We start from the raw sequence: 63,464 nt of genomic DNA on the forward strand, positions 1-63,464 counted from the left end.
CATTATAGAAACAGTTTTTTGGCATGGCTATTAGTTGAGTGAGTACTAAGATAGGCCCCCAAGTAGTTTCAGCCCAGGACCCCACAAATTCACGATCCAGCCCTGAAAAAGTAGTTTAATTGGTTGAAAAAATAGTGACGTCACTTGCTTGTATTGCTATACAAAATCTATGGTATTTTAAGTGATCAAATTGCAAAACAGAGAACGGGCAGCAGCGCTCTCTGAAAAACATCAATCTTTTAAACTGCGATCTCCAACCCGCCTGCCAAGGGTGGGGATTATGGCAAAACCCTCCACCATTATGGAAGAGGCTCATAATCATAGTCCAGCAGTGGACTGTAAAGGGCTGTTGATGATGATGATGATGAAATTGCATTTAAACACATGTGGCAAGTTAAAATTTAGTTGTTAACTTGCTACTAAATTCTAGTTTACATGCAATAATCACATAAAATTTAGTTAAAATTTATAGACCTACTTAACAACTTAATACGTGTAAATCAGCCTTAATGGATGAGCATCTAGACAAAAAAAATGCAAGAGTTAATTAATGTTTACATGAACATTTTAACCTTTCTTTATCGGGTGATTGACTCTACCTTGTTTCCTAAATAACCTACCTACTGGAAAGTTTTAAAAAACTGCTATTACTAAGGCAATTTTCTTATCAAGTTTGCATATCTGTCACTATGCCAACATGATAAAAATATTCTTATAAAAGTACGCGAGCTACTTACAACAATATCTTATAACAATAAGTAATTTTGTTGTTATTTTTTTATCTTTTGCCAAAACATAGCGTCATGGTAAAACCACGAGACAAACAGTTACGTGGGGTAGGTTAAAGTTAACTATAATTCACAATTATCTTTTCAATTCGAGGAAAAAATCATGGACTTTTTAAACGATAAAAATGTTATTGTTTAAAATGGTAGGTTTTTTCAGAATCCTGAAAATACGGTGTCATGACCTATCTTAAATCTATAAAAGCGAAAGGTTACCAACTGATTGACTGACTGACTCACTCACTCATCACGAAATCTCAGAAACTACAAGTGCTAGGACTCTCAAATTTTGCATGGGGGTTCCTTTTAGAACGTAGGTGCTCACTAAGAACGGATTTTACGAAACTCCACCCCTAAGGGGTTAAAACGGGATCCGCGCGAACGAAGTCGCGGATTTTTAGTCGTTTCAATTTTTGATGTCACATTTTAGTTTTTGGTTTACACTTCACGTTCCTTCACCTTGTATATTAATTCTTAGAAAAAACTGATTGTGAAGTCTTTAAAACAATAATTCCCCATAAGATATTAGTAGTGTATTATTGGGCATTCTGTCCCCCAGTCGTCCGCTTCGCTTCCGACCGTTCGCTGCGCTCACTCTGGTTTGACAGAATGCCCAATAATACACTACGAACGGAGTGTTGAATACATTTAAATAAGTATCTTGATCAAAACATTCGGTTGAAGCCCCGTGGTAAGTAACTTCAGAGAGACCCGTGGTAAGATTCTCTCACCGAACGTTCTGCCTAATATGATACAGACAACTCAGGACCCATGGTAAGATTCCTTTGCTGAATGTATCGCCTAACACATTCAGCTTAATACCCATGGTAAGATTATCTTACTGAATGTCCTTCCTAACACAAACGGCTGAAGACCCGAGGTAAGTATCTTCAGAGAGACCCGTGGTAAGATTCTCTCACCGAACGTTCTGCCTAATATGACACAGACAACTCAGGACCCATGGTAAGATTCCTTTGTTGAATGTATCGCCTAACACATTCAGCTTAATACCCATGGTAAGATTATCTTACTGAATGTCCTTCCTAACACAAACGGCTGAAGACCCGAGGTAAGTATCTTCAGAGAGACCCGTGGTAAGATTCTCTCACCGAACGTTCTGCCTAATATGACACAGACAACTCAGGACCCATGGTAAGATTCCTTTGTTGAATGTATCGCCTAACACATTCAGCTTAATACCCATGGTAAGATTATCTTACTGAATGTCCTTCCTAACACAAACGGCTGAAGACCCGAGGTAAGTATCTTCAGAGAGACCCGTGGTAAGATTCTCTCACCGAACGTTCTGCCTAATATGACACAGACAACTCAGGACCCATGGTAAGATTCCTTTGTTGAATGTATCGCCTAACACATTCAGCTTAATACCCATGGTAAGATTATCTTACTGAATGTCCTTCCTAACACAAACGGCTGAAGACCCGAGGTAAGTATCTTCAGAGAGACCCGTGGTAAGATTCTCTCACCGAACGTTCTGCCTAATATGACACAGACAACTCAGGACCCATGGTAAGATTCCTTTGTTGAATGTATCGCCTAACACATTCAGCTTAATACCCATGGTAAGATTATCTTACTGAATGTCCTTCCTAACACAAACGGCTGAAGACCCGAGGTAAGTATCTTCAGAGAGACCCGTGGTAAGATTCTCTCACCGAACGTCCTGCCTAATATGACACAGACAACTCAGGACCCATGGTAAGATTCCTTTGTTGAATGTATCGCCTAACACATTCAGCTTAATACCCATGGTAAGATTATCTTACTGAATGTCCTTCCTAACACAAACGGTTGAAGACCCGAGGTAAGTATCTTCAGAGACCCATGGTAAGATTCTCTTACCGTTTGTTCTGCCTAACACATTCAGCTCAAGACCCATGGTAAGATTCTCTCACTGAATGTCCTCCTACCTAACATACACAGCTGAAGAGCTATGTCAAGATTCTATCTCTGAATGTTCTTTCTTAGGTACCTGATTACTATTACCTTTTATTACCGTTTACCATTACTTACCCTTTTACCTTTACCGTTTTTAGCACAACCATACCATCACCTTTATGTAACACCATACCTTGAGATTTTTTATTCAAATAAAACAACCACAACCATAATTTATTATAAATTGAAATAAATTAAGACCTTTTTTACTACGATTATTGATGATATAAATCAATTCTTCTTCTCGTCGAAGTTTCTTAACCACGATTTAATTAGTTTATTAATTAAATCATGTCACTGGGGATCTGAAAAAATAAATAATGCTTTAAATAAATTGTGAACAGTTTAAATACAGAACCGAAACTTCTAACAATATTGCAACGTTATTAATAAATAAAAAGGTTACCTGTTTTAACCAAGATCTATAACGATGTTTTCTGCTTATTATTGTAGATATTTAATTGTCTTGCTGAGCAGTAGGTACTCCTGAAATAAAGAGAACTTTTTTTAATCGTCAATAAAATCTGTAATAAATATTAGCAAACAATTATCTATTGATTTTAGTATTTAAAGATTTTTATTTGTGATATATATTAAATATTTTGAGTAACACTATAATCAAAGCGAAGAAAGTTTTCTTTATAAATCAATGAAAAAATGGTTTATTTATTCATAATTTAACCACGTATAGAAAAGAAAAAATACTGCACTGACCCCAGATAGCTTGGGAACAGCAAGCGAGTGATGATCTTAAAGAGGTATCAAAAAAATGGTAATCTCTCTCGCAAGTTAAACGAAAATCATGATCCGAAAGTTATCCTATAAACTTAAAAGTATATGAAATATATAATTACACTTACATTTTAGGAAATACTGCACTGGTTTCACAGAGTTTTTAAAATGTGCACTTATACTTTTTAATTATTACGTACATGACGAACTTGCACTCGATGAAATCTAATGTCACACTGTACGTTGCATCGCGTGGATCGTGGGAATGTACGAGCTGCAATTTATAGTCCAAGAGTAAGAGTTTTATATATTTATCTGTAAACCTGTTCATTTTAAAATGGTTTTAAAGTTTTGTTTCGATTTTTTGACATTTTGCATTATTGTACATTTATGACTATTAGACATTTATTTATTGTACATTTACTACTATACTACTATAAGTACTTACTCTTTCTAATATTGCAAAAATAAAATAATCTTTTAAATCATTTATTTCATATTTAATGAAAATGTATATCAATATTTAACCAATCTGAAAATAAAATACATTTTATTCAAATGTTCAATAAAACATCGATTTAAACATCTCAGCTCCTGGTCTCACACAGCTTACTTGCAGATTCAGCATTAAATGCTTTGAATGTGTGTGCACGACATGTAACTTTAGATTTTTATTGTTTACTTCGTGTTGCATTGCAAGTTGAAACTAATAATTCTTTTTATCTTTCTATGTGACTCAATGGTGACTGATACATAATGCTTCTACCGTTAAATCTACCTTTATAAAGTAAGTCAATTTTTTTCTAAATGACAATGCATTGTAAAAAAGATGTAAACATTGTGAGGAAAAATAAAATCGAATAAAATCGTGAGTAAAATTAGTTGGTTTATTAGTTTTCTGTTGGAAGCAGACTCAAATCAATGTAGCTTATTACAATTTAACTCTTTACAAATAGAATGATGGAAATTCGGTACTTGGAATACTACATAATTAGTATTTGACTAGCCATTTAAGAAATTAACCTACATACTTTAGATTCTGATTTCACTTTTACTGCAACATAGTGTAACACAATCATATTTCCTTTAAACGTAACATCAAAGTATGGGTAATATTTTAATTCAAAAGGTAATACCTACTTGCTAGTGATTTTTTTTTCTGTGCTTATCGAACATAAAAATACGGTCCAAATTTGTATATCATTTTATTGTTACTTTAGTTTTAACTAATTAGCTTAATTTTTGCTGACAATTTATTATTGATCACATAAATACAGAATTTCACCGCAAAAAATTAATTACTTTGTGAGATTCTTTGTGAATAGCAAGAAACAAGCTCCCGATTGTGCAAAATGTGAGTAAGTACTGTTATACATTTATTTTATACTTAGTTTGTTCTGACAAATAATTTTCAAGTAATGTTTTCTTTACTGAGTATTTCTTTACATGTTTTCTTTACTTTAGTATTTGTGTAGAGAACCGCGATGTGTTTTGTTAAGCTAATTGGTCGCGGGTTCGAATCCCGCAACCATCAATATATCTAGCTAGCATAGTATGTATCTTTGTATTTGGTAGTGTACTTAAATGTGTCATTACCGTAATTAGACAGTGGTCATGATTATTAGGAAGATAGACTAATGATGATTAATATTTTATAGGTCGGATTCTGAGTACGCATCCAGCATTGAAGACGTGGCCCCATTAGAGGTGGTGCCACCACCGCGCTCGAGCAAGAGCAAGTCCAAAACCAGCGCGTCGACCTCAACCGCTTCTACGCCTGCGCCTAAGCCGAGGAAGCGAAAGCCTGCCGCCCATTCCGTTGCGAACGTTGAAGCCCTAACTAGGTAAATTTCCACCTTTATAATCTAACTAGCTTTTGGCTGCGGCTTCACCCACGTAAAATTTAGTATATCACAGATCGCCATAAATTATAGCCTATATGTTATTCTGGGTTATAAACAATAATACTGTAAAGTTTCATCAAAATCTGTTCAGTGGTTTTGCATGAAAGAGTAACAAACATCCTCACAGCCAGACATCCACACAAACTTTGCATTAATAATATTAGTAATAGTAAGATTTTAGTAATAATATTACCAAACTCCCTCATAATTATTCTACAAGCACTTAATTTTAATATTCCCTAAAAGGTAAATTTTTAATTTACAATGAGTTTTTACGAGTACTTACATAAAAATCTAAGCGAATTAAAGTAAAATAGTACCTAATTGTTTAAAGTACAACAGCTGATCTTTTGACAACTTTTTTGTACAGAGCATTCTTATGTGTTTGTGTGTGTGCAATAAAACCTTTAAATAAATAAAACTAACAAAAAATATATTCTATTGAATAAAATAATCATTACTTAAATAAATGTCTATTGTTCACAGACCAAAGAAAACGAAGAGTTTGTTTTCAATCATTAATAAGGACGAGCGGGCAAGTGCGAAGGAGACAACTCGTAGCATCGCATCGAGCTTTACATCGCGGGTGTCTTCGGGCCAGTGTCGTCGGACTGCAGTCACCAGCGGCGAGTTCTACATAGATTTGAAAGTCTACAACACCGACGATGTTAAGAACGTTCCACCCGAGGAGCGTTACAAGAAAGCGCTTGCAGCGGTAAAACTCCAATGCGGTGAACAATCCCAGGAGTGGGAGGCTCTACAAAGGTTTATAAGTAGCGCTTACGTAATTTTTGAAGAGTGCGAACCGACTTATTACAGTAATAAAATAAACATTAAATAATTTTTACTTGTAAATAAACATACTTATTACACAGTTTTAATATTATTTTTTACATTCGAATTATTCAACATTATTTCTAGTAGGTAGGTATAGAGACTTTATTGTTTATTAACTAATTCTTGGTTCTAAAATGCCTTTCTGTACTATTTGTAACGTGTCCATAGGTTCAACCTCTTGGGTAGGACACTTGCGGAGTCGCTTGCACAAACAAAAGAACTCCACCCAACCACACAGTGATGGTGTGGAAATCGTAGGTTCTGCATTTCGCTCTCGAATCATTTCTTACCGATTAGTTGCAAGTGAACTTGACCAAACTTCTATAGATATTTTCTTTAATTCTATTCATAACAAAATAAAATCACTTTTAGATGATGCTTTAAGAGTACATACTTGCATCAAAGTGAATTTTGAATTATTTAGCATTTTCCTGTTATTCAAAAATAATATGCAGGAAATGAAATCTTTTGTTACAAAGAATTTTATACTTTACCACAACTATGATTTTGATAGTTTATTTTCTAAACTAGTGAGTATATTGAAAAAGAAAATGGAAGAGTTTGAGGAAAGCGATAGTGGTTGGGCTTTTTTAAGTAATTCACATTTAGAAATAAATGTCAATAAGTACCAACCATTAGGTGGGTCATCTTATTTAAAATTACCTAAATTTATTCAAAATAAGAAAGCATGTATAAATATTCAAAATAAAGACCAGTGTTGCTTTTTATGGAGCGTAACAGCAGCTCTTTACCCTGCTCGAAATCATCCTGAACGAGTCTCGTCTTATCCCAATTTTAAAGATGTTCTAAATATCAATGGGATATCTTATCCCGTCACATTCTCAGATATTAGGATTTTTGAGAAAAACAATCCTAAGTTAAGTTTTATCATTTATGGTCTAAAAAATTCTAAAACCATTATTGGCCCCGTATATAAATCTGAAAATACCAAAAACAAAAAAACTATTCATTTGCTAATGTTAGAAAATGACGCGACGTCACATTATTGTCTTATCAAGGACTTGTCGCGGCTTGTCAGAAATCAAATAACAGCTCATCATGGTAAAATTTATTTCTGTGATACATGCTTAGTGTTTTTTACTACTTTTGATGAACTAGAAAATCATTTATGTAGCGGGATCGTCACTGTATTACCTGAAAAGGGGACCGTCATAAAATTTAATAATTATGACCGTAAACAAAATGTTCCATTCGTCATTTATGCAGATTTTGAGACAATTTTAGAAGTGCACAAAGACAAATCTGATACGCAAAATACAAAAACGCTGCAGCACCATATACCCTCAGCGTTTGCGTACAATATAGTCTGTACTGTAAACACTAGCTATAATCGGTATGTATCATATCTCGGTTCTGACTGTGTTTCAAAATTTATAGAATCTCTTTACCGTGATGTTCGTGAAATTCATGCAATCTTATCTAAAAATTTGCCTATGATTTTTACCGAAAAAGATGCATCCGAATTTTTGCAAGCCACTCGCTGTCATATATGTGATAACTTTTTATTTTCAGACAAAGTGCGCGATCACTGCCACATAACAGGATTATATCGTGGTGCAGCCCACAGATATTGTAATTTACAATACAAAATACCTAAGTTTATTCCTGTATTTTTCCACAACTTGGCAGGTTATGACTGTCATTTGTTCATAAAACAATTAGGTGAAATGCCTGGAAATATTAAGATTATACCTAAAACTAAAGAAAATTATGTGTCATTTACGAAATTTGTTCCGATTTCTGATCAAGAATTTATGCAATTGCGCTTCGTAGATTCATTTAAATTTCTTGGCACTAGCTTAGATAAATTAGCAAAAACTATTAAAAAAGAAGAGTTTGATCATTTACACACGCATTTTCCAATACCTACCCAATTTAATTTACTTACTCGCAAAGGTATATATCCCTACGAATACATGGATAACTGGGATCGGTTTAAAGAGCGATGTTTACCAGAAAAAAAAGTGTTTTACAGCTCCCTTACAAATGAGCATATTACTGATGAAGATTATGAACATGCTCAATCAGTTTGGTCACAATTTAACATCAAAAATCTGGGTCAATACACTAAATTGTATTTGAAAACAGACGTTCTCTTGTTAACTGATATTTTTGAAAAGTTTAGAAAAACTTGCAAATTTCATTATCAATTAGATCCTGCTTTCTATGTAACCGCTCCTAGTTTATCATTCGATGCAATGCTTTACAAAACTGGAGTCGAGTTGGAGCTCATAGATGACCTTGCCATAGTGCGTATGATTCAATCAGGCATCAGAGGAGGAGTATGCATGTGTTCGCACAGGCATGCCAACGCCAATAACAAATACATGAACGAATACGATCCCTTAAAACCAGATACCTTTGTAGTTTACATAGATTGCAATAACTTATACGGATTCAGTATGTGTCAATCTCTACCGCTGTCGAATTTTAGATTTTTAAACCAGACAGAAATTGAATGTCTCGATATTGTTAATGTTCCTGCTGATGCAGAGTATGGTTTCATTCTTGAGGTTGACTTAAGCTATCCGAAAGAGTTACATGACAGGCACAATGATTTACCATTTTGTCCTGAGAAATGCATTCCACCGGGGGGTAAGACTTTTAAGCTCGTGCCTAATCTTTACGACAAGTACTTCTACGTCATCCACTATGTTCACTTGAAAACATGTTTGAAACATGGGCTGATATTAAAAAAAATACATCGAGTCATAACGTTTCAACAAAGTCCTTACTTAAAACAATATATCGATCTAAATACGAGTTTAAGACAACAGGCTCAATCTACATTTGAACAAGACTTTTTTAAGTTGCTCAATAACAGCATTTTTGGTAAAACCTTAGAAAACAGCGAAAAAAGAGTTAATGTACATTTAGTTAACGAATGGAGTGACCACAATAATGTAACAAAAAAGAAAATAACTGCCAATAAATTAATTGCAAGCTCTAGTTTTCACAGTGTTTCAATTTTCACTGAAAATTTAGTCGCAATACAAACAAAACCTGAACGGGTGATTTTGGATAAGCCAATATACATAGGGTTTACGGTGTTAGAGTTATCTAAAAGCCACATGTATGACTTTCATTATTCAGTTTTTGAACCATCGTATAAAAACAAATTACAAATGTGTTACACGGATACGGATAGTTTCGTTTACCAAATTGAAACCGAAAACTTTTACAAAGATTTAAAAGAAACCTTCTTACATTATTTCGACACAAGCAATTTTTTCAAAGAAAATGTATATGGCTTACCGCTTCTAAATAAAAAGATTCCTGGACTTTTCAAAGACGAAATGGGAGGAAACATTATAACAGAGTTTGTTGGATTACGTTCAAAGTTGTATTGTGTAAAGACCATTAATACTACAATTAAAAAAGCAAAGGGAGTAAAGAAGAGTGTTGTTCGCGATATACAAATATCAGACTATAAAAAAACTTTGTATCACGGCAATATAGTGCGGAAAACAAATATTTTATTTAAGTCAATCAAACACAACATTTTTACTCGCAGTCTCAACAAAGTAGCGCTATCCAGTAATGATGATAAACGTTTTGTTTCGGCTGACAAGGTGTCAACAAGAGCTTGGGGGCATACATCCATTCTAAACATTTAACTAAGCATAACATTGAACCAAGAATTAGGTAATTAAAATTAAATTATAATACTTTCCTTAGTTGTACGATTTTCTTTATTATAATAGATAACCTAAGCTAATTAAGATAATATTAAGTTTCAAATAAATGTAATTAATTAATAAGGTACCTACCTATAAATAAATGATGACAAATTATTTACTTGGGTTTTATTTCTTATACGTAAAGACATTGGTTCACATTAACTCAATAAGATCATGTTTAGACATGTTTTAAAGTGTGATATTAATCATCGCATAGAAACGGTGAGATCGTAATATGACATCGATCACACGTTAGGAATCAATTTACTACATTTATTTTGCAACGCTGAGGAAACTTTTACAGGTTTGGACATGAAGTTAATTAATAGCACGTGGCATAGCCGGTGCGTCTCATGTTACCTATTTGATATAAGCAACCAATAGATTTTATTTAGTTATCAATTCGACTTTGTTGCGTTCAAACTTGTTTGGGTTAAAAGTTAAAATGGCTCAACGTAGTCACAGTCATCTTACCTCACCACAAGCCAGCTACGTTCTTTCAATCGATAGTAGAGTCCCCAAGCACGTAATTAAAATTGAAATTATGGAAGCAGTGGAAGTGTCAAACGATGAAGTGGACATTCAAAGTCGTGCAAAAACTCAATACATTGTGTACGAAAATTGTGATGATGTATATTTTAGCGCGCTGCAACTGATGTCACACATCAGTTCCAAACTGCGAGACCGCAACGAAAGACCTACCTTGTGAGTGGGAAATAATTAATTATCAATCAGGTATGTAGTATTTTAGTATTTTTAAGTGTTTTATTGTGTGGTTAACTATTTACCTAATTATTAGTTAAAGCAACTTTATTACAATTTATTCTCTTTATTCTTTACAGAAAATGACTGACGTATATGATGATTTTCCTCAATACGCTCAAGACCCGTTACAACAGTTCACTCAGCAATACAAAGATTTATTTGGGGTGGAATCGACGCAAATTGATCAAAAACGTAAAAAACGAGTTTCTCCAAAAAATAATAAGCGGATAACTCCAAAATCTTTTGTGGTGTGTAACGAACAGAAAGGCTTCAAAATGATCCAGATAAAGGTGGTGGACCTGGTCTGCGAGCGTGACCGAGCAAATTCGAACTCATCATCATCTACGTCAGATGCTGACAGCGAGTGCGTGTTACTTAGTGCCCAATACGTAGTCCATGACGCAGTGGACGAAATAATGGATATGACAGAATGTGTAATTAAGAAGATATCAAAAAAGTTAACTGGTTCTAACTTTTAATTGATTATGTTTTTTAATATAGTTGTAAATGTAATGAAATAAATTATTATGCAAAAACGATGTTTTTACTCAGTTCCCTAGGAATACATATTTAGGTATAAAAATAAACACAAAGTTTAATTCCATATTTCAATTATTTATTACAGTAAAGTGAATATTTATTAATTAAACACATTGTTATCTACACACCATTTCTTTAAACTTAAAACATTTCGTAACGCACAATACTTGTCATGATAAAAACAATTAAATAAAATTTTATCTTTACAATATAGTTCATTAAGACTATTCAAATTAGGAGTACCCTTACGAGTTATATCAATAACACTATTATTATTATTACACAACTCTTGCATCCATTTTACTTTTTCTTCCCCTTTGACTATAATTTTTTTATTTTTCAAAAAACCAGTCATCATTCTATGAAATTCTCTGTAGTCTATGTAGCCCTCACTCCATAAATAGCCTCTATTTCTTTCGATCCAACGAACACATTTCTTTTCTTCATCACTCAGTGCAGAAAACGGATACGGGGGCTTTATTAAAAACACATAGGTATACTCTACATTAGCTACTGCCATTTCTTTAACCAAGAATTTATTATTGCTGTCCTTAAACCCTTGCAAATCAACGATTACTGTATTATAATTATTCATGATAGTTTCTTTACAATGTTACTCAAAGGCTTATATTCGTATAAACAATCGTTTAAAATCAGGCAGTATGCAGCTGTCTTATCTGGAATTTCTTGGTCTGTCTCAATTTCGACTCTCACATCAATAGATCCTTTCAGTGTTTCGTGTTGTCGTGAACAGTCAATAACGAATAAAGGGGCAACGTCTCTAAATTCTTTTAAACTCAGCAACGGCTCTGAACGACGTCCGTGATACGACTGCTGAAATCTTGTATATTGTTCGTATAATAAAGTGAACTTGTCATCTGAGAAACTGATGTTCAACCCTTCATAGGGATAATACGACGAATTTAAAAAGACTCTTACATCACGTACATGACAATGATCAAACTCTGCCATTGACAATTGACTGTTGTGTTTGCGGTTGGTTTGTAAGGCTATTACAACAAATCGCGGTTTTTCTGTTTGGGATGCAGTTTTGATAGACCAAGTATGCTTACGTGTTTGAGGAAGTAATGGGTATTCATACAGATCCCAATTACGAAATGCTAGAGGAATAGCACGATCTTTCTCTAAATGCTTTAATAAATTTATTCTTTCTCGATCTGACACTTTGATATGTGGCACTCTCCAAATAATTTTACTAATTATAATGTCATCTACAACTTCTCCTGTATTTAATTTGATAGAATTAAGATTCGTATTGCTTCTAAGTAACACTAACTCGTGTTTACAGTTCATGATTATTTTTTCATAGTCTTCTGCGAATCCTAATATCTTGTTTAGCGGAATGGATAAGGAAAACGCCCCACCTCCAGTATTATTGGTTCCCATAGTTGACCAACCCCAAACTCGTGCATATTTTGATTCATTTTCATTTAGCGATAGATAAGATTTTATTGTTGTAGTTATACCTGCATTTTTTATTTTATCTATTTCTACTCCATTCAATTCATACCGAATATCTTGAAATAGGAACAATGCCGGATTATTAATGAAATGTACCTCAGATATTTTTGCTTTAGTTGTGGTGTTATAAACATTCACTTTCCCCTCGATATACAAACTACTAAGTGAAGGCAATACGTATAGATCTTGTTGATTAATAGGAATTCTTATTTCATCATTCTTGTTGAAACTTGTCACGTACGGTTTGTATGAATGATATTCGAAACTTTCAATGCTGTTGTCGTATGATGTTTGTTGAGATATATTTAGAATATTCATTTTATCAACCCGATTAGCCTTAGAAATTCTTTATTGGTCTTGGTAAGCTTCTTTTTTAGTTGAAACGGTGTGCTTTTGCGAGATGATCTTCGAGGAATGGCTTGGGTATACGACTGAGGGGGGTTTTTATTGAAATTTATCATTTTTTTCTGAAATGTAAATACAGCTGGACTTCTTCACCTCGTAAATTTATCTCTTTATTGTCAGCGTCCAACAACCGTATATTGATAGCACTTATAGAATTTTGATTAACAGGAAAATAAATTAAGTTTTTAGGTATCTCAATTATTCGATAACCAGGTGGAACATTAGGCACAAATTCATAAATAATGTGACTGGCTTTCCCGTTTACAAAGGAACCACTAACTACGTCGCATTCGATTCTCACAATGGTTGTTGATAGAATGCTAACAGGGTACTGTGAATCAGTACTTATATTAGCTTGTATTGTCTCCATTCCAAAACCTAGTATTTTACCAATTGATTCACTTTTATTAAAATGAACATCTTTGGAGCAAAAAAGGTTTGTCTTCAATGTATTGTTATTGCAAGTTAGTTTTAATACAGTGTTCTTCATATTGTCTTTTAAATAATCACAAATATCCTGAAGCTCATAAGATCCTTCAGGAATTTCGATGATTTCATTTTCACCATAATGAAACTTATTGTTTCGTTTATCGATATTAGGAATAGAGTTAAAAGTTGAGAAATACAAAAGACCGCATTCATATTCTCCTCGAAGTTCCAAACTTGGTGAATAATTTGTTGTTAAAGAGGCTCCACTTCCAGTTAAAGATACAGTGAAAGACATTTTTATACTAACACATTTATTTATTTCGTTTGCTATTTAAATGCTTTTTCCAATAATTTCTTAAAAATTTTAGACACAAATGACCACAATTAGTAGTGCCGTAAGCTTGATGTCTTACATAATTGTAGTTTATAGGCAAGGCATACATATATTTCATTAATTCTAACGGTGGTTTTAAATTACCAAAACTATCATAATATTCTACGTAATTGTTTTGCTTTACAAAGGCTACCCAATGCGTACCTGAATTTATGTTGCTATCCAAATTTAATATTCCACATTCTATTTTTCTAGGTTTCAAAGGTAACGTATCTCTCATGTAAACACCGCGAAAGTAAGGAATGTCATTAGCATGTTCCAAAATATCGAGGTTAGTGAGCGCACGTCTAGGTAGCCGCTTAATCAGTTTTTTGATGGGTTAAGATATAACCCTGCTCCTTTTTTATGAGGTTTAATATATAATCCTTTTCCAAGAGCCACCGCTTCCATCATTCTGTTATGTCTTTCAGATTCCTGAAGACTCTTCTGTGCAGCTTTAGAATCATTCACAGCTTTTGCTATACCTGCTGCTCCTCCAGCTAGTGAACCTAAAGCTGACAATCCCGCAAATATGGGAATAAGTGGTAAAAGTCCTCCACACTTTGGAAGAGGAATGATACGTGGCAAACGTATTCCTTTCTTTTTACTAAACAGTTTCTTTGCAACTGCATAAGCATATTTTATAACAGAGTTTTGATCCTTGGATTTCATTTTTTTCAATAGGGACTGTATTTTTTTCACACCTTTCTTAAATGATTTCATGCCACTGCCTGTTCTGATTTTTGCCTTCATAGCATTTTTTACTATCCATGATGCAATTTTTTCTCCTTTTCCAGCATCTTTCGATTTCAATCTCCTTTGAGCCATATTCAAAAGTTCCAAGTCGGCTTTGCGTCGAGCTCCAGGATCTTTATTATTGTAAGAAATATCGTGGTGCATGCAAGCGTTATCTAATTTGTTAACCCCTCGATCGCCTTTTAGAATCCGTTTTTGAAGTTTCGTACCGGGACCACAAAATTGATACCCAGGTATATGTAACTCGAACGGCAAATGATCTACCAAGCTATTGATTACACCACTGCCTTCCTTCATCGATAATCATCTAGTGTCCCAAAGAGAGATCCTGTGTTATTTATATACTTATCTAAATCACTAATTCACGTTTGTCTACCCAACTGTTCTCTTTATCACTTAGTCCTAACCATTTTACAAAAAGTTTGTTTTCTTTTTTCTTTATAACTTTTTCAATAAGGTAGATGTCTGGAAATTTAGTTTTTTGTAACTCGTATCCATAAAAAGAGCCTAGAATATTTTGGTTGTATTTGTCTTTTATTTGATACGTTTGAGGATAGGTATCATTAATTTTTACGATTTGAAATATTTCCGTAGACCAATTAGGGGTATAACCTTTATAGAAATCTCCTTTGTATTTACTTATACGAACAAAATCGTTAACTTTAAAAGTGGATCCTTGACGTACTGTCTTTGGCTTTCGGGTTTTAATGATATTAGATTTAACTAAAGCCTGATTCGCATGATTAACATCAATCGGTTTGAACTTTGTAATGCGGTGCAAAGTGTTGTTATAGCGATGCACCACGGAATCTAAATTACATTGAAACCATTGATATCGTCCGCACAGACTGAATGTTTTGTAAAGATGTGATTTTATAGTTCTTATAACTCGTTCTACTATAGAGGCTTTTTTAACAGAATATGTGGAATAATGGTTTATGTTGTAATTTTTCATTAACTTTTCAAAAGAATTATTATAAAACTCTGTACCCAGATCTGTTTGTAAATTGTTTGGCTTCCGTGTTGATTCAGATAATATACTTTGCATTGCATTTGTAACATATTGTTTAGATTTTGCTTTCAACGGTCTTACCCATACAAATTTTGATAAAGTATCAATTACTACTAGTACATATTTATATCCTTTATTATACGATGAATATTTTTGAAAATCCATAAGATCCGCTTGCCATAAATCATCTATTCCTTTAATGTTAGTATGACGGCGACAGAAATTTCTTCTTGCTGGCTTGTGGAGCTCGTTAACTATGTCTTGTTTACTCATTCTTATCAAGTTTTGAAGGTAACATAAGATCGATTTCTTTTTTTGTGTAATACAATTTACTGAAATTGACACTAGTTAATTTTTCTAAATTATTTAAATATTTTTTAATGTTGGTTTGAATTGATTTCATTTCATTTTTTAGATCTTGAACATATTTATCGACATACTCTTTATTTACAGCCTCGTCATCCTTTTCAGGAGTTGGTAGTCCTTTTAATCTCGATGATTTTAAATCAAAGTCGCCTGCATCTGACTTTACTAATGTGTTGGTAGGAATGTTATTAGAAAATTCAGATAGTCGTAAACGCTTATGAACGTGATGACCAAATTTATCTATATTCATTGCCGTCTGCTCGGCTTCTGTAGTTTAATGGTACTGTTGAATCCTCCAGATGGTAGCTTTATATATTTTATGTCTTTTATAATACCAGCTTCATGCAGTTCTTCTATTATTGCATAAATTTCATTATTAACTCCAGTGTTACCAGCTGCCCATGACCCGAGTAGTAATTTTAGCCTTTCTACTAATTCATTCGGATCACCCCAATAAACTAAATCAGTATCCTTCTTAACTTCTTTCAATATATCGATGCCTTCACCTCGCGGGAGACTTTCTACACTACTTGCGTGACTTCTAGAGAACTTAAATAAAGGTTTAATCACGTTCATATATTTAAATCCTTTATTACTGTTTATTGGTTTAAATGGATCGAAGTTACGTTTGTGTGCATTGGTATCTATAAGTACTAATTTATAATTTTGTAAATCCTCGTTTGTAATTATTTTTAAATTTGGTGCCTTTTGGTATAATAATTCTTTCAAGCCTGGAGTTTTTTTTAGGCTACGGCTTCCAATTTTCAAAATGCGTCCATCGTCATAAACACGTGTATTACCGAGCATCAATTTTCCATTAACATTTCTAACACCAAAAGGAATATTTTGCATTACTTCAGATGACACAGACCATGATAAAGAATCATTAGCAATACTTGGTGATGACTGAATAGATTTAAATGAGTTGTCATGAACATCGTGTTCATGAGTGGGTGATGTGGTGAGGGTTTTGTTAGGTGTTTTACAATCATCATTTTCTAAAATATCTTCATAATCATTTAAATTTTCCTCGTTGTCAACATCCGTTTTGTAGTAATCAAAGTCTTCATCTGAATTATTGGATGACTGGCTTTCGATATGTTTAGTTCTTTTAACTGACTGGATTGGTTCTGTTTCTTCTTCGTTGTAGCGTTTGCCATCAGGTCTACTACTTAATAGTTTAAGAGGGTTCACAATAGGTTTAAATATTGTTTCCAGTGTCATATCATTTTTCATTTTTGAATCTTTTAACATTTCTACTTTTCTTTTCACAGCTGACGCTGACTTTAAAATTTGTTCCTTAAGGTTCCGCTCCATTGTTACGAGTTCCACTCTGTTTGACTTCTCAATTCAAACTAGTTTGTTGGAACGTAAGTAACAGTTACTTATATAAGAAATAAATAGTTTAATCTACTTTAATGAATGTATCAAACTTCATTCTATAACAACCTTTGTTTCGTTCACAATCCTTATTTATGACCACATAACTGTATGGCTTACCCCACACAGTTGAACACATTTCACGGAACTGAGTCCAGGTCATGTCAGACCCTACATGCTCATCGTAAATATGCCTTAGATTAATGTTGTCTTGTTTAAATAATATGATAAGGTTAGCATTATCTCTTACTAATTGCTTAGGTATTCTTGAGTAGGTTTGATTAATATAAAAACAGTCAATGTTTTTATGTCGTCCCATAGCAAAATAATCACGTATATTGTTTTGATTTTCACATGCAACATCATCAAATACGAAAATGGATTCAGACAAAGCATCATGTGGACTTAAAATGTCTTTATTATCACTATATTTGAAGTAAGATATGTCTGCAACTTTTTCCAATACTTTTTCCAAAAACTGGTACTTAGGTTGATACAAGGACTTTGAATAAACATATAAGTTGCGAAAACGTGGTCCATCACGGTGTAGCAACAGACTAATTACAAAATTGGTCTTTCCACAATTTGATGGGCCACAAACAATGCTGCGAATAGTATTTGGTAATAAATTACCATGACGTTTAAACTCTTTCGAGGATACTGGACAAATACATTGTAATTTAAGAGATTCTTTTTGTTTCAGAAATCTCATTACAGTTTTTGGTTTAAACTCAACCGTTCTGATTGATAGGTTTTAATGGAATGATAAAAACTTTGTTGAGTTTATAATTTTTATAGGAATTTTAGAAGATAAAACTACTTTCAACACTCCGTTCGTAGTGTATTATTGGGCATTCTGTCAAACCAGAGTGAGCGCAGCGAACGGTCGGAAGCGAAGCGGACGACTGGGGGACAGAATGCCCAATAATACACTACTGATATTGTCTAAATAAAAAACCCTTCGTAATAAATTGTAGGTACCTATTTCCTATGACAACATTTATTAATCATTTAATTAACTAGTGGATCCCATTCCGCACATACAAGTCGCATGCGTATAATGTGCGTGTCTATATTTTCCTTGATATTTATCTAGGAATTGCCTAGATATAAATTCCCATACAAACGCTAGACTTCATGAATCATCATCATCATCATCATCGTTAACATCAGCAGCTGTATTTTTTACTAGTGTCCGACCGAATTTTCGGTTTCGGTTTCGTTTTCGGTTGAGTTTCGGTAAAAACACGAGTTTCGGTTTAGTTTCGTTTTCGGCGGAAAACTTGCCGAAACTGCGACCGAAACCGAATGTGCATTCGGGAGTTTCCGCGCTGTTATCGGTCATGTTCGTCGCGTTGAATGAGTGAATGAATCCGATCAGATCCAATGTCGTGATTCGCTCGCTTGTTTGTTGCTGTATGCTGCTTTTACACTATGCGGAAATTAGCCGAGTTAAGTAAAAAAAACAGAGGAGTGGGGATGAAATTTATTCATAATTCATCTCCACTCCACTGTTTTTTTTACTTGACTCGGCTTATTTCCGCGCAGTGTAAACGCAGCATTACTTTTTTTTGTTTTGTTGTGGTGGCGAGTTTTCGAGTGATTTATTTTGAATTTGGTAAGTTTTATCTCGCTTTATGTCGTTATAACATAAGAGCGGATAGTAAACATCAAAAAAAATATTCAATATGACTGATAAAAGTATAATCAAGTTTAATCTAACCTATTAATTTCTTTTTTGGTTCGCAAAAGCTATACGTAAACAAATATTAGTTAGGTAGTTAGTAATGACTATAGTGCATTTCATGGTGATAATATTATGGATTCAGAGTTTCGAAGTTCATTTTAGTATTTATCACCAAGGTATCCAAGTGGCAAGTACAGTAGATACTAACTTACGTAGGTACTACCAATTTTGTTTTGAGAAATTATTAAGGTAAAAGACCCGACCATGGGACGGGTTATGTAGATGTCCTGAATATTGCGAGTAATTTAAAAAAAATCTAGACTATAAAACCTTCTTTTTCTTTTTTAATACATAATTTGATACCTTTTAGAGTGAAAAGGCGCTTTATAAGTTCAATTTTAATGCAATTTAAAGAGAAAGCAATAAAGACCGACTGATTATAATAACGTTTTCTTTATTTTTCCCTCAAAATATGAGCTTTGTAAGGAAGTTTCGGTTTCGGTTTCGGTTTCGGCCGAAATAGACACCGTTGCCGAAATTCGTTTTCGGTTTCGGTTTCGGTCATAAAACTAGTTTCGGTCGGACACTATTTTTTACCCGTAACGAGGAAGCTCTTGGCCTGCATCTTACTTGATGGAAATTCGATCTGGCCGAAGGTGGAAGCGAGCTTCACCCGGAATCCTCAACCACAGAGGAACTGGCTATCTTACCTCTAACTGCCGGAACACAACAATGCTGTTACCATTGTTGTTATGGCGACAGACTTAGGTAAGACGGTGGTAGCTAGCCAGGCGGACTTAGAACAAGCCCTACCACCAACCAAACCAATCAGAAAATATTGCCTCCACTAGGAATCGAACTCGGAACCTTTGGATAAGAACAACTGCTGGATGTAAGCCCCCAAAGAACGCCACAAAGCACGATTACGTCTGGCCTCTTCCAACTATCTTAAAGGCCGTCAGTCCATCGAGCTTGTGGGCGTCATACAACTTTTCCCATGAACACTGTTTTGGTAATTATGGCATAATAATCTAAATTATATAACTCAAAGGTGACTGACTGACTGACATAGTGATCTATCAACGCACAGCCTAAACCACTGGACGGATCGGGCTGAAATTTGGCATGCAGGTAGATGTTATGACGTAGGTCGTCTGCTCGTTTGCCTCCTGTCACATAAAAAATAAATAAAAAAAGGTATCTGCTAAGAAACGATTTTACAAAACTCCACCCCTAAGGGGGTAAAACGGGATCCACGCGTATGAAGTTTTAAATATTTTACACCGCCATCTTACCCCAATAGGTGATTGGTAAAGCTTGCACTATGTCAACTCTTATAATATACAAAACACCCTTACTGATACAAACCTCTGTTATTTTGTGTGTGCCTAGGAATCGAACCCGCGACCTTTGTAGTGCTCTAGTATCCAAACCGACTAGCCAAGCGATCGACAAGATGGAAACGCTTTTAAAAAACCTAAGCATCCGTAATTCTTTGCAACTTCCTCTAGTTTCCAAGAATGTACTTACTAATTAGTATATGTTTACATTTCCTTATGAAGTAGGTACACCTGATAATTAATCACTTAAGAACATTTTATTTAATTGATAAGGAAAAACAGTCATTTATTTTCTGCTAATAGGCTTTTAAAAAGCGCTTTTACACGTCCCAGTGTTACTTTAAAAGCCCTAGGGACATAGGAGGGACTCACCATCAGGTCATTTAATTTCCTCTGCAGTAGCACGACCCTCTCTAATTTACCAGAGGCAAGAGGATTTGGTCTACACTCCCCACGCTGGCCAGACGGGTTGTGACATCTATTTCTAGTTCAATAGAGTCCCAGTATCAGCGACCGGTTTTGATCAATAGTCAGTAGGTGACTAGGTAGGTACTACATAAGTCTTGCATGCAAGTAGCTAGTAGAGGTACCTACTTATTTCTTACCTCTTTTAAGAGGTAGTTACAAGATAAACAAATTTTCGACACTTAGCTCGCATTATCGTACGATACACTTGAGTACAAAGGGAGGTGTGTCGTAGTTGTTTGTTCAAGATCTAGATTATCTACGCATCATGTGGGGTTATCATAATATTGATCATAAAAACATGTTGTTTTTGTAGATCATCTGTCATTTTGATAAAAACGTTACGCAGTTTTGAGCCTTGTAAATACTTACACTCAAAAGTTGAGTATACACTCAAAGGCTCAAAGTATATTACAGTAGGTAAGTACTTAGTAAGTGTATGATGGACCTACGTCAAGCTACTCTAAGGTATTCAAATGACGTCTACTGCCAGACAAAGGGATTCCCAAGATTTTCCACAAATACCAATCCTGCGCTGCCCGCATTCAGACTAATGCATCTTGAGACTTTCAACAGATCTATGGTATCTTATAGAGGTAACAAAATTATAATTAAAATTATGTAACTAAATGTTTTCACTCTACATAAGTATGGTCATAGGTATGGTCTTCCGAGATCTGGATGCCTGAGGTGCCTAAGGAAAAATATGCGAACATCAGGCCTCCTCAACCCGTCTGGCCAGCGTGGGGAGTGTAGGACAAATCCTCTTGCCTCTGGTCAATTAGAGGGTCGTGCTCCTGCAGTGGAGACTCAATGACTTGATGATGATGAACAATCCTCTAATTAGATCTCATCAATAATTAAACACTGACTCTGCTAGCCTAGCCCCAGACAGACTTTTTTCAGCCGATAGCTAATCGGGCAGTATGGACATGTATGGAAGTGCGCACATTACACCAATTTGGTATCGGCCGATTCTTCACAAAAATTAGAATCGGGCCCAACTATTGGCCGAATAAAAGTCTTAGGTACTCTACATCCATCACCTAACTTACCATCAAATTAGAGAAAAACGTCGTAAGTTTTTCACCTGGTTTCCACAAGGAGCAATAATTTCGCCATCCCACTTCTAGAAGCCATAGTTGTTATGACCATCTCGTACTCGAAAGTAATGCTTTCAAAACCCAACATTCCATTGAAATCGAGAACGAAACGCCATCAGAAGAAACACATCAGTTTTGCACAAAATTCACATGGAGTTACGACGTTTTACTTCTGATGTAACGGAGCGTAAAAGTGGTATACCATTTTCAAACGAGAGCAAATATCCTGGACGCCTTGGAACGACGTATCCTTACGGCTAAATCGTATGAACTTACGCCCTTTTGAAGTAATGGACTTCTTTAGCAAAAGTAGTATACTATTTTCTGAGTTCAATAGCTAAAACGTCGTAAGTGCATGGATTTAAGTGGTAGATACGACTTTTTATTGCTATTTCTTAGTGATCCAGTTAAATAAGGTATTCAACGGGTGTATTACGTGGACGCGCATAGCGTGTTAGTATTTTTTAATTCGCGCGGAGTGTGGCTTGCGTAGTAATTTTGTTTACAATTCTGTGCAAAATAATTTGTATTTTTTATCGTAACCTCTTCTTTTAATCATAATCTTTCTCGATCACACAGATGTTATCTATTGATGGTTTTTGATCAAAAATCTTGATTTTTATCTTCTGTTGGTACAATTTGGATGAAGTAGGTTGGTACTTACATAATACAGATAAAGTAAAAGGTGGATTCCTCTTATTTTTCGGGAAAACCTATTATGTATAATGAAAGAGAGAGCCTCATGCCCGTTTTCACCATCAATCCCAAAATTTTAAATGACCCCCATGGTAACAAATAACAGGAATTTTGTTTTCAAAGGGGGTCTTCACTTAAAAATTAGGGATCGATGCTGAAAATGGGCATTAAGTATTTTTTTAACAATTCAACCCTTAAGGGAGTGAAAGAGGGGTAAATGTTTGTATGAAACAGTCTTTTTTTTTAAGCTACATAGAAATAGATTGGCAAATCTCCCTAGCTGATCTGGAAGAGCACTTCCTAGCGCCAAGACCACCTAAATTGTGTCCTTCCGATTTGTTTATTTCTGTTATATCAGTGTTTTGTGTGGTGTAATAAAGGTCATAGCAGCTTCGTTTCAGCCAAATGACGTCCACTGCTGGACAAAGGCCTCCCCCAAGGTTTTCCACAATGAACGGTCCTGCGCTGCCCGCATCCAGGCTCTTCCCGCGACCTTTACCAGATCGTCGGTCCACCGAGTAGGAGGCCTGCCCACGCTACGTCTTCCAGCCCGTGGTCGCCACTCGAGAACTTTCCTGCCCCAACGGCCATCGTCTCTACGAGCTATGTGCCCCGCCCACTGCCACTTGGTTTTAGCAATTCTGCGAGCTATGTCGGTCACTTTGGTTCTCCTGCGGATCTCCTCATTTCTGATTCGATCACGCAGGGAAACTCCGAGCATAGCCCGCTCCATCGCCCTTTGGGTGACCTTGAGCCTTCTTATGAGGCCCATAGTAAGCGACCACGTCTCAGATCCGTATACCATGTCATAGCAGCTTATCAACTCGGAAAGGGATCAACACCGTATCGCCTTTCGCGAGCTGTCATCGCCTTACGCGCGCTGTCAACCGCGAGGCGAGACGTTTACGTTACGGTGCGAATATGTGTGCTTTGCAGTATGGAGTTTCATACAAAGAACTAGCGGCCGCCTGCGACTTCGTACGCGTGGATCCCGTTTTACCCCCTTCATCTATCTTACGCGGTTTTGATTTTTTCATACAAATGTTTTTTCCCGCTAACTCCCGTTCCCGTGCCAATTTTGCAATATCCTGCTAAGTTACTAAGCTTTAAGTTTACTAAGGTACCTGCATGCCAAATTTCAAGCGTCTAACTTAAGCGGTTTAGATTTTTCATACAAAAGGATTTTCCCGCAAATTCCCGTTCCCGTGAGAATTTCGAGAATTCCTTTCTTAGTGCACCTCTACGGTACCTAAGCTACGTCCCTTCCAAATTTCAAGTGCCTGCGTTTAGCCGTTTAGGCTGTGCGTTGATATGTCAGTCAGTTTCTCCTTTTATATATTTAGATGGATACTGACCGCCTCGAGTTGATACGGTTACGATCCCTTTGCGGGTTGATAAGTGTGGGTAAAATAAAACCAGCTTATGATCATAAACTCTTTATTCGTCAATCATCATCATCATCATCATCATCATCGCTGTCCTGTCGCGCCTTCAGTTTGGCCTCCAATTCTTTGGCGGGGTTGAACATGCCACTGGTCTGCGCGTTGCATATAAAACACCTGCTGCTCTTCTTGAAGTTTTCTAACGCGCATTTCTCGCAGAAGTAGTGTTTGCATCTGTAACAATAAAATATGAATTTAAGCTTCATTTATTGGTTGATTGGGGGTAAAACTTATAAAACTCATTTTATTTTTGCAAGTAGGCTTTTAAAAAGCACTTTTACACGTTCCAGTATTAACCCTACCACTGTTCGGGACCATAAATGGGCCAGTGCTGAGAAGAATCCGCGCAAGAAACTTAGTCACTAAACTAACAAACTACATTGACTGATTTCTTTCTTCCGTACATAAGAGAGAGAAAAGGGTGGATAATGAAATAGAATAATAGAAAGAAGAGAGATGGCCTAGAGAGTGAGAGGGACTGTCTTGTGCGTGTCTTGTGTGTGGTAAACTAGAGGTGGGGATGACGTAAATGATAGATAAAGGGGGGAAAAGAGAGAAAGAGGAGACATAGAACAAGGAACGAGACGCGGTGATAGGACAGTGTGAAATGAAAAAAGCGATTAGAGAGAGAAGAGAGTTTCAGGCTGAGTGAACGAGAGGATAAAGGAAAAACTAGATAAAGAGAGGAGGGAAAGGAAAGGAAGAAAAAGGGAGAAGGGAGATAATGAGGGAAGAGAGAACTTAAGACTAAAAATATCTGAGAGAGAAATTGAGACAAAGCAAGAGACGACGGTAAGACAGTCTGTAAAACCACAGAATAATAATAAGTACTACGTACAGAAGTTTTACTTCGCGAAGGTATTTAAAAAAATGTATGCTGAATGTCATTTACAATATGGTGTAATTTAGCCTGTCTCAAGAGTCAAGCACCATTTTGTTGACAAACGTCAGTGATCGGCACTGCGCCGAAGCTATAGGGCTGACTTCGGAAAAATGATGTGACGTGGGGTGCCAAACTGCGGAAAATGGCGGAGGAAATACATGATTTAGCATGAATTATCATGAATAATATTAACTACTTATTTACCTCTCAGTGTCTTGAGGCAAGTTAAAAAAGTACATTCTGTGTTTTTATTATTATTTAGGCAGTTAAATACTGCACAGTATTTAGTACACCATTTTCTTCCATCATACACAAGAATACGCATGCGTGAGTCAATGTTCGCTCATATGTGAGGCCTTGTCGAATAGTATCCTGTAGGTGGGCCATCGTGCGTGTTTTGTTTTCGATGTAAACTCGCGGAGATGAACAGGCCTGGTAAAACTCCCTTGGCATATGAAGCACCGGAAAGGCAGCTCATCCTCGTAGTCCGACCCCTCCTCCCCCCGCCTCCGTCTCCTCCCGCCCTAGCTGTCAGCCGTGTTTGTAGTCGCTTCTGTCTTTACTTACTGTTGTCTTAAATATGCTGACCATAAGAGGTAGGCGTTGGAGTGAGTGAGACAGAAAGATGAACGAGTGAGAAAGAAAGATGAGCAAGAGAGGAGAGGAAGAGAGAGGTAAGTCTACGAACAACGCTGTTCATGAGCTTGTCAACTCTGTTATAACATCTTTAGATGCGAAACATAAGTGCCTAGCGGTATTCCTCGATTTAGCCAAGGCTTTTGATACGGTCTCTTTCCCGCACCTTCTGTCAAAGCTGGAGAATATCGGAGTTCGTGGCACTCCACTCAAACTCTTCGAGTACTACTTAAGAAACACAACTCAACGTGTCAAAATTGACGACTGGACTAGTGAGGAGGTTGATATCGCATATGGTGTCTCCCAGGGCAGCATTCTTGGGCCAACGCTGTTCCTGGTGTATATCAAACTACCGTGCAAGAGAGACAAATAATTCAAACTTACTTAGTAACCACGGGGTCTGTAAAACTCCCCCTGCATATGAAGCACCGGAAGGGTAGTTCGTCGTCACTGTGCACTTCATAATCCGAGTCCCCCCCTCCCGCCGCCTCTGTCTCCTCCCTTTCCAGCTGCCAGCCGTGTTTGTAGTCGCTTCTGTAGTTGTTTACTTACTGGTGTCTTATGGTGACCATGAGAGAGACGGCGATGACGAAGACACAGAGTGAGAGAAACAGAGAGATGAACGAGTGAGAAAGGGTGATGAACGAGTGAGACAAGGTGATGAGCGAGTGAGACAGGGTGATGAGCGAGTGAGAGGTGATGAGCGAGTGAGACAGGGTGATGAGCGAGTAAGACAGGGTGATGAGCGAGTGAGAGGGTGATGAGCGAGTGGGACAGGGTGATGAGCGAGTGAGAGGTGATGAGCGAGTGAGACAGGGTGATGAGCGAGTAAGACAGGGTGATGAGCGAGTGAGAGGGTGATGAGCGAGTGGGACAGGGTGATGAGCAAGTGAGAGGGTGATGAACGAGTGAGACCGGGTGATGAGCGAGTGAGAGGTGATGAACGAGTGAGACAAGGTGATGAGCGAGTGAGACAGGGTGATGAACGAGTGAGACAAGGTGATGAGCGAGTGAGACAGGGTGATGAACGAGTGAGACAAGGTGATGAGCGAGTGAGACAGGGTGATGAGCGAGTGAGAGGTGATGAGCGAGTGAGACAGGGTGATGAGCGAGTAAGACAGGGTGATGAGCGAGTGAGAGGGTGATGAGCGAGTGGGACAGGGTGATGAGCGAGTGAGACAGGGTGATGAGCGAGTAAGACAGAGTGATGAGCGAGTGGGACAGGGTGATGAGCAAGTGAGAGGGTGATGAACGAGTGAGACAGGGTGATGAGCGAGTGAGAAAGGGTGATAAGCGAGTGAGACAGGGTGATGAGCGAGTGAGACAGAGTGATGAGCGAGTGGGACAGGGTGATGAGCAAGTGAGAGGGTGATGAACGAGTGAGACAGGGTGATGAGCGAGTGAGAAAGGGTGATAAGCGAGTGAGACAGGGTGATGAGCGAGTGAGAGAGAGGGAGGAAGAGAGATCTTGGAGCTGAGTGAACGGGTGGCGAAAAATGAGTGAGAGAGGAGAGAATAAGAAGTTAAGAGACAGAAAAGAGAGAGAAAGAAGCTAGATAGAGGAGCGAGAGGAGAAGATAGGTGAGAGTGAGAGAGGAGAAAGATGGGGGAAAGAGTGTAGATTCAAAATGTCCTAGAGAGAGACAAAGTAAATAAATCTTGACTTACTTGGTAACCACGGGGTCTGTAAAACTCCCCCTGCATATGAAGCACCGGAAGGGTAGTTCGTCGTCACTGTGCACTTCATAATCCGAGTCCCCCCCTCCCGCCGCCTCTGTCTCCTCCCTTTCCAGCTGCCAGCCGTGTTTGTAGTCGCTTCTGTAGTTGTTTACTTACTGGTGTCTTATGGTGACCATAAGAGAGACGGTGATGACGAAGACACAGAGTGAGAGAGACAGAAAGATGAGCGAGTGTAGAAAGGGTGATGAGAGGTATGGATGACGAGAGATTGAGTGAGACAGGAAGATGAGCGAGTGAGAGAGGAAGATGAGCGAGTGAGACAGGGTGATCTTCCAGTGAGACAGGGTGATGAGCGAGTGAGAGAGAGGGAGGGAGAGAGAGCTTGGGCCTGAGTGAACGGTTGGCGATAGAGTGAGTGAGACAGGAAATAAGTGAGTAAGAGAGAGAAATGAGATAAAGAGAGAGATGAGCGAGTGAGAGAGTACGAGTGTGAGAGAATGATACAGTAAGATAAATATGATAATGTGAAAGAGATAAATGAGACTTTTTGGATTGGAAGAGGGAGACAGAAAGAGGAGAGTGAGAGAGATCGGTAAGAAATGGGAGAGAAAGAGAAAAAACTACCGTGCGAGAGAGACAAAGGGATTAAACTACCGTGGGTCAGAGAAAGAGTTTAAGACTTACTTAGTGACTACAGGATCCGTGAAACTTCCTCTGCAAATGAAGCACCGGAAGGGTAGTTCGTCGTCACTGTGCACTTCATAATCCGAGTCCCCCCCTCCCGCCGCCTCAGTTTCCTCCCTTTCCAGCTGCCAGCCGTGTTTGTAGTCGCTTCTGTCGTGAAGGAACTTGCAGGAGTCTGGAATAGTCAAATAAATCACATACATAGTGATATTTATGAGCAATGGTATAAAGATAAACGTATTCACAAACGATGCTTGCTTAAGTGAACCAAATCGAACGCACAGCGTTGAATCATCATCATCATCATCATTTCAGCCACAGGACGTCCACTGCTGAACATAAGCCTCCCCCAATGACTTCCACATCGCACGGTTGGTAGCGACTGGCGGCCTGCATCCAGCACCTTCCTGCTACCTTTATCAGGTCGTCGGTCCACCTTGTGGGTGGACGTCCCACGCTGCGTTTTCCGGTACGTGGTCTCCATTCCAGAACCTTGCTGCCCCATCGGCCGTCAGTTCTGCGTACTATGTGCCCTACCCACTGCCACTTTAGCTTGCTAACACACACACTTGCTAGCACAGCGTTGAATAGAGCTCTGTGATTGGTTCGTGTGTCACCCTGTGCGTTCACGCGCACTGTGAGACCTCATAGTAATGTGTGTGAATACGGGCGTTAGCCTCTATAAAAAAAGCCTTCAGATTTTTTTAAAATTTTTGTCCCGTATGACAGAAGTTTTAAAGAAGGGATTTTTCAAAATTCATCTCTTAAAGGGTTAAAATAGGGGAAGAAAAACACTTGTCATCCGAATTTTAGCCCATCGGTTTTAAGGAAATGGGTCAAAATACATGCAAGTTAAATAAAATCTTGTAAAAACAAATAACTTATACTTGAGAGGCAGACAGACAACGGAGTGATTCGTTTAATAATTCATTTGTTTCTTTTAAACTTTAAAAGAAACAAATGAATTAGGTATTTAAAACTTTAAAATTTAAAGTATGGATCATAATAAAGAAAAATAAAATAAAATAAAATAAAATAGAACAGAACCTCCTCCTTTTTTGAAGTCGGTTAAAAATACGTACCTCCAAAACCACAGAAGCCTGTTTCTTTGTAGTCCTTACAGATATCTGGTTGGTAGTCCCATCTGCAATCAAATTAAAACGGTCAAGTTTGAGTCAGTCACACAGTACGACATTGATACTATTAATTTAATTTTACATTGAAATCTTCTTAATTATTTGACATTAATATTATTGAATCCTGTAATTTTTGCATGTCTGCGAGCAGACTAAACACATGATCCTACTTAATATTGTCACCCTGTATTACTGTGTTTTTGGCAAAAAACGTTTTGAATTTGAATTTGAATTTGAATTTGAATTTAGCGTTTTTGAGCGTCAAAAGGTTACTCCTCATTATTCCACCGACTTCGAAAAGGAGTTTTCAATTTGGTTTACAATTTACATACTTATTTATTATTATTTTTCTTTTTTCTTTATGGCAGAACTAGACATTTATACAGTTATTTGATAAAAACTAAACCACTGTACAAAATTTTTGATAAGGCTTAAATGGAACCAATTTGGAGACATAACCTTTCAATATTATTTTTAATTCAGTTCTAAATCAAGTAACAAAGAAAAAAAAATACAAATTAATTGAAAACCTTCTTTTCTGAAGTTGGTTAAACAATAAACTTATTATTATTCTGTGGTAAGATCCACATGTGACATATTTAAGATTTTATTTAAACAGAACTTGCCTAACAGTAGCCCTCAAGTTGGCAGGCGCCCTGATGGGCCCTTTCCTCACGAGCCCAGAACTGGCGTTGCCCGCAGCTGTGTCTCGCTTCTTGTAGTACTGTGCGTAGTTGTTTATACCGCGGTACACCTGAAAATAATAATAAATGATGTTAATTGTCATATTACAATACATAATGTGCATACCAATGTGTGTTACTAGTGATGACTTATGGTTCGGAAACGTGGCCTCTCACTATATGCCTTATACAGAAGCTCAATGTTGCACAGCGTGCTATGGAGAGGGCTATGCTCGGTGTTTCTTTACGAGATCGAATCAGAAATGAGGAGATCCGTAAACGAACTAAAGTCGCTGACATAGCCCGACGGGTTAGCAAGCTGAAGTGGCAATGGGCAGGGCACATAGCACGCAGAACTGACGGCCGATGGGGCAGCAAGGTTCTGGAGTGGAAACCGCGTACCGGTAAACGCAGCGTGAGACGTCCACCCACAAGGTGGACCGACGACATCGTTAATGTAGCAGGAAGGCGTTGGACAGACCGCTACTAATCGGGCATCGTGGAAAGCATTGGGGGAGGCCTATGTTCAGCGGTGGACGTCCGTTGGCTGAGATGATGATGATGAATGCAATGGCGGATTTACAAGCTGGCTGAGTAGGCTGAAGCCAAGGGCGCCAAATTTAAGGGGCGGCAGATTTAGTTCATATAGTTTACGTAAAAGTCCAGTCAATGAATGCTTTAACGACGGAGTAGAGAGAAATGTGTCGAACACAATTCCTGAAATCGGGACTTAATTTAGACTAAAGCCCGGTCTGTGAGCACGTAGAATTTTGTCCAATGACCCCAAGCTACCCATCCTTATCGCTCGTGCGTAATTACATTGCTGTCGCAACTGTGCGACGCGCGCCCGCAGTGAGTGTGCGAACGCGACAGCAACATAATTACGCGCGAGCGATAAGGATGGGTAGCTTGGGGTCATTGGACAAAATTCTACGTGCTCACAGACCGGGTTTTAGCAGGCCTCCGTCACTCGCCTATGCCGGCCGAGATAATTACCTACAGCGCGCGACAACTTCAAGTTGCAAATCAGTCAGGGCCGCCACGCGCCTGTGAGCACACGCGTATTTCTGTACACGCTCGGTCGATCATCGTCGCAATCAAGGTTTATCGTTCCAACAGCACTGTTATTCTTCTTTAATGGAAAATCGTAATATTTAGGAATAATAATTAACTGTAGTGATTTAAATAATTAAAAAAAACTACACTTTTTAAATAATTTTGAAATACTTATGACAAAAAACTGTAGCATAAAATTATTTTAGCTAATAAAAACATTAACTTTACTTCACCGTGTCTATTTTCCGACACTACACCTTTTAAAACTGTTTGTCCAATGTCGAATTATCGCAACAATGAAGTTTATTTATAGGTACTTTAGAGATGGTATGATTATAAAAACACCACTAGATTAAAGTTTACCAATCGTAAATACAATAATTGCGTCTTAAAATTAAGTTTTTATATATTTTACTTTGCTTATACAACCCTGACGCTAGAGCTGTGAGGTAAATCAATTCTGAACACAAAAAAATTGCGCTCTTGTGACGTTGTAGTAAGGTGCGATTTCGAATGCACCATGTGCGATGGATATTTTGCATTATTATTATTACCGTTAAAATGTCGGCATCTGATCCTACACAAAGGAGTGCAATTTCTGTTGCTACTATTATGTATTCTGTGGTTTTAGTTAGGAGGTGAAAACAGCAAAAGTCCCCGCCCTTAGCCCTTGAGCTAGCGGTTTGAAGGTCCCATTTTTCGGTTTTTTGCTTAATTCTCGGAAACTATACGTCAGTGACATGACTACTACATGTCCCTATGTCTGAGAGTCCTCCACCTGGACATGAGCTCCCCTGGCTTACCTGGCAGTCTTTAAATAGACTTCGGAGTTCGGACGCAGGTCGGCCGTAGTAAGAACAATCTGGTCAGGTGGGGATTCTTGGATGGCTTAAACATGGTGTGCAGGTGCGGTTTTGTTCCCCAGTCGATGAAGCACCTGATGTCGTGCCCTGAGTGCCCGAGCAACTGCACTCAGGAGGATTTGATGAGTGCTACCAGGCCTGTTCATCTCCGCGAGTTTACATCGAAAACAAAACACGCACGATGGCCCACCTACAGGATACTATTCGACAAGGCCTCACATACGAGCGAACATTGACTCACGCACGCGTATTCTTGTGTATGATGGAAGAAAATATAGAAAATGGTGTACTAAATACTGTGCAGTATTTAACTGTCTAACTCTAAATAATAATAAAAACACAGAATGTACTTTTTTAAGTTGCCTCAAGACACTGAGAGGTAAATAAGTAGTTAATATTATTCATGATAATTCATGCTAAATCATGTATTTCCTCCGCCATTTTCCGCAGTTTGGCACCTCACGTCACATCATTTTACCGAAGTCAGCCCTATAGCTTCGGCGCAGTGCCGATCACTGACGTTTGTCAACAAAATGGTGCTTGACTCTTAAGACAGGCTAAATTACACCATATTGTTAATGGCATTGAGCATACATTTTTTTAAATACCTTCGCAAAGTAAAACTTCTGTACGTAGTACTTATTATTATTCTGTGGTGCTACGGACAACGCCACTTTTGTGGCGGAGTTTTGGGCTGACACTGTGTAGGTTTGTTGTCGACACGAAAAGAAGATCACTTTTGACTGATTTTTCCAATCTAAAGTGGTTTCGAACAAGAGCGTTAGTCGAAACCACTTTTGACTGCAAAAAATCAGTCAAAACTGGTTTCCACACTACCTTATCATCAGCCTGGCCCTGAAGCTCCTCGTTGATCTTCTGAGCCTTCTCGAATATGGCCTGCGCGTCGCGGTCCCGCTCCGTGTCTAGCTCGTACGTGGCCGTTGCGTTTTCTCTCTGTTGTTGGACTGAGAGCGTTGTACGGGCGTTGCTGGCCTGTAAATGAGAACAAATGGGTATAGAATAGAATCATTTATTTGGCACACAATACAAGATGATACATACATAAAAGAACAAAAAAAGAAACCTTATCCTAATTACATTAAAATAGCTTTGGATGCCCTGTGCCAAAAAGGTCCCTAGGTATAAATATCTGTACAAAATATGGAGGCAACCATTACTGAATTATCTATCAAAATACCACAACAGATTGTGCTGAAAGACATGCCGATAATAATCATAATGGCATAGGCATCCTACTTCCTACTATAATATTATAAATGCGAAAGTTTGTGTGGATATCTGGATGTCTGGATGTTTGTTACTCTTTCACGCAAAAACTACAGAACGGATTTTGATGAAACTTCACAGTATTATTGTTTATAACCCAGAATAACATATAGGCTATAATATATGACGATCTCTGAGATTCGAAATTTCACGCGGGTGAAGCCGCGGGCAAAAGCTAGTCGATAAGAAAGTACTTTTTAAATTCAATATGCCTAAGACAGTGAAACAGGGATCCAAAGTTTAAGGCAAACAATCCATATCTTTTAGCAACTTTGTAGCAAGTATTTGTAAATACTATTTTGCTATTAATGTTGCGTAGTAGTTGCACTTAGAAATATTGCTCCACAAAAAATTACTGCACTGTACACACACTGTAGTACTTGAATTCTTACCTTATCATCGTCACTGCTATCATCGTTTTGTATCTTCGGCTTCTGGCTCTTCGGTCCAGACGTAGACTGGATATTGGGATTGGCTTTCTGTGGACGTTTGGTTGGCAACACCACGGTCTGTCCGTCGGAGTCTGAACTGTTCTTTTCTGGAATAAATAAAGGTTTGTTTGTTTACACTATCGGTCTAGCGCTTAAAGACAGTGCTTGAGGTATGGGACGGTGCTTTTATAACATCAAACGAAACAACCGCCTCTGTGGTCTAGTGGTAACACCACCTGCTTCAGATGCAGAGGTCCCGGGCTCAATTCCCAGTGGGGGCAGATTTTTCTGTTCCGTTTGGTTGGTGGTAGGGCTTGTTCTAAGTCCGCCTGGCTAGCTACCACCATCTTGCCTAAGTCTGTCGCCATAACAACAATGTTAACAGCATTGCTGTGTTCCGGCAGTTAGAGGTAAGATAGCCAGTTCCTCCGTGGTTGAGGATTCCGGGTGAAGCTTACTTTCACCTTCGGCCTGATCGTCACTTACCATCAGGTGAGATACAGGCCAAGAGCTTCCTCGTTGTAAGTAAAAAAAAAACTTCAGGCAATGACCCAGTAAAGCATTACACTTATAGCTATTGTAGGCTTATTGAATAAGTCTGACACCAAGATTGGGACCTTAGTAGTTACAATCTACAAGAGTAACTTGTTGACACTAATTTGTTAAAGATTTTACATAAAATTAACATTCATTCTGATGCCTATGTAAATAATGTATGTAAAACTTTAACTGGATAGATACTTTAAATGGATACCTAAGACTTTATAACACGGGTTTAAGGCTGTAGAAATAGTATGATGATTAAAAGAAAAAAAAACATAAAGCAAAAACATAACCTTACAAAATTTTGTCAATAACACTTTTGTCAAGTATTAGATCAAGTTTTACTTGCAATTTAGTATTATTTACCTTCAGAGCTAGAAGCTTTACGTTTTCTGCCGCCTTTATTTCGGATAACTCGCTTTTTGAATGTGGTAGGAACCTCGACTTCGGCGTCGGACATTTTGCAAATTTTTATTTTTATTGCACAATATTACTAGAGAACACTTTTGATATCTGCAGAAATTCACTTAAATCACTAATGAAAACTATTTATTTAGTAATTAAAAACAAGAAATTCCATTTTGTAAACAAAATGCGATGCAACTTGAGAGCGTTTAGATTTTGCTACATTTCAAAAACTCGTTCATAAACTTGACGTTTTATATGCGTTTAGCACTGTTCTATTTCGATTTGAAACACACTAACAAAAAATATTTTTTTCCAAACAGGAACACGTTTGGAAGTTATGACAGCTGTCAAGGATGACAAGAACGTTTCGTTCTATGCATTTTATGTTCCAATCAACTGAAAGTTATCGAAATTATTTCAAAACTTTTGAAAGAGCACGTAATAGATTTACAGAACAAAGCAGCAGAGATGGAGCTGGAAAGGACTCCACCTGCCTCTTGCTACTAATATGCCACGAGACACGGGGGTGGCGACTAAAACTAAAGATTAAAGACTAGACTAGCTAAGTACTAGCTAGAGACTCGCTGGAGGCTGAAGGCGTGATGACGCCTTCCTTGGTTGGGACGACTCCTCACTAAGCGAACCGAATGCCGAGGAAGGAACGCGGATAAGGCAACCACCAATAAATAAAATAAAGGACTTCTTGGCGGGAATCTGAAGCGTCATGTTAGCGGTTTTGTTTTATTTCCTCAAATTCGTGTTTGGGCGACTGTTAATGTGTAATAATGGTGGGTTATTAACCATTGAGTGTTCGTGAACGTGCATGAGTGTGGGCGAGTGAAGCAAAACAGTGCATCGTGATTCTTCGGGTTCTCTCAAGTTGTCCATAGGAGGTCTCAGTAAAGCACCACAACTTTACTGAGACTCAAAGGGTGGGAAGGGGTATCATCTATCATCCTTCATTATGTCATTACCTACTTGATCTCATTTTGTAACTCGTATCACTTATAAACTTGAAAATGGCAAAAATCAAGTCGACGTCGACGTGTATTGCCAACATCATCAAAAAAGAAGAAGAAATAAAATAAATAAATAATAAATATCCTTGGACATACACTGCGCCTCTAGCCCCAAACTAAGCAAATTAAGCTTGTACTATGGGTACTAGACAACGGATATAAACATAATTAAATACTTTTTTTTTTGTGAATACATTTATAATAATATACCATGATAAAATGATTTCCCGCGTTCCTGACTCACGGCTAACTGGTCTTAGATTTGTAGAGGGTATTAAGTAGGCCTTTCAAACAGGAAGAGCCTAGAAAACCAACACGTTGTATTTTCCTGGCGATAAAAAAAGGATCGCTATTCGCTTAGGTGTGGTGTCTTTCTCTAAGTTAGGTTTTGATACCTATCTAAGTAGGTAACTTTACTTCACAAAATATTTGAAGTTACGCAACTTAATTTTCATATTTTGGAGTATCTTTCAGATTAATTACGTAAGTACCTACAAGTAGATACTTACACTACGTAAAACCTAGGTACTTCTATAAATAAGTACACGTGCAAGACACAATGGCGAAACCAATTTAATTAACTATACTTATGTACCTACAAATATAATCTAAGTACCTACAGCCTACAGAACGTACAACATTATTGTCAACCTACGCATGTTTTATACTGATGATTACCACTGACGTAACCAGCCAACTGCCACTTTAGCTTCCAAATTTGTACCTACTAGGCAAGTATGTCCCAACTCCCATCAAAATCCTCTGGCATAGGTAATTATGACCTCATTTCAGACTTTATCCCTGAGATCCCAAACATACATAGGTATCTTTCGATAGCTTACTTACAGCTTTGGTCCACCGAGTAGGTAGGTAAGAGGCCTACCTACCCTACACTACCACCGCTTGAGAACTTTTCTGCCTCAACAAGCATCAGCTCTACCGGCTTGCACACTGCCACTTAAGTATGTTTAGCAATACATACTTATACTTTACTATGGTTTTCCTACGGATCTCCTTAATTCTGATTCGATAGGGAAACTCCGAGCTTAACTTGTCAATATACAGAACTTCAAAGCAAAAACTGCTTCGATCTTACCAAATCCTAAAAAAATATAATTATCGTTAACGATTAACAAATAAATAGGGTGACGAATTATTATAATCGATTGATGTGGCAATTATTATTATTATAATAATTACTTGGCCACGAGCAGACTTTTCAGTAGGGACTTGATGGTTGGCAGCCTGTGTGATGGGTGAGAGAAATAATTTCTTTAAAAACTTTCCATTCTCATACTTATTTGTTTCCATTTATTAACTGACTTAAAAAAATTAGAGATTGAATTCAGTTGTCTATTGTTATGTTTTGTATGTTTGTTACGAGGTAACAATCAATTAAAGAAACATTTAATTGCATCGCCAGTTGGCCTTATTTTATTTATCAAAATCATCTATTTAGTATTTTTTTAAAAATGAAATAATTAAAAATGCGACCTAGGATGCGCACCACCATATTAAAATCTTAATTGTACGGGATTTTAAAAGATTTTAGACTTTAAATGTACGGAATTCTCACCTAAAATCGATAAATGTCACGTTAAAAAAAATGGTGGCGCACGTCCTAGGCATGCAGGATTTTTTTCACGGGTTTTGCTATGAATGGATAATTAATGCTAATTAATGCCGAAATGCACCAAGCTATAGTGCTATGAGGATCTAATCATCCCAAATCCCAAAATTTTGACCTACCTGTTCGCACTATTGTAGGTATAGGTTGTCCCTAAAGGCTGACAAAGTAGACTCAGTTTCTTCCGCCACTTCTCAGCACCAGCCTATAATATAAATGCTACCCCAAAGTGGTGGTAGGGAAAGCTCTATTTAGAAGGAGTATAACTGCCCTGAAAATGGCCTAACTAGACTGCATTTCTTCCGCCACTACTCAGCTTCAGCCGAAATGTTGTCGCGAAGCTATTTTGGGACGTGTATGTGACTTGGAAAGGCCTACATACTAATGAAGAATGCTACTGATAATGCCACTCTTGTAGCAGAATTTTGGGCTGACACTGTGCAGGTTTGTTGTCCACGCGACAAGAAAAAGAATAAATAATTTGAGTTTGATTTTGATTTCTTCCAGAGTACCATCTTCTCCTGCTCGTAATATGGGTGTCTTCCGCCTCTCAGTCTGTCCTTCACCAAAAAGACCACAAACACCCTGAAGACAAGAATGTAGAAAGTATAGACTTTCGAGAGCCTTCTTGCGACGAATCACACCATGTACCGTACCCTGGAAACTGCAGAATGTATTACGAGTGTGTCAAGGGAAAATTGAGGCCAAGGACTTGTCCTGGCATCGACGAGTTCAGTCCCGTGTACTTGGTAAGTCTAACGACCAATAAACCCTAACTTGTAAGTGACCCATTTGAAAACAAAATTCCTGTTATACATTACCATAGGGGACACTTAAAAATTAGGGATTGATGGTGAAAACGGGCATAAGTCATTTAGTCTCCACTGCAGGAGCACGACTCTCTAATTTCGTCGTCGTGGTTTCAGCCGAATGACGTCCACTGCTGGACAAAGACCTCCCCCAAGGATTTCCACAAGGACCAGTCCTGCGCCGCCCTTCGCTAGATCGTCGGTCCACCTAGTGGGGGGCGTGCCTACACTACCATTTCCTGTAATTTACCAGAGACCAGTGGTGGAGACCTGATGTCCACATATTTGTCGCTATCGTAAAACTTCCAAGGGAAGAGTGGCAGTGATCATATTTTACTAAGCCGAAACCACACGGCATGTATTTACCTACTTAGTCTACTTCAATCAATGATAATCCACTTTTGTATCATGTGGAATGTAGCAGCTTCCTAAGCTGTGTCTTATATTCTTCCATCTACGTTTTAGGTAAGATGTCCAGCACTTTACTGACACAAAACAATATATTTTGACAAAAATCTATTCACGGCATTATTCACGGGCGTACCCAGCTTCTAGCCTAGGGGGAGACAAGTCATACCCATTTTCTGGCCTAGGGGGAGGCAAGATCAAAATCAAAATCAAAAATATTTATTCAATTTAGACCACAAGTGGCACTTATGACCACAAGTCAGATCTTTTAGGTCAGATAGTTTGACTTAGTCTTCAAAATGACTGCGAGATATTTTCTTAGGTATACTTTATAACTCAAAGGTGACTGACTGACTGACATAGTGATCTAACGCACAGCCCAAACCACTGGACGGATTGGGCTGAAATTTGACATGGAGGCAGATGTTATGACGTAGGCATCCGCTAAGAAAGGATTTTACGAAACTCCATCCCTAAGGGGGTAAAACGGGATCCACGCGTACGAAGTCGCGGGCGGCCGCTAGTTGGATATTGCTTTAAAAGTTTCTCCATTGGTAAGCCTTAATTGACTCATATTCACCCAAATCTTCTTTCACAGTGGTGTCTCCCACCCAAGCTTGCGAAGTGCCGTGAGTTCATCACAACAACCCAGAATCCTTGCATCAACAAGACCGAGGTCACCACAGCTACTCCTATACCGACTGAAGAACCGACAGAAGTTTCAGAAGTCACTGCAGAAACGACAGAAGGTACAAAAATTACTACAGAACCTACAGATGTAACCACAGAAACGACAGAAGTCACTGCAGAAACGACAGAAGCTACAGAAGTTACTGTAGAAACGACAGAAGGTACAAAAATTACTACAAAACCTACAGATGTTACCACAGAAACGACAGAAGTCACTGCAGAAACGACAGAAGCTACAGAAGTTACTGTAGAAACGACAGAAGGTACAAAAATTACTACAAAACCTACAGATGTTACCACAGAAACGACAGAAGTCACTGCAGAAACGACAGAAGCTACAGAAGTTACTGTAGAAACGACAGAAGGTACAAAAATTACTACAGAACCTACAGATGTTACCACAGAAACGACAGAAGTCACTGCAGAAACGACAGAAGCTACAGATGTTACTGTAAAAACGACAGAAGGTAAAAAAAATACTACAGAACCTACAAAAGTTACCACAGAAACGACTGAAGTCACTGCAGAAACGACAGAAGCTACAGAAGTTACTGTAGAAACGACAGAAGGTACAAAAATTACTACAGAACCTACAGATGTTACCACAGAAACGACAGAAGTCACTGCAGAAACGACAGAAGCTACAGATGTTACTGTAAAAACGACAGAAGGTAAAAATAATACTACAGAACCTACAAAAGTTACCACAGAAACGACAGAAGTCACTGCAGAAACGACAGAAGCTACAGAAGTTACTGTAGAAACGACAGAAGGTACAGAAGTTACCACAAAAACGACAGAACTCACTGCAGAAACGACAGAAGCTACGGAAGTTACTGCAGAAACGACAGAAGTTACTGCAGAACCTACAGAAACTACAGAAGTTACTGGAGAACCTACAGAAACTACAGAAGTTACTGGAGAAACGACAGAAGTTACTGCAGAACCTACAGAAGTTACTGGAGAAACGACAGAAGTTACTGTAGAACCCACAGAAGTTACTGTAAAACCTACAGAAGTTACTGTAGAACCCACAGAAGTTACTGTAGAACCTACAGAAGTTACTGTAGAACCTACAGAAGTTACTGTAGAACCTACAGAAGTTACTGTAGAACCTACAGAAGTTACAGTAGAACCGACAGAATCTTCTACGACAAGTCAAGAGGTTACCACTGAGGGTTATTGCATTGGTTCCAAGCGCATCCGTGATAAGGAAGATTGTGGAGGATATTACAAATGTGTGGATGGAGTCTACGTTCATAAGAAATGTCCATTGCAGACGACGTTCAGCTCGAAGTATGCTGTAAGTATTACATAGCCTTTTATTCGTTCTTTCGTTCGTTTCAGCCGAAAGACGTCCACTGCTGGACAAAGGCCTCCCCCAAGGATTTCCACAAAGACCGGTCCTGCGCCGCTCGCATCCAGGCGCCTCCCGCGACCTTCACCAGATTGTCGGTCCACCTAGTGGGATGCCTGCCTACGCTACGTCTTCCGGCTCGTGGTCGCCACTCAAGAACTTTCCTGCCCCAGCGGCCGTCGGCTCTACGAGCTATGTGCCCTGCCCACTGCCACTTGATTTTAGCGATTCATTCATTATCATATTAGCCTTTTATTCATCTACCCCCTTTCCTAACGCTGAATATGGTATGAAAATTAGATCTGATACAAACTTATACAGGGTGTTTCTTGTAAGGTGTCAAGCCGAAGGCAGGTGATAGGTGAGGACTAGACCTATCGATTTCACCCCTATGTATGTTCTACGATTTTTCATAGTTTAAAAGTTATCGTTAATTTTGTGATTTTTTCAAATTGTATGACCCAGTAGGCTTTAAATTTTTTTATCTTTTTTTTGGGTCGCCTTTTCTCAGATTTCTTTTTTTTGACAGATTCCCTATTAATTGCAGATTTTTGAAAAAAAAAATCAACTTCCTATCTTTGATGCAAGATACAAAATTTTTGCTAGAAACATAAAAAATATGCTTTTAGCGGAACATTCTAAAATTTTCAACTTAAAAGTTTGAAAAAAAAAAGAACTTCCATAGGTCCAAAATAATTTTAAAAACTGCGCAGTTTTCTGAACTTTCATAATAACACAAAAAAACATGTACTTAATAGGCCATTATTTTCTGTAATCGCTCCACTCAAGTGGCAAGTTGGAGATTCCGTTACATGTTTTTGACTTTCTTAGGACTAAGTAATGTTTGCAATCCCTTAAGTTTACGTTATGTAGAACACATTTAGAGACAATATCTGAAAAGAACATTTTTTATCCACAACGAGGAAGCTCTTGCCCTTCATCTGGTATACAATAGGGAATATGAAAATATTGATGAACTGCGGACAAAGCTGACTGAAGCACAAAACCAAATTAAAATGAAGAAGAAGGTTTTACAAAGAATTTTTTTGCGTCGTTGTCCAATGTGCATTCAGGTCAACGGCGGACATTTTGAACATTTACTTTAAATTAAATCATTACACCCTTCTCTCTCTCTCTCTCTCTCACACACACACACACACACACACACACACACACACACACACAAACTCTTTCCCTTTCTCTCACACTCTAATAATATGTAGGTATATCGAATTTAATCGTAAAGTAACAACCACCACTGTGGTCTAGTGGTAAGGCCACCTATTTAGGACAGCCAATTCCTCTGTGGTTTAGGATTCCGAGTGAAGCTCGCTGATCATCCATCAGTTTCCATCAGGTCAGATGAATGGCAAGAGATTCCTCGTTGTGGATAAAAAAATGTTCTGTTCAGTTATTGTCTTTAAATGTGTTCTACGTAACGTAAACTTAGAGAATTGCAAACATTAGTTAGTCCTAAGAAAGTCAAAAACATGTAACGGAATCTCCGACTTACCACTTTAGTGGAGCGATTACAGAAAATAATGGCCTATTAAGTACATGTTTTTTTGTGTTAAAAGTTCAGAAAACTGCGCAGTTTTTAAAATTATTTTGGACCTACGGAATTTCTTTTTTTTTTTAACTTTTAAGTTGAAAATTTTAGGATGTTCCGCTAAAAGCATATTTTTTATGTTTCTAGCAAAAATTTTGTATCTTGCATCAAAGATAGGAAGTTGATTATTTTTTTCAAAAATCTGCAATTAATAGGGAATCTGTCAAAAAAAAGAAATCTGAGAAAAGTCGACCCAAAAAAAAGATAAAAAATTTAAAGCCTACTGGGTCATACAATTTGAAAAAATCACAAAATTAACGATAACTTCTAAACTATGAAAAATCGTAGAACATACATGGGGGTGAAATCGATAGGTCTAGTCCTCACCTATCACCTGCCTTCGGCTTGACACCTTACAAGAAACACCCTGTATAATCAAGTATTAGAGTGGTTGACACCACCAGTCCTTTGATGTACTTTTTAAGAGCTATCAAAACACAACTTTTCCACTGGTATGGAAAAGACTATGACGTCGCTTTTTCGCCACCCAAATTGACTAAACAGTAATGGTGTTATAATAAAACGCTTAAATAGACGTTAAACGCGTGTTTCAAATTACATTTTTATACTAAATTTCAATTTAAACAAGTGTTCAACGCCCGCTTAACTTTTTGTAACAAACCCCTAAGTTATATCTTCTAAAATCTGCGTTTAAGGAAATCTACAGCTTCAACAGCAGTCCATGCTATCATCAGGTGTAGATTTATCCTTGATTTTCTATCGTACCGTATTCACTTACCTACTCTGTCCACCAAAGAGTGTACTGTCTCATATTCAGGGAATGTACTATTACCATGAGTAGAGTCTTAGTATAAACGGATGCCATCGATTTAAAAGTCACCCTGTATACTTACATAAATGGTTTTCCAGTATTTTACATTACCATTCTTTGTTCACAGTGGTGTCTTCCAAACATTTTCGTTAAATGTAACAAATCTAACCCAGATTCAAACGAAGTAATTATTATCAAACCGGAATGCATCAATATGACAGGCAATGTCGATAGCTCAGAATCAGATGAACACAATGCGACAGTAAATGTCGATAGCTCAGAAAATGATGTCAATAATTCTATAATAATAGTTGATAGCTCAGAATCCGAAGAACACAATGCGACAGTCAATATCGATAGCTCAAAAGATAATGTCAATAATTCTATAATAGCAGTTGATAGCTCAGAAAATGATGTCAATAATTCTATACCAGCAGTTGATAGCTCAGAATCCAATGTCAATAGCTCAAAAGATAATGTAAATAATTCTAAAATAGCAGTTGATAGCTCAGAATCCGATGAACACAATGCAACAGCAAATGTCCATAGCTCAGAAAATGATGTCAATAACTCTATTATAGCAGTTGATAGCTCAGAATCGGATGGATACAATACGACAGTAAATGTCGACAGCTCAAAAGATAATGTCAATAATTCTATAATAAATGTCAATAATTCTTTAATAATAGTTGATAGTTCAGAATCCGATGAATACAATACGACAGTCAAGGTCGATAGCTCAAAAGATAAAGTCAATAATTCTATTATAACAGTTGATAGCTCAGAATCTGATGAAGACAATACGACAATCGATGTCGATAGCTCAAAAGATAATGTCAATAATTCTAAAATAGCAGTTGATAGCTCAGAGTCCAATGACGATAGCTCAGAAAATGATGTCAATAATTCTACAATAATAGTTAATATCTCAGAATCCGACGAATACAATTCGACAGTCATTGTCCATAGCTCAAAAGATAATGTCAATAATTTTATAATAGCAGTTGATAGCTCAGAAAATGATGTCAATAATTCTATAATAGCAGTCGATAGCTCAGAATCCAATGTCACTAGCTCAAAAGATAATGTCAATAATTCTATAATAGCAGTTGATAGCTCAGAATCCGATGAACAGAATGCGACAGTCAATGTCGACAGCTCAAAATATAATGTTAATAATTCTATAATAATAGTTAATAGCTCAGAATCTGAAGAATACAATACGACAGGCAATGACGACAGCTCAAAAGATAATGTTAATAATTCTATTATAGTAGTTGATAGCTCAGAATCCAATGTCAATAGCTCAAAAGATAACGTCAATAATTCTATAATAGCAGTTGATAGCTCAGAATCCAATGTCAATAGCTCAAAAGATAATGTCAATAATTCTATTATAGCAGTTGATAGCTCAGAATCAGATGAACACAATGCGACAGTAAATGTCGATAGCTCAGAAGATGATGTCAATAATTCTATACTAGCAGTTGATAGCTCAGAATCCAATGTCAATAGCTCAAAAGATAATGTCAATAATTCTATAATAGCAGTTGATAGCTCAGAATCTAATGAACAAAATGCGACAGTTGATGTTGATACTTCAGAAGATAAAACAATAGAAATATACAACCAAACATCGGAAGTTAACGTTAATGCTACAGCAGATTCATCAGCCGAAGACGATAAAACGGTCAACGAAACAACTGCAGCAGAATTTCGGAATTCAGAAGAAAAATCACCCAAAAGTGATTCACAAGAAGAAAATAAAAGTACACCAGAAGTTGAGAGAAAAGAAGAAGAAGAAACTGAGACACCGGAAGAAAAAGAAGAAACACCTGAAACAGTCAGCTCAGAAAAAGTCCAAACTACATCATCAGAAAATTACAAGACACAAGAAGACAAAGAAACTACAGAAGTGACCAGCTCAGGAGATAATACCAATACAATCAAATGTCCATGGTGCAAACCACGCAAGAAACCACACCAACATTCACCTTTAGTGAACAGAGATCCTCCTTCGTTGATTAATCAGTATTTATGCTTTGACTGGGACATATACCCTGATCCCAAAGATTGTTCGAGGTACTACAAATGCGAGAGAGGAAGGATGAGGCATAAGAGATGTCATGACTACATGGAATTCAGTCATCGACATTTGGTAAGTACCTACTGGTAAGTAGGACGTTCATAAAATGGACCGACGACCTCATAATAGTAAGCGCTGGATGCAGGCCGCTACCAACGGGGCGATGTGGAAATCATTGGGGGAGGCCTATGTTCAGCAGAGGACGTGCATGATGATGATGAAGTTGGTATCACTGTATTTTACTATGACTATAAATTCATCATCAACAGACGAACAACGAGCTTCACCCGGAATCCTCAACCACACAGAGTCTGGCTATCTTACTTCTAGTTGGTAATTGAAATTGGTAGTTCTCGAAACACAAAATTAATTAGTTGTTTCAAGACAGTCACCTATCCCCTGGGACTACTCAGCCTTCACTGGCAGAGTTTTATTGGTTAACCTTCAGATCCTGGCCAGGAGTTGCTGTAGACATTTGATTTATTTTCAGTATCATCCATTACTATGTTGCCCTGAGTTGATGGTATTTATTTATATCAAGCTATATTTGGGACGTGCATTAGCACCCTGAAAGTCACTCACTAAACTCCTAACTAAACTGGCATCCGCAGAATACCAGTGGTCGTGCCGCGCTCTCTGCCGTCACGGCTTATACTGAGCTGATGCAATTTTGGTGCATGTTTATTTTGTTTTGTACTTGCATCTAATAAATACTTTTTCTTTCTTTCTTTCTTTCTTTCTTTCTTTCTAACTCTACTACACAGCAGTCAATCAGTCAAATGAACAGTGAATTCACATTTGGCCCATTTCACGACATATTATTTTGACCGAGGTGTACAGTTAAAAGCATGGTTCTGCATGAGATCTAATATAATTTTTATACAGTGCAAGACTTATAATGCTCATCTTGCACACAAATATATGAAAATTCTATTGGTGGCATTGACATTATTTCTGCCTATGTTACCATGTTACTTATCACCGTGTTCTCATCGTTATTCTTCCAGATATGCATGCCCCCCCAATTAGCGCTATGTACCACCGAATACGGAATAACCACGGGAGAACCAACCTATGGCAACGCCTGGCCTCACTTCTACGATAGCCACAGTGTTGGAGCAGCAGTCCCTATAGTTCATAAAGTGGAGACTGATGAAGTGCCTGTCCAGCCAAAAGAATCGTGGGAATGTAAGTTAAGAGTACACAAAAACCGAATATAGTAGTAGTTCTGAAACGACTATAGTAGTTGACTACAACCCGGTCAGTTAACTGCGCACTTGGCAACCGTGATGTCACATCGACACTGGTACCAGAGTAAAAACAAATGAGTAGGTCATCTTCATAGAAACGCACGGGCGCGGTTTGAATGTGAGCGCGCCAATACGTATGCGGCTGACAAAAGCGGGGATTAGCGGGGAGCCAGTGGTGGTTGCGCCGAATTTTGTCAGTGTGTGTGTGCGCGCCGCATACGTATTGGAACGCCGGGACTAGGTATACGAGTGAGTGCGAGAAAGACTCGAATTCCAGTTAGTTCGATCGGATTGTAGTAGGGTAGGCACCAGTCAATCGCCTTTCTTTTTATGAGCTGTCAAAACACGACTCCCCCATAGATCCTCTATGACAAACGGGAATAAGACGTCTCCAGTTTGCGAGCTCAATGACCAACGATTAATTAAAAAAAAAAAAAAAAAAAAAAAAAAAAAAAATTTATTTGTTTCAAAAGTTTACATGTACACAAAGTAAGGCACTGGTTCCCACACTAGGATTCCCTGTGTTGTGGGATCCAGTCTCTTTCATCTGATTATGTTAATACATTAAGTTTTTAGTACAAAGTTAAAGAGAAGAAGCAATGGAATGTGTTAGCCGAGTGTAATTTGAAATAGTTGTAGTGTATGTGTGTTTGTGTTGCTGGTTGTGTGAATCCTACTAATATTATAAATGCGAGAGTTCAGATGTTTGGATGTCTGGGTGTTAGTCACTCTTTCACGAACGGACTTTGCTGAAACTTTACAGTATTATTGTTTAAAACCCAGAATAGCATATTAAAGGCTATAATTTATGACGATCTGTGACAAACGAAAACAAAAGCTAGTGTTATGTAATTATGAATTCTGTATGCGTGTAATCTAGGTTATATAACCATTTGGTGAGTACATTTTTACATTTACGCCTTGTTAGTTGTACCACATCCAGTAAGGTATTGATTCTATTGTAGATAAGTGGCCCCTTGAAGGTAAATGATCTTTTCCCAAACATTAGCTTGCAGGTTTCCTTTTTCCACTTCGTTTTCCTCTGTGACCTTTGGCTTTTTTGGATTGTGCATAATGAGGTTTTGTGGTATTTAAGCGTGACGGCAAGTATATACAGCTGCCGCACTCTCATCAGTCCTGTTTCCTTATAGAGAGTGTCAGTACAGTATCTTATTCGCTTTTGGTACATCACTTTTAGAATAGCTCGCTGCGCACGTTCAGCTTTTATGAAGTATGTTTTACAGGCAGCTCCCCATGACACTACGCAATAATTTAGAACTGACTGGCATAGGGTAAGATATAGTGTTTTCAGCAATTGCGTGTCAGAGATGGAACGCATTTTCCTGAAGATATGCATTAGCTTTCGAACTCTAGAGCTCAAGTAGTCAAGCTGTTTTGTCCAGGTCAGATGTTGATCTATGTAGACACCCAAGTATTTTATGTAGTTCATCTGTTCAAACGTAGGACAGTTACAGGCACCTGTATTTCTACATGTATGGAGCTTTATTGATACCTGGCTAGTAGGAGCTGTGCGTTTGGTGACGCTGAAGTTGACCACTTTGGTTTTATCCAGGTTCAAAGTGAGCAGATTATGACTAAGCCAGTTAGCAACTGTTTGCATACCCGATTCCGCCGCGTTGTGGGCGTCCTTCCATGTATTGCCATGGAAAAGAATGGCGGTGTCATCCGCGTAGGCAAAGATTTCTGCATTGTCAAGCTTAAGCGCGCAAAGACCGTTGATATAGATAATGAAGAGAGTCGGGCCGAGAACGCTGCCCTGGGGAACTCCGTATTTGGTGCAGACATAGTTACTACAGTGGTCACCTATACGTACACTTTGTCTGCGATCAGTGAGATATGAGCTGAACCAATTCAGAGCAACGCCTCGGATGCCGAGACTTTCCATTTTTTTCAGAAGAATTGACCTTGACACGGTGTCAAAGGCCTTTGCCAAATCTAGGAAGACTCCAGCACATCTTTTGCCACTGTCCAGCTTTGCGATTATGGAGTCAACCATATTTGTCACAGCATCCTCGGTTGACTTGTTGTTTCGAAAGCCATACTGGTTTTCACTTAGTAGGTTTCGGTCCTCTATGTATTTCAGGAGTCTCTTATTCATCACTTTCTCTAATATTTTTGACAGAGAGGATAGAAGAGATATCGGTCTGTAGTTGGATGCCAGTCGTTTTTCCCCTGACTTGTATATCGGGCACACATTTGCTACCTTCATTGCCATAGGAACCTCGCCCGCTCCAAAACTAAGGTTGCACAAGTAGGCTATGGGACCGGCCAGACAATGCTTGGCGTTTTTCAGAACACGATTACTAATGCCATCCCATCCAGGTGCAGAGTCGCTTTTTAGATGGTTGATTATATTGCTGATTTCTCTTTCATCCGTGGGTGAAATAAAAAATGAATCGCAGTGAGGCGTTTTGCTGACATCCAGTGTATGGTTCATATTGATAAGTTCGAGTTCTGATTTTTCGAGAAGCTCCATAGTTTTTTTAGCCAGATGGTCTCCGACTGTAGAGAAGTAACTGTTGACCGCGTTAAGAGAATCCACAGGATTCTCTTGGGCATTAAGCAACTCAACATTTGAGGAGTCTTTCCTATTTAAGTTACATATTTTTTTAATAGCAGTCCATGTCCTCTTGCTGTTCCCATTTGCGCGGTCCAAAAGTTCCCTTTCATAGGCTTTTTTAAGGTTTTGTATGGTATTATTGCAGTAGTTCCTGTAATTTTTGTATCTAAGCTGTACATTTAGGTCATTTTTGTTTTCTTCCTTTTTCGCTTCCCTATGCAGTAGGTCTCTTTTGCGGATGCATTTAAGTAGATTTTCAGAAATCCATGGTTTTCTTATGGCTTTTGAATTGCGTAGAATCACTTTAGTTGAGTGTGTTTGGATCTTAGTGCTCAAAGTTTCGGTAAACTCTGCTAAAGCATCAGCCACGTCGTTATGATGATAAATGAAGTTCCAATCAGTTGTTTCAATGTCCTTGGTCAGTCCAGGGTAGTCGATTTTAGTGGTTTGCTTTTTTTCATTCATATCAGTGGTAGTGCAAGAAGTGGATCTGTCCATTGCAACAACTAGTGTATCATGGTCTGTTATTCCTGTATCGCAAACTATTATCTGGGCGGTTCCCTTAGTTTTTATCATTGCGTGGTCCAAGCAAGTGCGGTTATGTGTAGGATACCTATGCCCTGGATAGAAGCCATAGTGTCCGGTAATATCTAAATAGTCGTTGGCGCGTTTGTCATCAGATTCAATTGTTATATCAATGTTCATGTCTCCTATTAGAGCACATGAAGGGGTTTTACATTGTTGCATAATCTTTTCCAAAGAGTTACAAAAGTTATGTATGTTATAGATAGACGGAGACCTATATATGCCGAAGATTGTGAATTCCTGACCAATTCGTATAGATAAGCAGTTAGCATCTTGAAAAGGTGGTTCTTCGATTGAGACTTGTAGTCGACTTTTGTGAAAGATAGCTAAGCCATCATTTTGATTAAGATAATGTTGAGAGTAATGGCAATCGTAGTCATTAAGATCTAGTTTGGGAGTTTTGTCACTTAATCTGCATTCTGTCAGAATTATGATATCTGGAGTGAAATTTAAACGTGATAAGAAAATAGCAAAGTCATCAAAGTTTTTCTGAATACTTCGTATATTTTGATGAATTATGGTTAATCTATTTTCAGTATTGCCAATGTTTTCAATGCATTTTTCTGGCTGGTTATGTTTTACACTGTGGTAAATATCTGTGTTATCTATGTCGCTGATAAGATTGTGTTGTCTAGACATTGTAATAGTAGAAAAAAGTACAAGGGACTAGTTATTTTAATCTTGGCAGAGTAACATACTGGCCAGATCTTTTCGTAGGTACTGCTAGAGTAATTAATGGTTTTGATATGTGGTGGTACGTTTGTATGTGTGTGTTGGTGTGTGTTTAGGGTTCTTCGGCGAACTAAAGTAAGTTTTGTGAATGAGTGTGTTATATTAGTAACATAGCTAGCAGAGAAGTAGAGTAGTAATAATGACAAAAACTTATTAACTAAAATAACAAAATTATTTTTCATGCTTTTCCCTTTCAGTAGTTGCTCTGAGTTGTTGAAGGGTGTTTTCGTTTTTGACGAGTATATGTCTGTCGCCTTCCTTTCTTCGTAGAAATATTCGACCATGTGATACCCAACAGAAGCGAAAGTTTTCGCTCTGGGCAAAATCTCGGGCGAGAAAGTGCAGTCTCTTGGCTTTGGTTGTCAGGTATTCCGAGAAAAACAGGGAAGCATCAGTGCCTGTGAGGCCGAGGTGGGAAGACTTAAGCTGGCTTGGTTTGTGAAACGAGTTGTATTTCCTAGTGCTCTTCAGAAACTTTTCTTTAATAAAAGTATTGGAGAATTCAAGGACTATAGATGATGTTGTAGCCGTCTCCCTCGATGGTAGGCGAAAGATATCCTTGATGTCGCTTGGCAAAAATTCTAGCTCGATAGTTGTCATGAGATTGTTCACCATGCTGAGCATATCTTGTTTGTCCTCCTTTTTTCCTTTTGGAACTCCTCTTATTTCAACACTTGTCTTCCTTATTATTCTTTCTAAACTGTCGTTTTTCTCCTCAAGCTCCGTAATTTGCGTCTGAGTAGTTTGCCGCTCCCTTTCCAGCTTGTCCATTTTCTTTTCAACTTCCTTAATTTGATGCGATAGGAAGTCTAAAGATTTTTCAATTTCATTGTTGGATGATTGTATGCCAGTGTTTTGCTTCTTGATGTCTGATAGGTTTTTCTCGACATTATCCAGCCTGGCTGCTATCGGGGCCATCATCTTAGTGAGCATTTCCATAATGTCTGTTTTAAACTGGCTAAAGCTTTCCTCACAAGCAATATCTTGCTGGACATCTTGGTCTAGGCGCACCCTCTTGGTGTTACTTCTAGTCGTGATATTTGTTAAGGTGGCCATTGAGGGGTCTATGACAGACCGGTTTATGTTCGAATCTGAAGAGGAGAAGCTCTTTGCAGGTGAGCGCATTGTGTGCATTTTTGTAATCGTGAATCTTAATAAGACGTAGTAAAATAAACAATCAGAGTTACCGCACTTGGTGTCCGTAGCGCGCGAGTTGTGCAGCCGTAGCAAGGGATGACGTCACCGCGGCACAGATTAGTGGGCGTAGCAATTCGTAGCGCTCTCGTAGCTTTTCGTAGCGCGCGCGCTCAGGCCCCAGCGTGGCAGATAGGGATTTATGTCAGCCTTCTCGTTCCCCCGAGGTGAGGCGGGGAGGGTGCAGGCCGCTGCACGCGTCTGCTTGTCGCTCGCCGGTTTGTAGCACGTTATTCCAAGTTCACTTCTAATGACTGGGATGTATTGTTGATATTTGGTTACGCAAAATAGTGAGATTTTTAATTTAACCAGACGTGCGTCTGCTCTCAGCACTGTCTCGGACGAAAGAGGATTTAGAATTAATTTCAAACCTTGTGGAAATCCTTGGGGGAGGCCTTTGTCCAGCCGTGCACGTCATTTGGCTGAAACGAACGAACAAACATAGACTACGAGTATACTTAATTATATTTTTGTGATCACCATTTTTTTTATCCACAACGAGGAAGCTCTTGGCCTGTATCTCACCTGATGGTTAGTGACGATCAGGCCGAAGGTGGAAGCGAGCTTCACCCGGAATCCTCAACCACTGAGGAACTGGCTATCTTACCTCTAACTGCCGGAACACAACATTGCTGTTAACATTGTTGTTATGGCGACAGACTTACGTAAGATGGTGGTAGCTAGAGGCGGACTTAGAACAAGTCCTACCACCAACCAAACCGAACAGAAAAATCTGCCCCCACTGGTAATCGAACCCGGGACCTCTGCGTCTGAAGCAGGTGGTCTTACCACTAGACCACAGAGGCGGTTAATTTTATTTGATTGTCTTTTTGTTCCAGCTCGTCATGTGTACTCGTACGTTAAGTAGAAAACCACAGAAGATGGGCAGAAGAAGAAAGAAATAGAAAAAATATAACTAGTATTGTATTTCATATTTTTGTATTGTATTTTTGTGGAAGGCGTAATATACAGGAAAAAAGAATTACAATGGTTTTTCATTTTAACCCATAAATGTACCAGCCAAGGTAGTTCAACTCATATAAAGCCGGTTCTAAAGTTTCAATGCTAATAAACGGGACCATTCCCACCTCTCGTTCCCGCCGCTGCAACTCCTGTGTAGCCAGGATCTACAGCTTGACCGCTCAACCCAACCAGTGAAGGTCAAGTTTGTCCCGGGGGAAAGTTAAACTGTCATTGAATGAATTAAATATCCTTGGAATTTTTTACCCTGCTAACGAACCTGGAAATTTTTACCATGTTAACGAACATGAGTATTTATTACGAATACATCAAGAAGTTATAAAAACTCAGACAGAATAAAGAGTCTGTGAGTGAAACCACGTACTATTACCTACTTGTGAAACGTATCAATCAATCTCTTGAGCAGAGCTAAGTATAGTAGATAGAAAAAACTGTACTCCACACAAGAAGGGAAAAAAAGAGAAAGAAATACAAAATTATATTTAAGCGGCTTATCGCCATAAAGTGATCTCCTCAAGACAACCTATAGGTACGGGACTAAATTATAATTTCATCTCTAATTCCCACCACTGCTCCTAGTAGAGCCAGAATAGATCCTGTAAGAAGTAAGAAGCTGTAGATAGTTTTGCCTCCAATGAAACCCAACCAGTGAAGGTTGAGTAGTCCCAGGAAATAGCTGTATGTATCCCGCAACAAAAATCAAAAGAATCATGGGCGTCACATGTACAAAATTATGCTCTACCAACCCTTACCCTTCCCGCGACCTTTACCAGATCGACGGTCCACCTAGTAGGAGGCCTGCCCACGCTACGTCTTCCAGCCCGTGGTCGCCACTCGAGAACTTTTCTGCCCTTTTATGCGGGCAGCGCAGGACCGTGCATTGTGGAAAACCTTGGAGGAGGCCTTTGTCCAGCAGTGGACGTCATTTGGCTGAAAGGAAGAAAGGAGGGAACCCTTACCCATGTGAAATGCAATAAATAATTTGAATATGAAGTTCAAAAATATAATATCGATTTCCTTCCGTTGCAATGAGGGAGAAAGAAGACTGAAAATATATTTAACTTTATACTCGTAAGAATGAGATACTGAACTGACAAAATTAAATAAGCTTTAGATCTGTAGGTTTTTCTAAAGTCTTTAATTGGTTGATTTTTAAGTTGACTATTCATCAGATGTAGAAAAGTTCTCGAGTGGCGACCACGAGCCGGGAGTTGTAGTGTGGGCAGGCCTCCCACTAGGTGGACCGACGATCTGGTGAAGGTAGCTGGAGGTGCCTGGATGCGGGCGGCGCGGGACCGGTCTTTGTGGAAAACCTAAGAGGAGGCCTTTGTCCAGCAGTGGACGTCTTTCGGCTGGAACGATTCATCGGAATTAACCTCAACAGTTCAGAGTAGAATAGAACCACCCACACTCTTCCCTTGGATGTCGTAAGAGGCGAATAAGGGACAAACATGCAAACGTCAGGCCTCCCCAACCCGTCTGGCCAGCGTGGAGAGTGTAGGAAAAATCCTCCATTTGCCTCTGGTAAAAAAGAGTCGTGCTCCTACAGTGGAAACTAAATGACCTGATGATGATGATGATTCTTCAGTTTATTCATAAGTAACAGCCTAACAGTATCAAGTTTCGGCAGTTAGAGGTAAAATAGCCACTAGCCAGTTCCTCTGTGGTTGAAGATTCCGGGTGAAGCCTGATCATCGCTTTCCATCAGGTAAAATTCAGGCCAAGAGCTCCCCTCGTTGTGAGAAAAAACTATTTTTACTACTTTTTGAAATCTTCGACCATCGTAATGAATCTTTAATAAAGTGTTTAAGTTAAAATCTATACTAGTCTCTATACTCTATAGTTACTAATATTATAAATGCGAAAGTAACTCTGTCTGTCTGTCTGTCACGCCTAAACCACCGAACCGATTTTGATGAAATTTGGCATAGGTTGATTCCCGGGGAAGGACATAGGATAGTTTTTATCCCGGTTTTTTAAACAAGGACGAGCGCGATAAAGTTTTTCTGTGACAGACAAAATTTCACGAGGACGAAGCCGCGGGCGGAAAACTAGTACGTAATAATTTGAAAATTGGCGTGTAATGTAGCTAACGTTTTAGCATTCCAGTAGCCATTGTATGTAGCTATTTATATCTGATTTGAAATAACCGTAAATACAATAAAACTATTTCGGCTATTGTCATCGTTAATTCAAGCATTGTTAACTTTTGTTGATACAATGAAATTAATTTTCTTCTAATCCTTATAAATTGTTGAACCAATTTCGATGGGACTTTCACTAAAAATAACTTAGCTACCTACTTACTGTTTATCTAATAAACTTGCTACTTAATTAGGTATAATTTTTCGTCCATAAAATTAAAAACCATGAAATTAGAAAAAAATATCCAATAAAAACTAAATACTTGTCCCGAAGGTTGACTACAAAAAATCGAGTGTGATTAATCACAAAATCTCAGAAACTTTAACACCTACAAACTTGAAATTTGGCAGGTAGGTTCCTTATATGGTATTTAAACATCCGCTAAGAACGGATTTTACGAAACTCCACCCCTAAGGGGATAAAACGGGATTGGAAGTGTATAATGACAGTCTTGTTTTCACGCGTATGAAGCAGGGATGTTATGGATATCCGTTACCGTAACCGAAACTTTCAAATATCCGAAATAAAAAATATCCGAAACCGTAACCGTAACCGATTCAAAAGTTTCGGATAGTTTCGGATGTAGGCAGTTTAAATTGTTTTATATATAGCATTATATTATTGATTTATTTAAAGACTTTATTGCACACACACAACAATGTTCCGTACTTGTAATGTAAATGTAATTATGTAAAGGCATAACAGCCTGATTCACCTTTATAATGCCATCTAGTGTGAATTTTTATTTTTTTATTACTTTTTATTCGATGTAAAATGTGCGGCCATGAATGAACCGTGTTGGACAACTATTGCAAATTGCATTCTAAAGCACAGATATCCGTAACCGTAACCGAAACCGGTATAATATTATTCCTATATCCATGTGACATGCAATAAATAATTTGAATTTGAATTTGAATTTGAATATATCCGTAACCGTATCCATAACCGAAACCACATATCCATAACATCCCTAGTATGAAGTCGCGGGCGCAGGCGCAGCTAGTAATCTATGACATCAAAAGTCAAGCAGGCGAAGACACTGGCAGAAACTAGTTTACCTAATAAAATCAAAACTTATAAAATTTCTTGATATCAAGGATATCAAACCAACTATCATAATAATCTAAATAGTCACCCATTATAAAACAAACAATGCAATAATTACACGTCTATCAACCATGCAAAATGTGTGTAATGCGATCAAATGGTACTTATTCGTTTAATTTTTAGTTTAAGTTAATTAGAATAGGTCGTGAGCAAAATGCTGATAAAAATAGTGCATTTGGGTGAGTTTTTATTTAAGTTGAATAAAAAAATAATAAAAAAATGTCTTTCAGTTAACTTTTGACGTAGTTATGTGTGAGAAATTGGAAAAGGCACAGGACACATAGGCATAATATAATAATAACGGGACTATTCCCACCTCTCGTTCCCACCGCTGCAACTCCTGTGCAGCCAGGATCTACAGCTTGACCGCCATAAAAACCCAACAAATGAAGGTCGAGTTTGTCCCGGGGGAAAGTTAAACTGTCATTGGACCCGCAACGAAATTAACACTGCAGTACACGCGCCCCTTTTTTTACACCAATACACGCGCGGCCTACTCTGGTAAGCCAATTTAAAATCACTGTAAATCAGTTTGTAAACAATTTATGAATAAAATTAGTTATTATGTAAATGATAAAAGTGTTCATTACAGTTCTTTTATAATGAAAGTTTCTTTGTATAACTATTTGGGATAAAACATTATAAACAGATTAAAAAGTTGTAAATTTTTTGGACCAAAATTGCACTCTGAGATCCATGTTAGCAAAAAGAAAAATACTGAAAAAATATGATATGTTTTTTATCTGTCATAGTATTCAAGACTTTCTACTGCCTGGTACATGGGGTAAATCCATTTTTTGCAAGTCTTCCATAATTTTTTTCGTGATTGATTTCGGGCTTTTGAGTAGACCCGCAGTTTTGACGGCCAGTTTTAGAAAAGTGCGTAGACGCCTAGTGACCCAAGCTATACTGGCTTATTGACAATTTAGTCAACGAGGCTTTCCTGGAATGCCAGCTCTCTGGCGCAAGTTCTTAAAAAGTTATAGCGTAAAATGTTACCCTGGTCTACTCTAGTAGGCCACGCGTGTACTCTAGTGTTAATCAGAAGAATATAGGAGGAGTTCGAAATTAAGGTTCGACTTCCCTCCATTGCAAAGCAGATGACAGGTGACAAAGGAAGGTTTAAAACCTTTAAGAAAAGATATGGGGGCTCTATAAAATAATTATTATTCTTGAAGAGGCTCTTTACACGTCTTTTTTGGGGATTAACAGACCTAATATTTTACCTAATTTAATTTTATTTGTTTCAGTAATTTTATTCTTCATACTTACGACGGTAGCTGCCAGACATTCTAGAAGGGATTATTACTCAGATGAGTCGTCTGAGTCAGAAGAAGAGCCCAGACCTTGTGGTAAAGCACGAGTAAGTACTTAAAACCAGGCTTTATACTAACTAAGTTTAGAGAAACAGAACACTTTATTGTGCACCATACAAAATAGGAAAAGAAAGATATACACCAAAGAAACGGCACAATTTAGGTCTTATCGCTATGAAACAATCTCTTCTAGAGACAGTGTTTGAAACTTTGAAATAAGTAAAAAGGTTATGTAAAAGAAAAATACACATTTAAGAAAACCATCATTCATTTTCCATACCAGAGTTTCTTAGAAAGATTTCGCACTACGTTCGATTCAAGTCGGCAAGAAAATACAGTTCGAGGTAGTCGTAGAACATAGCTATGTGTCCATGACTGCCCAGCTATTAGCAGTGGCGGATTTACAGTTTTACCGCCCGTAGGCTAGGGTGGGGTTGGATTTTGATTTAACTTTTATCTTCTGAAATCGAGTAAGCGTCATCTGAAATCTGCCGCCCCTAGGCCGCGGCCTATACGGCCTATTGACAAATCCAGGACTGGCTATTAGGAATTCTTAATAAGGTGGTAATCATTGAACAAATTGTCTAATTTCAGTGTCGTGTCTATCCCAAACAGAGACGACAAGGGTATCCTGCCATCAAATATGAAGAAAAAGAAGATAAAGCTGATAATAGAAGAGCAGACGAATCTTCTGGCTACAGACGTAAAGAAGATCTAGGTGACAGTAGAAGAAATGATGACAATCAGCAGTCTAACGCCTTCGATATAGTTAAACTTCTATCTCTATTTGCGAATGGTAATAAAGGAGAAACAAAAGTGTCTTTCAATATAAGAGACATACAAAGTGGTTTCAGCAACGCTGGCAGCAAATATCGCGTAGGGAATGTACATAGAGAGGTTAACAGACAGAAACGTGATGCGAAATCTGAACTAAATGATGTAGCAACACTAAGCAATGGCGGTATTGAGACTGGTCTAGTCGAAACTAGTGATACATCAACTGATATAGCTAAAACCGAGAATAATGTTAATTCTAAAGAATTATCCGTTCAACCATCAGCAGAAAATGCTCAAGTAATTAATGATAATAAATCAGTAGACGCAAATGTAAGTCATACAGAGGCTGATAATTTTCAAGACTTTAATGCTACTAATATTCATGATTTTGCTGCAAATGATTCAACCTCGGTACCCGTAAATGAAACAGCCAGTGATGACTTTAACAATGAACAACTTCTTACCAAAGAACCAAATAAAGAAGATAACAACAATTCAATAAATGAAACCTCACAAGTTGATAATTCCAATCATTATTTGGAAAGGTCTAGTAGTGATTCGTTTAATCAATCTGAAAATAATGTGTCTAGAATCGGTTTGGTTAGAGACGCTGAAGAAATATCCAATAATGAAAGTAATGATGAAATTAATACCAGCCAATCACAGCCCCCCAAAGTAAAAATCCCACTGTCAAGAAAAGACTTGAGTAATATACAAAGTACTTTAAATGATGAATTCGGTGTTCCAAGCAACGGAGCAAACCCAGTTGCTAATTTTGCGCTAAACCCTTTAAATAATAAGAAACAAGTAATTGTTATAGTTTACAATTGCACTTGTGGTAAAAACAACCCTCACTCTCATGAAAAATCAATAGACGATGCTGTTTTAATTAATAATGGTACTGATATTAATAATGATGACACCAATAATAATGATGAAGATTTATCTAAAGTAATATTGAATACCAGACGCATGATACCAAGTGATTCAATATCCAGTGCGCAAATTGAGGAAGAGCCAACTGAAGAAAATGTTGAAAATACAAATTCAGAAAACAAACCTAATTACGCTCAGCTAGAGAATAACATGTTAAAAGAATGTACCAGCCTTTTGGCGTTACAAACAAAAAATAAAGTTGATGAAGAAACTAACACAAATTCAGAAAATACTACCACTGGTAATCTTTCAAATGAACATTTCGGTGCAATAATATCACCCGAAGGAGATAATATTGAAAACAACTCATTTTATAGTGAAAATGAATCCAATAACAGCTCAAACAACTCAGATACGTTTGATAATATTACACAAAACAATTATTATAATAATAATGGTTCTTTAACATCAGTCGATAGTGAAAATGACGCAGTAAATATAGAAAATAGAAATAATAATGACACAAATACTGATGTGAATCAAGCTATACCAGTAAGTGAAAGTTTAGATGTCGTTAATAATCAAGAAAATGGTTCTGACTTGCCTACAAGTGATGTAATTGAAGATCACAATCAAAGAAGAAGAAGAAGCTTACTACAAGACAATTTAAAGAACAAAACAACTGAAATTTTTAATCATGAAAAACTGTCTGAGGAATTGCTCAATCTACTGAAAGTGGGTGATATGTCTACAAATAAGTTCATAGGAAAATATTTACAGAAACATGACAATATTAAAACTGAGCGCAAAAGAAGGAGTATTAGAAGAAAACTAATAAATTATGTCATTAAAAAAAACCTTAGAAGTAAACGTGAAGCAAATTTGATAGATATTCTTAACAACTTTGTCACTTTTAACTCTGGCAAAGAATACAGACCGACAAAAATATCCAATCCTAAATATTATGAATATTTAAATGACAAACCCAATTTATTAGATTCTAATACTAATTCTGAAGAAACAGATGGTACTGTTGTAAATTTTAAACCTTATGAAGAATCTAGAAGATTGGAAGAAGTCAATGAACAGAATAAAAATGAAAATATTTTGGGAAGTTTTTTAGACGAAGTTAAGAATTTGTCGAATGGTAAACCTATGCATGTAAATGTATATTTACAATTGTTGTTGAAGAAATAATAAAACTAATAACAAAGTATAGTTAAGTTACCCATTAAAATATTGATTTATATTTTTCAATAAATCTTTTTTTAACAAAATAATTTGTTTCTAAACTAAGGATGGTGCACATCTTATTTTAACTTTAACAAACGTCAAAAGTCTGTCAAACTCCATACAAAAAACACCTTTTATGGTTAAAGTGTATTGTCGATGATACTGAATAAACATTTTTTCTTTCTTTCTTTCTTTCTTTAATAGTCACGTTAAAATAAGGTAGTGCAACTCAGCCTAAGTGTTCCAAATTCCAATGTGGGTATGCGTATTTTTTCATTTTTCTTACCTACCCGCGTCTGTCTAATAATTACCCCGCCATTATTCGCTGATTTCTACACCAGTCTACAAACTGACGTGGCTCACTCCGGACGTCGCGCATTGGAGTCATCGCCTCTTTCTGGAATCTTCTATCGTAGAAGCCCACCCTGTATAGATCGTTTGATCCACAACGACGCGCCCCACAATTCTTCCTCATGTTTAAGTGTTATCGGTACACGCTAAATTATCCATGAGTGCACACGCACACTACAATGACGCTCGGATTGCTCGGATCAAACTCCTCGCACCCCGCGCTGCTGACCAAAAATTGGTGGGGCGCGTCTTCTTGGATAAAACGATCTATGATACTGTATTAGACCTGAACTGTTCAGCCAACGCTGAGAACTGAAATATTGTTGAATGTAGTGAAGTGCGTGAATGTGTTAATCCCGCTGTCTTGACTGAGTCGAGGCTGGTCCTTCATCATCTTCCATCTTCGAGGGCAGACAAGAGATTGAGAACGGTTAACGCCCCTGATACTGCTGGTGCTGGTGGATTGCAGAACGGGTGAGTGCCCTATATTTCCTTCATAGCTATGATCCATTATGACCTTCATAAAAGAAAAAGTCGGGTATAGGTAATAAATAAATAAACGTTTATTGCTTTTTACACATAAAAGGAATTACAAGAAACAAAATTAAGCTTAAAATAACTTATAATTTGGACCACCTTAATTCGTAGCAACGGTGACACTCAGCGATACCACGCGATACTTAACTAATTAGTAATTACATTGGATTCAATCATATTGTTTTTGCGTATTACTGTATTGTCATTGTAGCCGTTTAAAGAATATAACACGAAATATGAAGGTGGTACAATTTAACAGCTAGATAGCTTCTTCTTCTTCTTCTTTTCAGCCAAATGACGTCCACTGCTGGACAAAGGCCTCCCCCAAGGTTTTCCACAATGAACGGTCCTGCGCTGCCCGCATCCAGGCTCTTCCCGCGACTTTTACCAGATCGTCGGTCCACCTAGTAGGAGGCCTGCCCACGCTACGTCTTCCAGCCCGTGGTCGCCACTCTAGAACTTTCCTGCCCCAACGGCCATCGTCTCTACGAGCTATGTGCCCCGCCGTATGTACGAGCTAGATAGCTAGCAAATTTAAATTGCTAGACTTTTCCCGTAGGTGGTCATTGAACAATAAAATTGTCTAATTTCAGTGTCGTGTCTATTCCAAACAGAGACGGCATTGTAGAAATCTTCCCTTTCTTTATCTCTTTTTTGAATCCTAAATATTGTAAATATTAACCCGCATCAGCTGTGTGAGTAGAATCTAAGAATCTTAGGATTTTTATCGCTCGTACAGTAAGATGCATGCATAATGGCTAAAATACATCAGAATCAGAATCATCATTTATTTGCTTTAAATGTGGTACAGAAGATTGATTGATTGGCAAAAGACCACATAAGTAGGATAAAATTTTGCATAGGTACGAGTACTTACTTATTTAACTCAGTTGTAAAAATATGTACTACAGTCTAATTTTTTAGAAATCAGCAGAAATGTCATCAAAAATGGCCAACTGACATAAAAATATTTTTAGCCTGTGAACTAGTGATGCGACAAAACTTCTCGTTAATCGCGAAGTGAAATTATTGTAGTACTTGCGTAACATCGCCGGGTGATCGTCAAAATACTAAAAATATGCAACAAAGTCGCAACATTGAATGTGAACTGATTATGAAATTTTCGAGAACAGGAAACAAACTGTATGCACAGATGTAATCAAAAAACACACTGGACAGTAAAACAATCAATGATATCCGTAAAGTTATAGTTGCAAAAAGTTCTGTTTGACAGTGTTGCTACTAGTGACATCTCGCTCGCTCAATTCTTTGTTGCTCTATTCCGCTAGGGAGGTAATTTAAGATGCTATCAATGAGGGTTTTCGCGATTGAAGAAAATCCGCCAGATGGCAATACGTAGACGCGAGGTCCAAATGCTGCATGATTGGTTATTTTTGACATGACATTGACAGATATGTCAAAATCCACCAATCACGCATCATTTGGACCTCGCGTCTACGTATTGCCATCTGGCGGATTTTTCAATCGCGAAAACCCTCATTGAAGGAAGATTTTTATTTTATTTACTTATATAGGAAAATAAGCAATGGAACAATACGTAAGCATAATTGCATAAAAAAGTAAAATAATTTCCGACTAAAAATTAAACTGACTCCGAAAAAGTATACACTAAAAGTAGAAAAATAATTTTACGTTATCTCCAATATTGTCGAAGTTATCGCTAGAAAACTAAACAAAGTATCGTACATCCTAGACTGCATCTCACTTAACACCAGGTGCGATTGCGGTCAAATACCTGCCTTGGCTAACATAAAAAAAAAAAAAAAAAAAAAAAAAATATTTTTTATTTAAAATTAATCAGTACCTAATCGGAATAAGTGAATACTTAAAATAATATCGATTAAATTTACAGATTATTGTCTATGACTCACAGGTTACAGCACTGATGTGTCTGAGACAAGTCATAGACAATATGGAGATAACACATGATTTTAAACGTCAAGTCAATTTGACAAGTCTCACAAATTTTCATCGTCCACGTATTTTGCTAAAATAATTTGTTTCAAAGATTGATTTCAAACTTGTATAAACGTGAAAATAAAGTTGGTTTCATGGGCTTGTTAAATAATGTGTATGATATTATGAACACGTAAGTGATTATGGTGTAATTGTGTATGAAAGTGTTTGTTTACATCTCTGCTGGATTCTAAAAAATCAAGGTATAAAGTCGTATTAGGTAAGGGCACAGAATAATAATAAGTACTACGTAATAATAATAAGTACTACGTACAGAAGTTTTACTTCGCGAAGGTATTTAAAAAAATGTATGCTCAATGTCGTTAACAATATGGTGTAATTTAGCTTGTCTCAAGAGTCAAGCACCATTTTGTTGACAAACGTCAGTGATCGACACTGCGCCGAAGCTATAGGGCTGACTTCGATAAAATGATGTGACGTGAGGTGTCAAACTGCGGAAAATGGCGGAGGAAATACATGATTTAGCATGAATTATCTATACTTATAATAAATCTGTAGAGAGGTCAATTCTGTACATGGAATATATTTTCAAAATAACTATCGGGGGGTGATTAGTGATCGATACTGATGCCAAAAATGCAATCAGTAAAATTTTTGTCTGTCTGTCTGTCTGATTTTAACGAAACTTGGTACAATTATTCTTCATACTCCTGGGCAGGTTATAGGATACTTAGGAATTCCCACGGGAACGGGAATTAGCGGGAAAATCCTTTTGTATGAAAAATCTAAACCGCTTAAGTAAGACGCTGGAAATTTTGCATGCAGGTACCTTAGTAAACTTAAAGCTTAGTTACAACAGGATATTGCAAAATTCCCACGGGAACGGTAGTTAGCGAGAAAAAACATTTGTATGAAAAATCTAAACCGCTTAAGTTATACGCTTGAAATTTGGCATGCAGGTACCTTAGTAAACTTAAAGCTTAGTTACAACAGGATATTGCAAAATTCCCACGGGAACGGGAGTTAGTGGGA

General features: G+C 37.7%; 3 protein-coding genes across 3 annotated transcripts; 2 read left to right on the forward strand and 1 right to left on the reverse strand.

The window, feature by feature from the left end:
• Window positions 1–24,137: 24,137 nt before the first annotated feature.
• LOC135085055 (E3 ubiquitin-protein ligase RNF113A) lies at window positions 24,138–34,722 on the reverse strand. The gene is made up of 7 exons (XM_063979837.1): window positions 34,408–34,722; window positions 33,460–33,605; window positions 32,618–32,773; window positions 29,805–29,932; window positions 29,125–29,186; window positions 28,043–28,217; window positions 24,138–24,333 (listed from the first exon to the last, which is right to left on the reverse strand). Exons 1-7 carry the CDS (start codon window positions 34,499–34,501, stop codon window positions 24,162–24,164), a joined length of 933 nt encoding a protein of 310 aa, XP_063835907.1. The 5' UTR covers window positions 34,502–34,722; the 3' UTR covers window positions 24,138–24,161.
• A 9,448-nt stretch (window positions 34,723–44,170) lies between these two features.
• LOC135084779 (uncharacterized) lies at window positions 44,171–52,073 on the forward strand. Its single transcript, XM_063979517.1, has 4 exons — window positions 44,171–44,178; window positions 44,256–44,898; window positions 45,834–46,014; window positions 52,008–52,073. The coding sequence occupies exons 1-4, from the start codon at window positions 44,171–44,173 to the stop codon at window positions 52,034–52,036; spliced, it is 861 nt and encodes a 286-aa protein (XP_063835587.1). The 3' UTR covers window positions 52,037–52,073.
• Window positions 52,074–55,536: 3,463 nt separating this feature from the next.
• Window positions 55,537–60,039, forward strand: LOC135084780 (putative uncharacterized protein DDB_G0292292). The gene is made up of 4 exons (XM_063979518.1): window positions 55,537–55,583; window positions 56,655–56,767; window positions 57,315–58,674; window positions 59,948–60,039. The coding sequence occupies exons 1-4, from the start codon at window positions 55,559–55,561 to the stop codon at window positions 60,037–60,039; spliced, it is 1,590 nt and encodes a 529-aa protein (XP_063835588.1). The 5' UTR covers window positions 55,537–55,558.
• Window positions 60,040–63,464: the final 3,425 nt, after the last annotated feature.

The sequence above is a fragment of the Ostrinia nubilalis genome, chromosome 27, assembly GCF_963855985.1.
Source record: "Ostrinia nubilalis chromosome 27, ilOstNubi1.1, whole genome shotgun sequence".
Taxonomy (NCBI): domain Eukaryota; kingdom Metazoa; phylum Arthropoda; class Insecta; order Lepidoptera; family Crambidae; genus Ostrinia; species Ostrinia nubilalis.

Coding starts and splice junctions, on each gene's coding strand:
- LOC135085055 (XM_063979837.1), bottom strand. CDS start 34,501: ATGTCCGACGCCGAAGTCGAGGTTCCTACCACATTCAAAAAGCGAGTT. Junction 33,606..34,407: donor TAAAGCTTCTAGCTCTGAAG/GTAAATAATACT, acceptor TATTTATTCCAG/AAAAGAACAGTTCAGACTCC. Junction 29,187..29,804: donor AACTTGAGGGCTACTGTTAG/GCAAGTTCTGTT, acceptor ATTTGATTGCAG/ATGGGACTACCAACCAGATA.
- LOC135084779 (XM_063979517.1), top strand. Junction 44,899..45,833: donor AATTCAGTCATCGACATTTG/GTAAGTACCTAC, acceptor TTATTCTTCCAG/ATATGCATGCCCCCCCAATT. Junction 46,015..52,007: donor GCCAAAAGAATCGTGGGAAT/GTAAGTTAAGAG, acceptor TTTTTGTTCCAG/CTCGTCATGTGTACTCGTAC.
- LOC135084780 (XM_063979518.1), top strand. CDS start 55,559: ATGCTGATAAAAATAGTGCATTTGG. Junction 55,584..56,654: donor GATAAAAATAGTGCATTTGG/GTGAGTTTTTAT, acceptor TATTTGTTTCAG/TAATTTTATTCTTCATACTT. Junction 56,768..57,314: donor GACCTTGTGGTAAAGCACGA/GTAAGTACTTAA, acceptor GTCTAATTTCAG/TGTCGTGTCTATCCCAAACA.